This window comes from Mauremys mutica, chromosome 12 (genome assembly GCF_020497125.1).
Source record: "Mauremys mutica isolate MM-2020 ecotype Southern chromosome 12, ASM2049712v1, whole genome shotgun sequence".
Classification (NCBI taxonomy): Eukaryota; Metazoa; Chordata; order Testudines; family Geoemydidae; genus Mauremys; species Mauremys mutica.
Genome location: NC_059083.1, coordinates 17,910,685 through 17,980,167, shown reverse-complemented (window position 1 = coordinate 17,980,167; position 69,483 = coordinate 17,910,685). Strand labels below are relative to the sequence as shown.

The following is a 69,483-nucleotide window of genomic DNA, read 5'->3' as shown; positions in this document are numbered from 1 at the left end:
CACTTTAGTATAAATCTCACCCCCTCCCCCCCGCAACCCCATCTTTAGTGCTCCAAGTGCACATGGAAGCCATAGGGACTAACCCTCAGACCTTGTACCCAGAAAGGGATGGGGATCTAGTAAAGAGGGGTCAGGCAGCGGAGCGGGTGTGGGGGCGCTTGGGGGCTCTACACTGGCAGAGAAGCGGGGTGTGATGTACTCGCGGAGGAGGAGAGGGGGTATCGGGAGGGTTGCAGGAGAAGAGGGGCAGGGGCAGGGGGAGGTGCGGGAGGAGAGGGCTGGGGGAGGGTACAAGGGGAGAGGTGCGGGGGAAGGGAGGGTACATGGGGAAGGGGTGCGGCGAAGGAGCGATGGGGGGAGGTACAAGTGGAGGGGCTGGGAGTGGGATGGGGGGGTGCAAGGGCTGAGAGGGGCAGGCGCTGACAGCTGCTTCCCCAGCCCCCTGCAGGCAGAGCCGAGAGGGACACTGACCCCCAGGTGCCCGAGCTGTGGGGGTCCCCCGGCAGGGCAGTATCCCCCCTGCCCCGCTCGGAGCCGGGCTCTGCCTCTCCCCACCCAGGGCAGGCAGCGCGGGGCTGAGGCGGGGGAGGTGCGCGGCGGGCTGGGTCCAGGGGCAGCTCCCTGGCAGCTCGGGCTGCCCAGCCACTGGCCCTGTCAGCGCGAGCCGGGATCCGCGCCCCCTGCCCAGCCCGGCGGCGCCCTGCACAGCCCACTCCCGCGGGGAAACGCCGCCCGCCCTGGGGAGACTCGGAGCAGCAGCAGCAGCAGGACTCCTCCCTGCATCCCGGGCCCTGCTTCCCTCCCTCCCCGGCTCCGCACACCCAGGCTGGGCTGCAGTTCAGGCTGCTCTGCCACTGGAGAGCCAGAGCATCACCCCCCGGAGCTGAGCCCCTCTCGCCGCCCGCCGCAGCCTGGGCCCAGCTCCGGGGGACGATGCTCAGGGCAGCCTGAACTGCGGTCCAGCCTGTGCGACTCAGGCTGCCGTGCCGCCATCTAGCGACTGCAGCCAGAACTGCAGTGTCAGTTCCAGCTCCGCCTGGAAGCCTCCGCTGATGGGGAACATCTTGGTTCAGGGCCGGCCCCTGGCTTTTTGCTCCCCAGGGAAGAAAAAAAAAGGGGGGGGGGCTAGAATGCCGCCCCTTGGAAAGTGCCACCCCACGCACATGCTTGGAGCGCTGGTGCCTACAGCCGGCCCTGACAGCGTGGGGGGTGACATGCTCTCGAGAACAGAGAAGGTTCTGCTGAGGAGCTGATGCAGTTGTGTCCCTTTCCTCCTGCATCTCTCAGAGCCCCAGAACACATGGGACTAGACCCCCCAATTCACCAGCTTGCCCAGTGTTATCCCCCAGACCTGGCCCTTGCCCACACACAGTGGGGTGCCCTGGAGGTCGGGAGGGGATGGAAGCAAAATACTTCTGTCCTAAAGATTTCCCAGCGCCCTCCCCAAACGCAAGACCCCCAGCCTGGGAGAGCTCCCTTAGCACTTGCTGCCATGTCTGGTCCCATGGCAGGGTCCCTGCTGGGCAGGAGGCTGGCGGGAAGTGGGACCTGGGAGGAGGTGAGTGACACGGAGAGCAGACTTCGGTGAGGAGCTCAGGCCAGAGAATTTTACTCTAGTTTCTGCACCAAGCTCATCTGCCTGTTGGGCTTTCAGCCAATCCGTTCATTCAGTCTGTGAGCCAGGGCCTGAGCCTCTCCCCAGATCATTTACTGCATCCAAAGAACTGTGCCAAAGCAACATGGAGGCTGCAAGTCGAGCACCCAGAAGTCAGGAACGAGCAGAACTAAGGCTGCCTGAAGCACCTGCTGCCGGGAGCAGCCAGGACCAGGAAGCCCTGGGCTGAAGGAGGCTCAGTTGCCGTGCAGGGATGGTGCATGGTCCCATGCAGGAGCTGTGAGGGGATGGCGCACGCCTAGCACAGATGAAATCTTTGGAGAGTTGAGTTCAGCAGCTGAGTCTTCACTGAATATGTGTGAACTGATGTTTTCAGAGGCTTATAATTTGGTTAAATTTGGGCTGATTTCCATGGGGATGGATGGGGCACATGCCTGCTATCAGGGCAACCCCTGGCCAAATATCAAGAAAGCACAGAGATGCCAGAGCTTTCCATCAAAAACCTTGGAAGAAGCTTTATTTTTTAACCTGGGCAAAGAAGAATGTTTTGCCTAATGTCCTTCTTGTAAGCGGCTCACCTGTTTAAGTGAAACTTACAAAAAACATCCTCAGGCAGGGAAATTTCACACTGAATGGTTAAAATCTGGGAAAATTATAAGCACTGAAAACAGGGTATTGTAACAGGAAGTGTTGGGAGACTTGAGCTACCGGTATCACTGCTTACAACATAGTGGTAGCACCCAGAGGCCTCAGCTGAGATCAGGGCCCTGTTGCACCGGGTGCTGCACCGACACACAGGGAGAGACAGTCCCTGCCCCAGCTGAGATCAGTCTAAACAGGCAAAGAGTGGGAGCGGAAACCAAAGCACAGAGCAGGGCAGTGACTTGCCCACAGTCACCTAGAAGGGCAGCAGTAGGGCCAGGACTAGACCCCAGTTCCCCCGTATCCCAGTCCAGTGCCTTAACCACTGCACCATGCTGCCTCCCCTGAAAGCCATGGAGAGAAGGGGCACATCTGTGGTTCTCACTGGGCTGATGGTGCAGGGGTGAGGAGCAAGTTTGCACCTGCTTGTAGTTTGTAGTCACAGCCTCCGAGGGGCCAGCAGCCTCACCTGCGACCGCAGCCTTTTCCCTTTGCTTTCTGGGAGATGAGCTGGGGACAGACATGCCTCTGGGTCACGCTGTCTTCACTGCGGGGTTTAAGGACCCTGCTCGGGGTCAAGGCATCGTCACCCTCACTTCTGTGCTGCTTTCAGAGCTGGGCGAACGGAGAGCAGTGGCTGCTGGCCAGGTGCCCAGCTCTGAAGGCCATGTCACCCCCAGCAGCAGCACAGAAGTAAGGGTGCCAATACAGCGAGCCCCCTACAATAGCTCTGTGACCCCCTTTTGGGTCAGGACCCCCAGTCTGAGACACGCTGTGGACTGCTGTATACCTTCACCCTACCGTGTAGGGCACCTTTTATAGTATACAGTAAAAGCTCACAGAAGACACCAGATTTCATGGGGGAGACCAGATTTCACAGTCCCTGATGCTTTTTCCACGGCAGTAAATTTGGTAGGGCCCCAGTCCTCCCATTGAAACACTGGTACTTTCTTCTGGTCTTCTGGCACTTCCCTGTGCCCCAGCCTAGAATCACACTGCAGGGCTCCTGATGAGAGACAGACTCAAGATCAAACTAAAATGAAAACACTTCACAGTTGGCTCCCTCCCAGCTCTGGGAAACTTACAAACTCAGGGAGCATCTGGGATCAGGGGAGCTACAACGTTGGCTGGTTTGTAACCTTCCCCTGAGCAGCTGGTCCTGCTGCAGCACCCAAGACCCCAGGGCTTATTCTGACAGGAACTCACCCGATCCCTGACTGGTTCACCAGTGGTCACCCGAGCCAGACACCATCTGCTGGAACGAGCTGGTCTCTGAACTGAACCTGAAGGGAGAGAGAAGAGATCCTCTAAAGAATCAATCTGCTACAGAGCCAGAACTTGGCTCAGTGTTTCAGTTCATTTGAATTAGAGGTGACTGAATACGAATGATACTTATCTGATAAGCCAGCGCTCAGGGAGAGTTCGTCCATATGCCCCAGGGACCTTCCTACAAAGGAAGGTAACAGAATGTTACTAAACAAAACCATTCACAAAGTCTGTTGGAAGGAGACGGCCGGGGTGTTTCCAGATGTACCTAGTAGGGATAAAGGGAACTTGGGCACCGAGGTCCAGAGCCGCAAATGGACTTGGGTGTCTAAAGTCCAGATTTATGCACAACTGTGATCCACAAACCCCTGCTCGGCTGTCACCTCACCCTGTAGGCGCCTACGCTTACTCAGTGCCTATACTGTCCCTGTCAATGTCCTCCAGCTGCTAAGTTCCTGCCTCTGAGCATGGGCCCTGCTCCCTTCCATGTGACTGTTACCCCAGGGCTTAGGGCACTCATCCAGAAAGTGGGAGACCCAGGTTCAAGCCCCCCCTCTGCCTGATGAGAAGCGGGGATCTGAACAGGGGTTCCACTGTGTTATGGGCTGTGCGATGCTGTTCGCTGTGCTATGAGCCATGCGAGGAGCGGCTTGCGTTGCCGTTCGCTGTGCTACGGGCTGTGCTAGAAACGGCACTGCACGCTGTTCAATGTGCTACGGGATGTGCAATGAACGGCATGCGGTGCTGTTCAGTGTGCTACAGGCCGTGCGAGGAACAGTGTGCAATGCCGTTCCCTGTGCTACAGGCCGTGCGGTGCTATGGACTGTGACAAATGTATCCGGGGTGGAGGCTCCCAGGAAGGCTGCGAACTGGGTGCTGGGGCAAGTCCCTTTTTACCTGAGTCTCCCCAGGGCTGAGCAGCTCTGTCTGTTGTGCAGAGAGGTGTGGCCCCATCCCTGGGTCTGTTCTTCGGGACACCAGGACAGTTTAGCTCAGCAGCACGGACTTAAGGGGTGCCCTCGTTGCCAGAAGATTTAGGCTCAGTGAGATCTCAGCACACCAAGTGACAGTCCCAAGGGGGTCCCGACCAGAAAACCAGTTACACAGCATGAAGTGTTTATATTTTTATTGATTATTTCTAATTTTTCCTTGACTCCGGTGTAGATACTGAGGATCTCAATGAGGACAGTCAATGTATTTTGGCTCTCTGCTTCTAGTGGTTTTTGTTGGTCTTCTTCAGTCGCTTGGGGAAGAGGTTTGCACATTCTGCTGCTTTCTCCTCGTCCTTCTCAGTGCATTGCTTCTTGAGAGCATAAGTATGAGTCTCTCTGGAAGCACTCGGGGAATTCGCAATGGTTGGATCTTAGGAACCTTGGTCCAGAGTTTCTTGCCTTCCTTTCTCACAGGTTTGCTCACTACATATTGACGGATGGCATCTGTTTTGGAACGCTAGAACAGCTGGCGGATTCTGCCAGCCCTCTGGGGACCAAGTCGAGGAGGCCCCGTGGGATCTGTCGGGTCAGAAATCCCGCACGTGTGAATCTTCTCCAACTCCTGTTTCCCCATCTCCTCCACCTCCATCTTCTCCTCCTCCATCTCCTCCACATCGCTGCTGCTGGGGTCGTCCTGGAGCTAGTGCTTCACCGGGGCACAGGCCTCTTGACCCCCTACTGCCCCACATTGTCCCCCAGGAGCACCTCCCATTAGCACCGCAGGTGCAATCCAAACGCAGAGCACGGCCAGGGGAGAGGGCAGAGCGCACAGTGGCTTGTGCTGCTCGCACAGGCAGGGGCAGGGAGGCATAATGGTCCAACCAGTGACACTGTGCCTGGCTCCGCTGCCATGTGGATGCCCCGCGGGCTGTGTTGCCTGGGCAGGGGGAGAAGCTGATGGCTCCATCTGCCGCTGGAGTCCCCGAAGCAGCCTGAGCCTAGAACAAGAGAGCCCGGCACGACCAGGATCGGGGCCCTGGAAGTGGGCTAAAAACAAGCCCTGCCAGGAGCCCGGTTTCAGCTGAAGCCCACTGGGCTGTTCTCGCAGCCGCCCGTTCCCTGGCTCACTTGGGTCAACGAGCCCAGCGCGATCGACAACGAAGCCTCCACTTCCCTAGGAGTCGCTCCCACAATCAAATCAGCCCCATTCATTAAGAACAGGGAACAGCGCAGCCTGTATTTATCCATTGCTGGGCTCCACCCCGCTCATGGGCTGAGCCAGGCAGGGAACCGGTTCTGTGGGCGTCCTAGGAACGTCACGGCGCGCCGTTCAGCGTGATACGGCCCGTGTTCGAAACGACACTGCACGCCAATCAGCGTGCTACGGGCTGTGCTAGGAACGACACTGCACGCCGTTGTGTGCTACGGGCACTGCTCGAAACGACAGGGCCCAACGTTCAGCGTGCTACGGGCTGTGCTCGAAACGACAGGGCCCAACGTTCAGCGTGCTACGGGCTGTGCTCGAAACGACACTGCACGCTGTTCAGCGTGCTATGGGCTGTGCTAGGAACGACACTGCACGCCGTTGTGTGCTACGGGCTGTGCTAGAAATGATATGGCCCAACGTTCAGTGTGCTACGGGCTCTGCTAGAAACGACACGGTACAAGGTTCAGTGTGCTATGGAGTCTGCTAGAAACGACACTGCCCACTGTTCTGCTTGCTACGGCCATGTTCGAAACGACACTGCACGCCGTTGTGTGCTACGGGGTGTGCTAGAAACGACACTGCACGCCATTGTGTGCTACGGGCCGTGCTCGAAACGACACTGCACACCATTGTGTCCTACGGGCCGTGCTCGAAACGACACTGCACGCCGTTGTGTGCTACGGGGTGTGCTAGAAACGACACTGCACGCCGTTGTGTGCTACGGGGTGTGCTAGAAACGACACTGCACGCCGTTGTGTGCTACGGGGTGTGCTAGAAACGACACTGCACGCCGTTGTGTGCTACGGGGTGTGCTAGAAACGACACTGCACGCCGTTGTGTGCTACGGGGTGTGCTAGAAACGACACGGCCCAACGTTCAGTGTGCTATGGGGTCTGCTAGAAATGACACTGCCCACCGTTCAGCGTGCTACGGGGTATGCTAGAAATGACACTGCCCGCTGTTCTGCGTGCTACGGGCCGTGCTCAAAACGACACTGCACGCCGTTGTGTGCTACGGGCCGTGCTCGAAACGACACTGCACGCCGTTCAGCATGCTACGGGCTGTGCTAGGAATGACACTGCACGCCATTGTGTTCTACGGGCTGTGCTAGAAACAATATGGCCCAACGTTCAGTGTGCTACGGGCTCTGCTAGAAACGACACGGCCCAATGTTCAGTGTGCTACGGGCTCTGCTCGAAACGACACTGCACGCCGTTGTGTGCTATGGGCCGTGCTCGAAACGACACGGCTCAACGTCCAGTGTGCTACGGGGTCTGCTAGAAACGACATGGCCCACCGTTCAGCGTGCTAAGGGCCGTGCTCGAAACGACACTGCACGCCGTTCAGCGTGCTAAGGGCTGTGCTAGGAACGACACTGCACGCCGTTGCGTGCTACGGGCCGTGCTTGAAACGACACTGCACGCCGTTGTGTGCTACGGGCTGTGCTAGGAACGACACTGCATGCCGTTGTGTGCTACGGGCTGCGATAGAAACGGCACTGCACGCTGTTCAGTGTGCTACGGGATGTGCAATGAACGGCATGCGGTGCTGTTCAGTGTGCTACAGGCCGTGCGAGGAATGGTGTGCGATGCCGTTCCCTGTGCTACAGGCCGTGCGGTGCTATGGACTGACAAATGTATCCGGGGTGGAGGCTCCCAGGAAGGCTGCGAACTGGGTGCTGGGGCAAGTCCCTTTTTACCTGAGTCTCCCCAGGGCTGAGCAGCTCTCACTGTCTGTTGTGCAGAGAGGTGTGGCCCCATCCCTGGGTCTGTTCTTCGGGACACCAGGACACTTTAACTTAGCAGCACGGACTTAAGGGGTGCCCTCATTGCCAGAAGGTTTAGACTCAGTGAGATCTCAGCACACCAAGTGACAGTCCCAAGGGGGTCCCGACCAGAAAACCAGTTACACAGCATGAAGTGTTTATATTTTTATTGATTATTTCTAATTTTTCCTTGACTCCGGTGTAGATACTGAGGCTCTCAATGAGGACAGTCAATGTATCTTGGCTCTCTGTTCCTAGTGTTTTTTGTTGGTCTTCTTCAGTCGCTTGAGGAAGAGGTTTGCACATTCTGCTGCTTTCTCCTCGTCCTTCTCAGTGCATTGCTTCTTGAGAACATAAGTATGAGTCTCTCTGGAAGCACTCGGGGAATTCGCAATGGTTGGATCTTAGGAACCTTGGTCCAGAGTTTCTTGCCTTCCTTTCTCACAGGTTTGCTCACTACATATAGATGGATGGCATCTGTTTTGGAACGCTAGAACAGCTGGCGGATTCTGCCAGCCCTCTGGGGACCAAGTCGAGGAGGCCTTGTGGGATCTGTCGGGTCAGAAATCCCGCATGTGTGAATCTTCTCCAACTCCTGCTTCCCCATCGCCTCCACCTCCATCTTCTCCTCCTCCCGTTCCCCCATCTCCTCCACCTCCATCTCCTCCACAGCGCTGCTGCTGGGGTCGTCCTGGAGCTGGGGCTTCGCTGGGGCACAGGCCTCTTGACCCCCTACTGCCCGACATTGACCCCCAGCAGCACCTCCCGTTAGCACCGCAGGTGCAATCCAAACGCAGAGCACGGCCAGGGGAGAGGGCAGAGCGCACAGTGGCTTGTGCTGCTCGCACAGGCAGGGGCAGGGAGGCATAATGGTCCAACCAGTGACACTGCGCCTGGCTCCGCTGCCATGTGGATGCCCCGCGGGCTGTGTTGCCTGGGCAGGGGGAGAAGCTGATGGCTCCATCTGCCGCTGGAGTCCCCGAAGCAGCCCGAGCCTAGAACAAGAGAGCCCGGCACGACCAGGATCGGGGCCCTGGAAGTGGGCTAAAAACGAGCCCTGCCAGGAGCCCGGCTTCGGCTGAAGCTCACTGGGCTTTTCTCGCAGCCGCCCGTTCCCTGGCTCACTTGGGTCAACGAGCCCAGCGCGATCGACAACGAAGCCTCCACTTCCCTAGGAGTCGCTGCCACAATCAAAACAGCCCCATTCATTAAGAACAGGGAACAGCGCAGCCTGTATTTATCCATTGCTGGGCTCCACCCCGCTCATGGGCTGAGCCAGCCAGGGAACCGGTTCTGTGTGCGTCCTAGGAATGTCACGGCGCGCAGTTCAGCGTGATACGGCCCGTGCTCGAAACGACACTGCACGCCGTTGTGTGCTACGGGCACTGCTAGAAACGACACTGCACGCCGGTCAGCATGATACGGCCCGTGCTAGAAACGACACTGCACGCCGTTCAGTGTGCTACGGGCACTGCTAGAAACGACACGGCCCAACGTTCAGCGTGCTACGGGCTGTGCTAGAAACGACAGGGCCCAACGTTCAGCGTGCTACGTGGTCTGCTAGAAACAACATGGCCCGCCGTTCAGCGTGCTACGGGCCGTGCTCGAAATGACACTGCACGCCGTTCAGTGTGCTACGGGCTGTGCTAGAAACGACACTGCACGCCCTTGTGTGCTACGGGCTGTGCTAGAAACGATATGGCCCAATGTTCAGTGTGCTACGGGCTCTGCTAGAAACGGCACGGTACAAGGTTCAGTGTGCTTTGGGGTCTGCTAGAAACGACACTGCACGCCGTTGTGTGTTACGGGGTGTACTAGAAACGACACTGCACGCCGTTGTGTGCTACGGGCCGTGCTCGAAACGAAACTGCACGCCATTGTGTGCTACGAGGTGTGCTAGGAACGACACTGCACGCCGTTCAGCGTGCTACAGGCTGTGCTAGAAACGACACTGCACGCTGTTCAGCGTGCTACAGGCTGTGCTAGAAACAATATGGCCCAACGTTCAGTGTGCTACGGGCTCCGCTAGAAACGACACGGCCCAAGGTTCAGTGTGCTACGGGGTCTGCTAGAAACGACACTGCCCGCCGTTCAGCATGCTGCGGGCTGTGCTAGAAACCACACTGGACGCTGTTCAGCGTGCTACGGGCTGTGCTAGGAATGACATGGCACGCCATTCAGCGTGCTACGGGCTGTGCTAGGGACGACACTGCACGCCGTTCAGCGTGGTACGGGCTGTGCTAGGAACGACACTGCACGCCATTCAGCGTGCTACGGGCTGTGCTAGGAACGATATGGCCCAACGTTCAGTGTGCTACGGGCTCCGCTAGAAACGACACGGCCCAACGTTCAGTGTGCTACGGGCTCCGCTAGAAACGACACGGCCCAAGGTTCAGTGTGCTACGGGGTCTGCTAGAAACGACACTGCACGCCGTTCAGCATGCTGCGGGCTGTGCTAGAAACCACACTGGACGCTGTTCAGCGTGCTACGGGCTGTGCTAGGAATGACATGGCACGCCATTCAGTGTGCTACGGGCTGTGCTAGGGACGACACTGCACGCCGTTCAGCGTGGTACGGGCTGTGCTAGGAACGACACTGCACGCCATTCAGCGTGCTACGGGCTGTGCTAGGAACGATATGGCCCAACGTTCAGTGTGCTACGGGCTCCGCTAGAAACGACACGGCCCAAGGTTCAGTGTGCTACGGGCTCCGCTAGAAACGACACGGCCCAAGGTTCAGTGTGCTACGGGGTCTGCTAGAAACGACACGGCCCAAGGTTCAGTGTGCTACGGGGTCTGCTAGAAACGACACTGCACGCCGTTGTGTGCTACGGGGTGTGCTAGAAACGACACTGCACGCCGTTGTGTGCTACGGGCCGTGCTCAAAAGGAAACTGCACGCCGTTGTGTGCTACGGGGTGTGCTAGAAACGACACTGCATGCCGTTCAGCGTGCTACGGGGTCTGCTAGAAACGACACTGCACGCCGTTGTGTGCTATGGGCTCTGCTAGAAACGACACTGCCCGCTGTTCTGCGTGCTACGGGCCATTCTCGAAACAACACTGCACGCCGTTGTGTGCTATGGGCCGTTCCCGAAACGACACTGCACGCCGTTCAGCGTACTACGGGCTGTGCTAGGAACGACACTGCACGCCGTTGTGTGCTACAGGTTGTGCTAGAAACGATATGGCCCAATGTTCAGTGTGCTACGGGCTCTGCTAGAAACGACACTGCCCACTGCCCACTGTTCAGCGTGCTACGGGCCGTGCTCGAAACTACACTGCCCGCTGTTCAGCGTGCTACCAGCCGAGCACTTGGGTCAACGAGCCCAGCACGATCGACAACGAAGCCTCCACTTCCCTAGGAGTCGCTCCCACAATCAAATCAGCCCCATTCATTACGAACAGGGAACAGCGCAGCCTGTATTTATCCATTGCTGGGCTCTGCCACGCCCATGGGCCGAGCCAAGCTGGGAACCGGTTCTGTGGGCGTGCTAGAAACAACACTGCATGCTGGTCAGTGTGATACGGCCCGTGCTCGAAACGACACTGCATTCCATTGTGTGCTACGGGCTCTGCTAGAAACAACACTGCACGCCGTTCAGCGTGCTACGGGCCGTGCTCGAAACGACACTGCACGCCGTTCAGCGTGCTACGGGCCGTGCTCGAAACGACACTGCACGCCGTTGTGTGCTACGGGCTGTGCTAGAAACGACACTGCCCGCCGTTCATCCTGCTACAGGCTGTGCTAGGAACGACACTGCATGCCGTTGTGTGCTATGGGCTGTGCTAGAAACGACACGGCCCACCGTTCAGCGAGCTACGGGCTGTGCTAAAAACGACACGGCCCGCCGTTCAGCGTGCTACGGGCTCTGCTAGAAACGACACGGCCCAACGTTCAGTGTGCTACGGGCTGTGCTATAAACGATATGCCCCAACGTTCAGTGTGCTACGGGGTCTGCTAGAAACGACACTGCCCGCTGTTCAGTGTGCTACGGGCTGTGTAATTAGTTGTGCTACCCGCCGTGCTATCAATGGCCTGATGTGCCATTCGTTGTGCCCTGGGCTGTGGTACGTGCTGGGCAGGGTCAGCTGCCCGTCCCCCAACATCCCCCCCGCCCCTGGGTGCAGGGCCGCCCAGAGGGGGGGCAAGTGGGGCAATTTGCCCCAGGCCCCGAGCCCCACAGGGGCCCCCACAAGAATTTTTCGGGGCCCCTGGAGCGGGGTCCTTCACTCGCTCCGGGGGGCCCCAGAAAACTCTTGCGGGGCCCAGGCCCCCGGAGCTTCTTCGCTCCCGGTCTTAGCAGGCGGGGGGTCCTTCCTCTCCGGGGCGGAAGGACCCCCCACTGGCGAATTACCGCCGCCGACGGAGCGGGACCCTTCCGTTCCGGGACCGCCGCCGAAGTGCCTCTGAAACCCGCGGCGGGGCCCCCCTCCGCCGAATTACCGCCTAAGACCGGGCTGCACTTCGGCGGCGGGTCCCGCTTCGGCGGTAATTCGGCGGCGGGGGGCTCCTGCCGCGGGTCTTCGAGGCACTTCGGCGGCGGGTCCCGGAACGGAAGGCAACCCCGCCGCCGAAGACCCCGGGCCCCGGAATCCTCTGGGCGGCCCTGCCCGGGTGTCCCTGGGGCTGGGGCTCTGCCTGCCCCCAATAACCCCCCCGCCCGGGGCTCTCCCCTCAGACCCGCGCCCTGCCCCGGCCCGGGGAACAGACACTCACCGGGGAGGCGGAGCAGGACACGCAGAACCTCACGGGCAGGGGAGCAAAACCAAATGGCGACTCACTCCGAGCTCTGCGGACGGGGGCGGGGCCGCAATATGCAAATTGTATTCCGTCGCCACCTGGGATTGGGTGACAGACCCTGCGCGGGGCGGGGCCGGGCCGGCGGCGGCTGGCGCTGGGTCTGCTCAGCACAGACCCAGAGCTGGGCGCGTCTGGACAGGAGCTGGAACCTGCTCCGCTCCCTCGCCGGCCCGGGGGGGCTCCCGCCTCCCGCCAGTTCCCCGGAGTCACCCCTCGGCCGCCCCAGCACGGGGCCCTCAGCGCCGGGCTGCCCCGCGCAGGGTGGGGCCCCGGGCAGACCGGGCCGTTGGGGTGTGTTCACACTGGGCGCGTTGCGCCTCAAGGGTGGGCGGCTGCCGGCGGTGATTTCTCAGCCCCGGAGAAGTTCTTCGCCTCCCCGCACAGTGTCAGGCGCGTTTCTTGCTGCGCCTCGCCTGGACTTCGAACCCCCGCGACCGGAGCAGTCATTTCCCCGCCCCGCAGTAACAGGGGAGGGCTGAAGTTTGAACTGCTGGGACTTTGGCTCAGCTCCAGGGGGAACTGCCCAGGGCGCAGGCAGCTCAAGAAATGGAGCTTTTATACCAATTCCACCTGCCTTCGTTTGCTCTTCCAAGACTCCCCCTCGTCTGGCAAAGAGCTCAGGCGTTCAGTGTGGGCAACTTTTGTGTGAGATGAAAAACCAGAGCTCAGCTCCTGGGAGCAGCGGGTGTCCCTGCCCTGTCTCAGCAGCAGCTCACAGCAGGCCAGGGGCGCCCTCAGCTAGGGCCAGATTTTAGAGGTGGATGCAGCACCCGCCACTGGGACCAGGTTTCTCAAAGGGCTCTGTTTTCACTTAGGCCCCTACATAGGGGGTCAGCTTTTCAAAAGGGATGAAGGAAAAGGGGGGGGGGGTTCACCATTGTCTTCAAGGGGAGCTGAGCACTTGGTTGTGGGCGCTGGGCCCTTCTGGAAATTCCAACCTTAGTGCCGCATGGAGAAAACAGCCCTGGAGTTATGGAGCTACGTGTAGTTATGAAGTCACACCGCTCTCCCCTCTGATCTCCCCAGTTTAAGTTTCTGTACATTTCACAAGTTCCTGTAGAAGGTCTGTAGGTTGCCTGTCTGGAAGGTGGCTCTGCTTTCTGTTATGGGGGACAGGAGGGGATGAGATATTTTGAAACTACATGTGACTTTCAAAACACAGTCTAACCACAATAGATTCTGTTCTTGTAAAGCCCTCAGATGGATCTGTGCTTAGCACAGCCTGTAAGAGGGTTTCAGCCCAGCTCAGGTGCTGAGCTTGGCTATGCTCATGTTTTCCTAGTGAGTGATGAAAAATGTGGGTTTGATTTCTCTGTCTCTGCACTGACCATGTTGCTTTGGGGACCTTTTACACTGGGGATCAGGGGAGACTCAGCCCAGCAGAGCAGGAGAGCAAAGAGGGCTTTGGGAGGGGAAATGGGGATCTGGGGGAGATGAGAGACCTGCCCCCATCAACACTCAGGGAGACAAAGGTCAGGAGAGGCAAGATGGGAGTGAAGGAATTAAAAGGAGGACTCAGATGTATAGACACCCATAGGGCAGGGGATTTAGTGTACGCTGAGAGGGGAGATTTAGCTCTATAGATACCCAGGGAGAGGGACCCTCACAATACTAGCCTGGTCCCAGTTCTGGAGGCGCTTGAAGGCTTCCAGGGGCTGATGGGCTCCCTTTTCCTGGGGGGCTTAGGGGACTGGACTGCCTTGGCCTGGGCTGGGAGACTTTCATGTTCCTTCCACGCTACAGTGTGTTGCAAGAATCCCCCCCCCCACACACACACACACACATGCAGTGGAGGAGTTTCCCTCCCTCCCCACTTCCAGATCTCCCCCTGCACCGTAAGCACAAGAACTTCCCACCCAACTTAGGTTCCCTTCTCACACCCTCAGAACTGCTCTGCTTTGGCTTCCTGTGGTGGAGGGAAAATATTCCACCCTGTGACTCAAGCAATATGATTGGCCAAGTGCCCAGAGCTGCGGAAAAGGACCCTCACTGCAGTCACTGAGGCTCACAGAGTCGCTGGTGCAGAGCTATGGAGCAGAGATCCCTCCCCGTTCCTCCTGTGGCACTGAGGCCTACACCTTTAAGGGCTGAGCTTCCCAGACAGAGTCTGGGCAGAACGCTGGGCAACTCTTGTGGCTCAGCATGGCCAGGTCTCAGACCCAGAATAAAGCCTGACTCTTGCAAGCACCATAAGCCCCGAGGCCCAGATCCCCAAAGGTATTTAGGTGCCTCACTTCCAAAATGGGGGCATTAGGTGCCTAAATACCTGTGAGGATCTGGGACAGTGTAATCACTGACCACCACAGCTCCCCTGTCCCTGCAGAGAGTGAACCCTGTCACACCTTTTGGGCACTCAGCACCCAACAGTGCCCAGCCCAGCTCAGAACCGTTCATTTGGGCACCATACTGAGGTGCGGCGGAGAGGGAGGATGAAGTTGGAGAGGCCCCCAAAGCAGAGTGTGTAGGATCCCCAGATCCTCCTTGAACACCACCAATGGAGGAGTCTCCTCCCAGCCCAGGTTCTCCCTGGTCCCCCAGTGCGGGAGTCTACCCAGAAGGGAGAGTGAGACCCGTGGGGGCCTGGCCCACTGACAGGGTTTGTGCAAGAGACCGTTCAAAAGCTGGGGCATAGCCTGTGGCTCTGTGACAGGGCCTGAGTGAGAGATTTGGAGGCAGTTGGAGAAAGTTACAGGCCCTGTAGACACCCAGGGAGGCAGACGAGTGAAGGGGGGAACTGGAGAGAGAGGGGAGAGATTCAGGCCTCTGTGACCCACATTTGACCCCTCCAGCTTGGCCTGCCCCGGTTCCCATAGCTGCTTTTCAGCAGCGGGAGCATAACACTGACACCAACGAAAGTGTTGGTGGGTTCCAACTGAAGCAAAAGGCCCCGTTTGCTCCAGATGATCCATGGGTCTGATTCTCACCTGCTGCCCTGTGCCTTATGTCATCCCTTACACATGTACATAGCAGCAGGGACACTATCATGGCGCACAGGGAGTGGGAAATCAAGCCTAGTTCTTACAAGGTAAGAGAAATGCAAATCCAGCTCTGCCTTCAATTTGCTGTCCCTTGGCAGTGCTCCCCCAGCGTTACAAAGTCCAGGCAGTTGGGGTGGAAAATAACCACAACCCGCCCACTTCGGCTAAATCAGCAGCTCAGGAGCTGCTCAGAGCTTTGTTGTCTGATCCTGGCTGTCAGGCTCTTCCTGTTTATTACTTTAGTACAAGGCACAGTACAAAGTAGCTCTCTTCATACAACAGTTGATTCAGACTAAAGAGAACTGCCCATTACTCTGCACTCGTAGAGTTGCCAACTTTGTATTTAAAAAATAAGGGACTTCTTTCTTAGCACCCTCACCGCCCCGCCCCTCTGGATATTAATACTACTACTACTAAGCAAAAGTCTAAAAAAAAGACTATGGTAAAGATATGGGGGGTAGGGTAAAGTGTCCACAAAATGCCAAGTTTACACAGCTGCTGTGTTCCCTTGTCTTCTACACTCATTAGGGACCTGCCTCCTTCATCGTCACCATATGAAAAAAAACAACTGCCTGCAACAATGCCACATGCACAGCGGAATAGCAATCAAATGGTCTGACAAAATCACCACAAGTGAAATGCTATGGCTGGCAGCCATGACCTAACATAGGAGGCAAATGACCTAAGAACGGCCTTACTGGGTCAGACCAAAGGTCCATCTAGCCCAGTGTCCTGTCTTCTGACTGTGGCCAATGCCAGGTGCCCCAGAGGGAATGAACAGAACAGGGAATCATCAAGTGATCCATGCCCTGTCGCCCATTCCCAGCTTCTGGCAAACAGAGGCTGGGGACACCATCCCTGCCCATCCTGGCTGATAGCCATTGATGGACCTATCCTCCATGAACTTATCTAGTTCTTTCTTGAACCCTGTTACAGTACTGGCCCTCATAACATCCTCTGGCAAGGAGTTCCACCTCAGTCGGCCCTGTCATATGTATGGAAAACAAGCAGCTGACTAAGAGAGTGTTGTACTTAAAGTCCTGCACAGGATCTTTTCAGGGGGAATAAGGCAAAATGCCACATTTATTAGTAATACAGGTATTAATTAACACTATCATATGCATATGATAAATATATATTACACTCATGCACTCACATACACACACACAAGCACACTCCATTTTGTTGTTACCAATTAGTTGCTCCCCTGAACTGCACTGGCCGGGTGAGTTAGATGGGGAAGGGGGTGGAGCTGGGCTTCTGCCGGTCCGGATGGATGCTCCAATGTTGACAAGAGGAGACCCGGGGTCCTGTGCAAGACACCTCACATTTATAGCAGCTTCCCTCTCATGCAAATTTGTACCAGGTTCAAAATTTGTGTCTGTGTCCATTGGTCCTTTGTGCTGCTTCCCTCTGGGTGTTGTCCCAATGCTTTCAAAAGAAGGTGCTTGCATCTAACCCCCCAGGCTGTCAATATGTCTGCTCCACTTGACAAGTTTTATTGTCCTTGGGTCTGGCTTCCACCCCCTCTTCAAGGGTTGCGGCTGTCTGGAGGTGCCGTCTTCCATGCCTTCCTCGTTCACACCTCATTCATTCAACAGGGCAATTGATTAAGGGAGCGGGGGCGGGGAAGATCTTATTTTACTCCTAGCAAAAAGACATATTTCTTCTACTTTAACTATCCTTAGGGGCTATAATATTATACCAAGGCTTAACACAAAGTTTCTACATGAGGCTCCGATAGAAAGTTTCCATATACCAAGGCTCATCAGTACAAGGTTTCTATATGAGGCTTTGATACAAAGTCTCATGAAAACAGAGGTCACACGTGGGTAGACCCACTAGAAGGTTATATGAAGAGGCACAAAGTAAAGTCATATGAAAATTATCAGAGATTTATCTACCAGAGCTCTGTACAGCGAATTTAAAAAGGCAGTAGGAAGGTTGGCCGTCCCAAATTCCACTACAAGGATTCCATCAAGCGGCACGTACAAGCTGTCGGGCTGCACTTAATGATCTGTGAGGATACGGCTCATGACAGGTGATCTTGAAACTGCCTCCAAGGAAGCAGAATGAGCAACAGAATATCACTATGTCACCTTGGCTGACAATAGGAGGAAACGTAGCAATTGCTCAGGCTTCTTAAGCCTAGTGCTGGCTCTGCTTCCTCTCAGTTCCTGCACAACCATTACCACTTCCTCAGGGCTTGCCCCCACACAAAAATCAGCAAAGAATCCTGTGGCACCTTATAGACTAACAGACGTTTTACAGCATGAGCTTTCGTGGGTGAATACCCACTTCTTCAGATGCAAGAAGTGGGTATTCACCCACGAAAGCTCATGCTGCAAAACGTCTGTTAGTCTATAAGGTGCCACAGGATTCTTTGCTGCTTTTACAGATCCAGACTAACACGGCTACCCCTCTGATACTTGACACAAAAATCAAACGCTTTAGCTACCCCGGTATAGCCAAAGCCATACATACAACCCCCCTAGTCTGGATGCAGTTACGCCGCTATAATAGGTCCTTGTACTGGTGTAGCTAGTGTCCCCAAGGGAGAGCTGTACAGTTACTGACAACAGCTAAAGCCTCTAAGCCAGGGCTAAGCTGAAGGAAGAGTGTCCCCCACAACACTGTCAGTGCAATGTGACTGGTAAAATAGTGTGTGTTGTTGGCCAAGGCTGGGTAAGCTGGACGGGGAAGATGCAGCACAGGAAACAGAGCATCTGTGGGCAGATCAGATCGCGCAGAGCTTGTGAGAAACAATCTGTGTCACTCGCAAACAAGCAGGCTGGGGCTGGCCCCGTTGCCAGAAGCACTTGGTTACCCACCGCCACAGCTACACAAGCCTTGTGCTGTGCTAATGCAACCTGGGCTGCGGGCCGGGCCTGGCTCCCCCCCGTTTCTATTCCCCTCCCCAGGCCAGGCTGCCCGGTGTCCCCGGGGCGCCCACCCGGCGCTGAGGGGTCCGTGCTGGGGCGGCCGAGGGGCGACTCCGGGGAACTGGCGGGAGCCAGGAGCCCCCCCGGCCCGGCGAGGGAGCGGAGCAGGTTCCAGCTCCTGTCCAGACGCGCCCGCCTCTGGGTCTGCGCCGAGGAGACCCAGCGCCAGCCGCCGCCGGCCCGGCCCCGCCCCGCGCAGGGTCTGTCACCCAATCCCAGGCGGCGAAGGAATACAATTTGCATATTGCGGCCCCGCCCCCGCCTGCAGAGCTCGGAGTGAGTCGCCATTTGGTTTTGCTCCTGAGCCCGCGAGGTTCTGCGTGTCCTGTTCCGCCTCCCCGGTGAGTGTCTGTACCCCGGGCCGGGGCAGGGCGCGGGACTGAGGGCAGAGCTCCGGGCGGGGGGGTTATTGGGGGCAGGCAGAGCCCCAGCCCCAGGGACACCCGGGGGCGGGGGGATTCTGGGGGAGGGGCAGGCAGAGCCCCAGCCCGGGGGGTGGGGGAAATGGGGTGGGGGTGGACGGAGCTGGGGTAGAGAAGAGACACTTGGGGGGGCAGGGTGGGGCGCAGGGGGCTGCTGGGGGTCGCAGGCTGGGGTTCAGAAGGGCTCGTGGGGGGACAGACCCGGGCATGGGCTCAGTAACTAGTGGGGTGCCAGCGCTGGGATGGGGGAGGGAGCTAGAGAGACAGGGGCAGATGTGCCAGACTGACTGGGAGAGGCTTGGGGTCAGCCAGGGCTCCCCAACTCCCTAACAACTCCCTGCCCTCCCCCAAAAAAACCTCTGTTCCATACGTCTCCCACGTGCAACACCTTCCAGGTTCAGGCTCCTCCCCTCCCCCTCAGCTGCTTGGGATGGTAGAGTGACCAGACAGCAAGTGTGAGAAATCGGGACGGGGGTGGGGGGTAATAGGAACCTATATAAGAAAAAGACCCCAAAAGTGGGACTGTCCCTATGAAATCAGGACATCTGGTCACCCTGTCTGATGGGGGCAGGGACTATAGTTCTGTATTGTAATTTAAATGAATTACTCACATTTCTGTATTAATATCCCCCACCCCCTGCCGCCCCAGCCCTGGGCTCCCCACCGACAAACGTGACCTCCTCGTTCACCACAGCAATCCCCGTTTACACTTGCAGTGGGGATCAAACCGTTTCTCCTATTTTTATTTCACTTTAGCATAAATCTCACCGCCTCCCCCAACTCCATCTTTAGTGCTCCAAATGCACATGGAAGCCATAGGGACTAACCCTCAAACCTTGTACCTGGAAAGGGCTGGGGATCTAGTAAAGAGGCTGCAGGCAGCGGAGCGGGTGTGGGGGCGCTTGGGGGCTTGACACTGGCAGAGAAGCAGGGTGTGATGTACTCGCAGAGGAGGGTGGAGGAGGAGAGGGGGTATCAGGAGGGTTGTGGGAGAAGAGGGGCAGGGGAAGGGGGAGGTGAGGGAGGAGAGGGCTGGGGGAGGGGGAGGAGAGGGCTGGGGGAGGGTACAAGGGGAGAGGTGCGGGGGAAGGGAGAGTACATGGGGAAGGGGTGCAGCGAAGTAGCGATGGGGGGAGGTACACACGGAGGGGCTGGGAGCGGGATGGGGGGTGCCAGGGCTGAGAGGGGCAGGCGCTGACAGCTGCTTCCCCAGCCCCGTGCAGGCAGAGCCGAGAGGACGGACACTGACCCCCAGGTGCCCGAGCCGTGGGGGTCCCCCGGTGGGGCAGTATCCCCCCAGCCCGGCTCGGAGCCGGGCTCTGCCTCTCCCCGCCCAGGGCAGGCAGCGCGGGGCTGAGGCGGGGGAGGTGTGTGGGGGCTGGGTCCGGGGGCAGGAGGGGGCAGGTCCCTGGCAGCTCGGGCTGCCCAGCCACTCGCCCTGTCAGCGCGAGCCGGGATCCGCGCCCCCTGCCCAGCCCGGCGGCGCCCTGCACATCCCACTGCCGCGGGGAAACGCCGCCCGCCCTGGGGAGACTCGGAGCAGGAGCAGCGGTCGAGGCAGCAGGACCCCTCCCCCCACCCTCTGTCCATAAACATCCCGGGCCTTGCTTCCCTCCGTCCCCGGCTCCTCACACCCAGGCTGGGCTGCAGTTCAGGCTGCCCTGCCGCTGGAGAGCCAGAGCATCAACCCCCGGAGCTGAGCCCCTCTCGCCGCCCGCCGCAGCCCGGGCTCAGGGTACGTCTACACTACGGGACTATTCCGAATTTGCATAAACCGGTTTTGTAAAACAGATTTTATAAAATCGAGTGCGCGTGGCCACACTAAGCACATTAATTCGGTGGTGTGCGTCCGCGGTCCGAGGCTAGCGTCGGTTTCTGGAGCGTTGCACTGTGGGTAGCTATTCCCTAGCTATCCCATAGTTCCTGCAGCCTCCCCCGCCCCTTGGAACTTCCGGGTTCTGTCTGGAGAATTTTTAAAAATGATTCTGAATTTCATCTTCTATAACGGAGTGCTGATAGAACGGATTTGCCTGCCCTTACAGCGATCACGTCCGCATGGTCCATGCTGGAGCTCTTTTTTTATTTTGATTTCGGACTGCATCGCCACCCGTGCTGATCGGAGCTCCACGCTAGGCAAACAGGAAATATTCAAAAGTTTGCGGGGCTTTTCCTGTCTACCTGACCGCTGCATCCGAGTTCAGATTGCAGTCCAGAGCGGTCAGTGGTGCACTGTGGGATAGCTCCCGGAGGCTAATACCGTCGATCAGCGGCCACACTAACCCTAATCCGATATGTTAATACCGATATTGGCGCTACTCCTCTCGTTAGGGAGGAGTACAGAAACCGGTTTAAAGAGCCCTTTATATCGATATTAAGGGCCTCTTGGTGTGGACGGGTTGGGCGTTAAATCGGTTTTACGCTCCTAAAACCGATTTAAACGCCTAGTGTAGACCAGGCTTCAGCTCCGGGGATGATGCTCGGGCTCTGCAGCCGCAGGGCAGCCTGAACTGCGGTGCAGCCTGTGACACTCAGGCTGCCGTGAGCGCCATCTAGCGACTGAATCCAGAACTGCAGTGTCACTTCCAGCTCAGCCTGAAAGCCTCAGCCGACCGGGAACATCTTGGTTCAGGGCTGGCTCCCGGCTTTATGCTCCCCAAGGGGAAAAAAAGGGGGGGGGGAGCGGAAGTGCCGCCCCTTGGAAAGTGCCACCCAAGCACATGCCTGGAGCGCTGGTGCCTAGAGCCGGCCCTGTCCCCAGCTCCTTCCCCACTCTGGGAGGCACGTTACTAACTAGGGCGCTGTAGAAAAGTAGGGATGAAGGAAGCTAGTTTGGAGACAGGCCACCGCTCCGAACGAGGGATAGCTGCTAAAGATCGTGCTCAGTAAAGCTAAACACCCAGTGACTCCTGCTAATCGTTCCCCAGGTTCCAGCTCACAGGCGCTGCAGAAAGGGAGAGCTGTGGGATGATCAAAGGGAACTGCGCTATTTCGGAAACCTGCCGAAACCGGCCGTAGCTAAATGGATTTGTGAGAACGTTGCACTGAAGTAATTCACTGCTCTACAGCCAAAATGCTTCTGAAATAAATGTAGTCAAACTTTACTAATTCTGGGTCACTGAGAACGAAAATGATGCTTAAAATTGTTGATTGGCTCTAGTTTTCAAGGTATGCTATTGGGTCAGTATATACGACCCTTGACTTGGGAATGGCAGAGGATAAGTGAGTTATAAAGGGAAGGGATCTCAATTTAAACCAGAAATAACTAAAATACATCTTTGACTGGATCTATGAATAAATCTATGACTGGGTTTGAACAGTACTTGCTTTTTAGGCAAAACAATGAATGATGCAATCTGAAGCTGGTATTGCGTCATGCATGATATGAATTGCATCATGTTATTCCTAGAAGTCATGGATGATGCAATCATAACGAAGCTTACATCACTCTGCTGAACAAATTGCCCTATATCAGCTCTAGAAATCATACAGTGTCGTGCTCTCTTATTTGTCAGTGTTTGATTTTGCAAAGGGACACATTTCTGTTTAGCCAAAGTGAGCAGAGATGCCTCGTACTTGTGTGAACAGTGCAGATAACTTCTGCTATGTTTGTGGTGAAGTGACTTTTGCATCACAAAAGCGCAGTATAACTACTATGGTTAAGAAAGCCTATCACCTTTATTTTGGCTGCAAAATTGGAGATCAGGACAAGAGGTGGGCCCCACACATATGCTGCAACACTTGTGCAACAACTCTTCGCCAGTGGTTGAACAGGAAAAGGAAATCTATGCCTTTTGCAGTGCCAATGATTTGGAGAGAGCCAACAGATCATACCAGCAATTGTTACTTCTGCATGATGCCTCCAGTTGGGAAGGGTGTGTCAAAGAAGAAAAAGTGGACTGTGCTTTATCCAAACATTCCATCAGCTATACGCCCAGTACCCCACGGAGAAGGACTGCCGGTTCCTGATGCACCAGAATCATTCTCACTTGAGTCAGACGAGGAAGAGGATGAAACTTCTGGTCCTGAACCATCAATGTCACAGGACCCACATTTTCTCCCATCCTCCTCCTCTGAACCACATCTCATAACACAAGGTGAACTGAATGACCTTGTCAGGGATTTGGAACTACCCAAGAGTAAGGCAGAGCTGTTGGGCTCCAGACTACAGCAGTGGAATCTCCTGGCAGGAGATGCTCCATTTAATGAATACAAGAGACAAGCCAAGAAGCGCCGAGTAGACACTGAATAGGACTAAACTATGTACATAATAGTTTTTTGCCTTTTGTTTCATAATAAATTTTATTTATATAACCCTTTTGCTGATTTTTAAAGTGTTGCATAAACAGGACAGGTGAACTATTATCATGTAAAGCAGGGGTCCCCAACCTTTTTAGGTCCAGGGACCGGTTTCGTTTGCCGGACCCTCCGCAGGCGTGCCTGCGGGAGGTCCAGCTGAGCCGCGGGACGAGCGCTCCCTCCGCAGTCGTGCCTGCGGGAGGTCCGCTGCTCCCGGGGCTCAGCTGGAGCTTCTGCAGGCACGCCTGCGGGCACGCCTGCGGAGGGAGCGCTCGTCCCGCGGCTCAGCTGGACCTCCCGCAGGCATGCCTGCGGAAGCTCCACTGGGTCGGTTCGCGGTCCGGTTTCTAAGAGGCCGCGGACCGGTACCGGGCCGCGGACCGGGGGTTGGGGACCCCTGATGTAAAGCAACCATAAACACATGAAAAGACCTAGGTTTACAATTTATTATTAAAACTCTACTATCTACACAATATACATAGACATAAAATGTAAAAACTTAAATATCTTAGAAACAGTAGCCAATCAGTTGTTTTAATTGTCATATTTGAATTCAGCACATCAAAATACATAATAAATAGCACAATTTATCTCTGAAGCAGACGACTTCTCAAAAATTGTAGACCAGTGAATCAGTCAGACCAATGAGCTGCACTTGCGTAACTGAAATAGCAAGTACCCTTGTTTTTTTTTTTTCTCCTAAAAGAAGAGTCTCAGACAAACCCATTTTCCAAGGAATCACAGAAGATACAGGGTTGGAAGGGATCTCAGGAGGTCATCTAGTCCAACCCCCTACTCAAAGCAGGACCAATCCCCAACTAAATCATCCCAGCCAGGGCTTTGTCAAGCTTGACCTTAAAAACCTCTAAGAAAGAAGATTCCACCACCTCCCTAGGTAACCCATTCCAGTGCTTCACCACCCTCCTAGTGAAACAGTTTTTCCTAATATCCAACCTAGACCTCCCCCACTGCAACTTGAGATCATTGCTCCTTGTTCTGCCAGATCCATTCACTTGTTCCTCAGGAGCTGGGTCTGATTTCATGAGGAGCTGGCTGCCTCCTAGGCATCGTGTGTGAGCAGACACTCTTGGCTCTCAGGAACAGTTTGAAAATTAAAAGTCGTAAAGCCCCAATGTCACCGCTGGAGACCTCCATGCCATTTGGTCACCTCTCAAAGGCAGAGTTTGGAACATTCTTCCACCCGGCCCCACATTCAGCCATAGCCTCTAATTCTGTGGGAGATTTAGGGGAAGAAGCACCAGTTTGTATTCCCACATCTGGTAGTTGCTTACCATTTATGCACCCAAATCTGAGCGCACAATAGTTCTTGTCACAGATCCACAGGGTCTGGTCTATGCCCAGCCTTTAGTGGGCTGGCCCTGGCCCGTGGCCTCCAAGACTGGGCCTTCGGCACCAATGATCCCTGTCTCTCTCTGTGGCTCCCTGCAGCGAATCCAGACTCCTACGGGAGGCTTGTGTACACTGGACCCCTGCAGCACACACTGCTCCCAGGGAGTATTTGCAGCAACACCAGGCAGCCTTTTCAAAACAAGGTAACAATTTATGTCACCTGCCTACAGAATCTGTAAGTTCTTAGGGCAGCAATGAGAGGCGAAGGTTAAGGCCTGGTCCCCAGTGGCCAAGCCAGTGCAATCAGGCAGCTGAGGTGGTATGTAATCCATTTTTGCTCCATGTTCTTATGAGTCCCAAGTGCAAAATTCTGTCTCTTCAGAGTCCAGCCCTTTTCTGAGTCATCACCTGTTGTTCTCTAGCTGGAGCCTGTTTGCCGCTTCCCTTCTGAGAGGTGGCAGGGAAATCTCCTTTGTTTGAACATTATGGTCACTGAAATTCCCAATTGCCTTTCCAAATTCTCCTTTGATCTGAGTTGGTTTCTACCAGTCCTTTAATGACCCCTTCATACCTCCCCTGACAGATGTGTGACTTCACCACTCCATAATCTTCCTCCAAGAGCAGGTTTAACCCTTTTGTACCCCCTGGGTAGCAATGCAGAGAGAAACTGAGGCACACGTGAAAAATATTACAGAAAATGCCCACTTTGTCTGTGATTCCCTCCCCCTTCACCCCAAATATCCTTGACTGTACAGTTATGAGCGTGCTATGAGACCTCCCCATGGAAAATCTGATCCTAATCTTTGCAGACACTGCTCTGGGAATTCACAGGATTCAGAGCTGGCACTTGCTAGCCATTGAGAGTCACCCTCTGTCCATAAACTGCTCCTCCAGCCTGACTGGCCAATTTTTCAGCTTGTGGGGGCAGGGCAGTGTCACTGACTCACAGCGTCTGTGCTATGCTCGAACCTTCCATCAGTCTCCTGCTAGTAACTACTTTAGGGTCCTGGACCCCAAGGATCCCCACTGTTCTGCAACAGCCAGACTGTAACCTCAGTGACTCTGAGACTGGAGCCTTGGGGCCCAAGCAACCCACTTGGCAGCTGAACTGAGGTAGGGGCCTGTTCAGACTTTCCTCTCCAGGGTGCAGTGCCCTCAGTGAGTATCTGCAACGACCCCAGGCAGCCTTTTCAACATAAGGTACCAATTCATCAGTCACCTGCAATACAGAGCTTAAATTATTCTAAGAGACGTGTTTAGGCTTCAACCCAGGTTTATGTGTACGTAACACTTCTGCCGGGCCGAGTTGATAGCAGCAAGGGCTGGGTTCAATACAGAGGGGTCCCCTCCCAACAACGTAAAGCAAAACCAGCTCGAGCCCCCACCCAGTGACCTGGGAAAATCTTACACACACCCCTGGGTGCCTCGAAGAGGCAATACTTCCCCTCTCGCAAGCACAGAGTCTCGGTGTAGCAGAAAATGTTTAATAACATGAGGTAAACGACATCAGCATTAAATTGGAAAAACACCACAACTAGGGTTCATAGCCCAAACCATGAGCAAAGACCCACCCCAGAAAATTGGGCCATGTCCTTGCTCTTTGGTTCTTGACTCCAGCAACCCAAAAATCCCCTGAAGTCCAACACCCCAAAAATCTCGAGTCCAGCAACCCAAGAGTCACCCAAAGTCCCAAAAGTCTCTGTCCCTGGTCAGTGCAGCTCCAGAGTTCAAAAGTTTATCTGCAGGGTTTTACCCCCCGCAGCCTGGGTGGAAATGGGGGAAAAAAGGGGGACATGCAGGGTATTAAGGGGCACCTTACGTGGTGTGAGGCCAATTTCCCACCTCTCCATGGTGTTCCACTGCAGCCTTCAACATGAGCCGCTCCTGCTGTCCCACAAACTGCTCTGCTCTACCAGCCATGCTGCTCCTCCAGCCATCCCCACAAACTGCTCCACTCCGCTCCACTGTTCTATGGGCTGCTCCAACCCTCCCACAAACTGCTCCACTCCACCAGCTGCTTAGCAATAGATCTTCAGGCTCCCCCACTAGTTAACACAGCACTCAGTTATTTCAGCTCTTAGTAACTTTAGCTCTCTAGTGATTTCAGCTTCCATTAGGGGAGCCCCAGTGCTGGTGCACCATTGGGCCAAAGTGAATTCAGCTCAGTAGCCTGTAACTAGACTCTTAATAGACTCAAAGTTAGCTCTGACATGCAGCTGCAGCAATTGGCGTGTCAGGCTCATGAAGCAGACCCACAACACAAAGTACAAATCTCAACCTCTCTTACTTCACTGGGTTTTGGACCCCATGTCCCTTGTCTAGCGAGTGCTACTTAGGTGATGGTGAGTCCCTCTGTCATAAAACAGTTTCACATAATCAGGATAACAACACTTTATTCCTCCTGCCCCAATAACAGAGAAATTGAGGATCCCACAGCTGTCAAAGTGATCATTTTAGGCTGCTGTGGGCTATGCTAGGTAGGGTGGGTGTGCCTGTGCAAACAAGATCAACCCCTGAAGTTCTTTTCCACACTTGCCATAATTCACCACCAGATGTCAGGGTAGAGCTCATCTTGACTCTGCTTACATGTAAAAAAATAAACTTGTTTTAATTTAAATAAAAAAATCTGAAAAAAATCCAATTTTGATTTTTAATGTCAGAGCGTATCCACCCTGATCAGCCCCATCCCTGGGATCAGTTTATTATGAAAACCTTGTGCAAATACTCCATAACAACAGGTTCCAAAACATAGTCCATTTATCAGCCCCCATGCATATAGTCCTTAAAATCCCATGACATCTGGTCCATCAATGTCTTTCACCACCCTAGGGCTCTTCTCTGATTCGCTCCTGTCCTTCTGCCATGTCAGCCACCCCAGCTGGAGTGCAAACCCACTCTTCCCAGCAGCCTCTCCCCGAGGAGTTCATCCTCACCCGAGAAATATCCAGCACTCGCCCTGTTCTGTTACCTTTCATCTCTAGCAGATCGGCCCTGCCACTGCTCCCCTGGCCCTCAGCTCCCTCTGGCTCCAGCATGGAGACATCAGCGGGTAAATCCCTCTGCCACACCCTTGCCTTCAGCCTTTCCTGTATCACCAACCTATAGCAGTGTTGCTCTCTAATGTGTCTCCTGAAGCGCTTGATATTAAAACACTGCGAATTAAATATTAACTAAGCTAAGTTATTAACCAATCAGGATGATTTTACTATGTTATTAACCAATTGTAGTTGATAAAATAATATCTGGACAGTCATAAAATAAAAGAATACTTGGTCAGTTGCTGTGAGACTACATGGTGGTGTATATATCAGATATATAATAGGAAATGAAACAATGGATTCACACGAGTGTGGTTCTTTTGGGTCACACAGATCCCTAATTTGGCTCCTGAACCACTGAGGATCTGACCGGAGTTTGCTGAAGTGCTAAACCAGCTTTTGAAGAACAGTAACCTCTTCTGCAGGTGTAGAGAGAATATTTTCTTCTTTTCAATTTATTCAACAAGTTCAGTTCGGTTAATGGTTCATTCAAAGTTAAGAGCTGGAAAAGCTTTTCTGCTTCCCCCCACTCCTTCCAATGGGTGAATAAAAACTAGGGAAGCCCTGGGGAGAGTCTGTAAGGAATAAAGACGCAGCTTCCTTCATCTACAGGTAATGGAAGGTGTCTCCCCAATACAGCTTTTCCAAGCCTAGTTCCTAAGAGTCTCAAAGTTTTGACTCCACAGCACATCCCTTCCCCATTGTACGGGCATCAGGTTTGCTGCAGATCCAGCGTCTCCATGTTCTGCACCGCGAGCTGCCGAACCAGTCCTCATCAATCAGAAAAACACAGTCGCCACCTCCTCTTATTGGAAATCTGCAACAGACACACCAGGGGTGGGAGTCAGGGAGGGGCGGGGCATTGCCCATCACTCATGGACAGGGCGGCACCCAGAGGCATCAGCCCCATTTCAGACTCCTCCCTGGCAGATGTAGGCAACAAGTACAGTAACTCCTCACTTAAAGTTGTCCCTAGTTAACACTGTTTCGTTGTTACATTGCTGATCAATCAGGGAACGCGCTCATTTAAAGTTGTGCAATGCTCCCTTCTAATGTCGTTTGGCAACCGCCTGCTTTGCCCACTGCTTGCAGGAAGAGCAGCCCGGTGGAGCTATCTGGCGGGGGCTTGGAACCAGGGTGGGCCGGCAGCCCCCCCATCAGCTCCCTGCTCCCCTAAGTTCCCTCTGCAGCAGCTGCCCAGCAGGCTAGCAATTGCAGCTGTCCCTCCCCCACTGCCATGTGCTGCTCCTGCCCTCTGCCTTGGAGCTGCTCCCAGAGACTCCTGCTTGCTGTGCGGGGGGAGGGGAGAAAGGGGAGGGGCTAATGTCAGGGTGTCTCCTTCCTGCTGCTCCTGCACCCCGCTTACCCATCTTCCATAGAGCAGGGGGACACACGACAGGGCTCAGGACCAAGTGAGTTTGCTGGCAGCTGCTGCGGTCTCAGCAAGCTGTTCTAATTAACAAGGCAGTGTACTTAAAGGGAAAATGTGCATCTCTCTCACACACACACCGTGCGTGTGTCTGTCTCTGCGTGTGTCTATCTCTGTCTGGGATGCTGTCTCCTCTCCCTCCATTCCTGCTGCCTTGTAGTGCGTGAGAGTTAACCCTTGAGGGCTCAGCCAATCGCTAGTTTATCATTTAGCAGTAAGGCATCCCTGGGAAATATCCCACCCTCTGACTCCTCCACCTCAACCAAGCTTCCCAATCATCATCACTGTGTACCTATATTAAATTGTTTGTTTAAAACTTATAGTGTGTGTGTGTGTGTGTGTGTGTGTGTGTGTGTGTGTGTGTGTGTGTGTGTGTGTATAAGACTATATATATAGTCTTTTGTCTGGTGAAAAAAAATTCCCTGGAACTTAACCCCCCATTTACATTAATTCTTATGGGGAAATTGGATTTGCTTAACATTGTTTCGCTTAGAGTCGTATTTTTCAGGAACATAACTACAGCGTTGAGTGAGGAGTAACTGTAGTGGCTACTGCAGGGCAGGGAGAGGAGAAAGGGGGTGGGGCTGAAAGACGACAGCTGGGGCTTCCAGAGAAGTCTTTATGCTGGTAGATATTAGGCACGACTTGCCCACTACTCAGCTTTGCCTGACGCGCTCCCCTAGCCCCAACCTTCTCTCCAGGCCCATTCGGTGCGGAGGGGAGAGAATCCACAGGCCTCTCACAAGGCAGCGAGCAGCAGCAGCTCTCTGCGGAGAAGAGTTTGATACGATCCTCCCCGGGCAGCTGGGGGACTGTCAGAGAGGCCGCGGGCCTGTTTCAAACCCGATGGGCTGTCAGGACAGACTGTTAGTAGTGACATGAGATTTCTCCCTACAGCCTCAAATTACCCCAACAGTAAAGGACCCTGTTCTTCTCCGCACACCACTCCTCAGAGCGGGCTTAGGGAGTCTAACTTCCACCCGGACAGCCAATGGGGAAGGGGGAGCTCAGTTAGTGTCTCCTCCAGCACCCTCCCTTGTGCCCAGAACTGCGGTGTATTGTAAACCCCGTGGGGCAGGGACCATCTTTCTGTTCTGTGATCGTACAGCACCTGGCACAATGGGGCCCTGGTCTAGGACACTGAGGTGTTACGTTACTACAAATTATGATAACACTGCGCAGGGGCCACAAATGCTGGTGGAATATTGGTTTTAGTCCATGAAAACCAAATACCAAGAAGAGCCCAAACAACCTCAGTTGAATATATTCTTCATCTTTTGGCAGCATGGCAGACACTCGTGATCTAACATGGAGAACGTTATTAGAGGGAAAGGGACTCACCGGTTGTCGAATTCTGTGCCGTTGGGCCATCTCCAGGGCTGGCCTGGCTCCCTCTGGAGGCCGATCCAACGGTCGAGGAAGCCCTTATAGCGCAGCAGGAAATCCTGAAAAATAAGACAAGGCAGATTACATTTAGGCCCCTGGCTCTGGTGCTCGCCTGCCCCTGTGGCTCTGTGTGGTACCCAGTCAGAAGTTCTGGTTGGGCCACCTGTAGTTTGCCAGCTGAGAGCTCCAGGTCCGATGACACCAGCCCAGCCCGTGCCACAGGGGGGCTGAGAACACGTCGCAGTTTAACCAACCAGCTGTGGGTCATGAAGACAGGACTCAGTGACAGCAGCAGTTCTCCCCTCCAACAGCCCCGCTCTACGTTTGGAAGGGGTCAGAGCTGGCAAGGGAAGAGCCATCAGGAGAGAAGCTGGAAGCTCCCTCCTCTGACAGCAGCTTCAGTCGGTGAACCAATCGCTGGCTGAGAATCTCGGTTTGTTGGACGTCCCATCAGACTGGGGCCTGCTCAGCTGGGAGCCTGGGGACACGTGCAGGAGCTTGGGGCTGCTCAGAGGCCATTTTACCCCCATCTGTCTCCATCTCCACATCCATGTTACATGGACAGACCTGCCCTTGCCCCATCCTTCTCCACTCCCCTCCGGGGCTGGGCAGCTCTTGGGTTTTGCAGGCACCTCTGCCCTCCTTGGCAGGCGCCTTCCCAGCAGCGCTGCACATAGTGCCCCCTCCCCCACCCCCCCAGCCAGACAGGCAGGAACTGCTCTGCAGAAGGGCAGAGCTCACTCCCTGCACAGCCCAAGAGTGTTTCCCCTGGCACCCATGGGGTCACTGGCTGTGGTGTGCTGGAGAGGCAGGTCCTTCAAGTGCTTGCTCATGTCAACTCCAAGTAGGTGTGTGTGCACAGTCGTCGGAAGGTTTTTCCCCTAGCGGTACCCGTCGGGTCGGCTGTGGAGCCCCCTGGAATCATGCCTTCCCGGCGGTGTATGTAGGTCCCTGCCAACCCGCCGCCTCCTCAGTTCCTTCTTACCGCCAGTGACAGTCACTGGAGCAGCTCTTCTCTTGCCATGGCAAACGATCCCCTAGTGGACTTTTTTTGTTGTACCTGTAAATAGTCGAAAACTTAGCTTTTTACATGGAAAGGACGGAGCCATTTTGAAATTCGACACAGCTCTTCGTTCAAGTGCTGAGCGGATGAGGGGACTCCCGGTGTGGTCCCAAAGGATCTCGTCATGGATCACAGCCTGTAGCAGAGCGCGCTACCACCCAGCAAAGATACCTGCCCCAGCTTTAACAGCACACAGGCCTCTTCGGCAGCATTCCTGGCGCAGGTCGCCATTCAGGACATCTGCAGGGCAGCGACGTGGTTGTCAGTCCACACCTTTAGATCGCATTGCACCATTACTCAGCTGGCTAGAGACAATGCAGCGTTCGGCAGGGCAGTGCTGCAGTCTGCGACTTGGTGAACTCTGACCCCTCCTCTTAAGAGATGCTTGGGAGTCACCGACTTGGAAGCGACATGAGCAAGCACTCATAGACTCATAGACTTTAAGGTCAGAAGAAACCTTATGATCATCTAGTCTGACTTCCTGTCGTGATTGGTGTGGAGAAAGTGAAGAAGGAAGTGTTATTTACCCCTTCACATAACACAAGGACCAGTGCTCACCCAATGAACAGGGGTGCTGGGGTGGGATCTGAGTTACTACAGAGAATTCTTTCCTGGGTGCTGGCTGGTGAGTCTTGTGCACATGCTCAGGGTTTAACTGATCGCCATATTTGGGGTCGGGAAGGAATTTTCCTCCAGGGCAGATTGGCAGAGGCCCTGGAGGTTTTTAAGAAGAAAAAACACAGTTACCTACCTTTCGTAATTGTTGTTCTTTGAGATGTTGCTCACGTCCAATCCAAGACCCACCCACCTCCTCTCTGTCGAAGTATCGGGCAAGAAGGAACCTTTATAGACTGCCATGAAAGCACCACTCCAGGGGGCTCCACAGCTGATGCGACAGGTACCACTAGGGGAAAAACCTTCCGACGCCTGAGCACGCAGCGCACGCACCTACTTGGAATTGACATAAGCAACACGTCTTGAAGAACAAGAGTTACGAGAGGTAGGTAACTTTTTTCTCAACAGGCAGCCCATTGGTCAGGAGCTGACCGGGCTGGCCCAGCCTTACAGAGGGGGATCCTCCCCTGTGGGGCTCTGGGAAAGAGGAGGGTGGGCTGGGAGTGATCCCTGACTGCAAACCCAGCTCTAGCCAGGGCTGGGATTCGGCCACCAGAAACACACTCAGCTTTCCTAGCATGAGAGGCAACAGGTCAATTTCTGGACCTCTGGGGCTGAGCCCAGCCCGTTTCCAGCCCTGCCAAGCCCAGTCTGCTGGGATAAAGCATCTGCCGCTCTCTCACCTTTTCCTGCTCACTGTCGATCGCAGCCAGGGAGGCGTTGAGTGCAGAGCACTGGCTCTGGCTGTAGGTCCAGTTCCCGTCAGTCTCTGAGAAATAGTAGCATTTCCCTCGGTACCCGATCCAGCCGTCCGGGCAGCAGGGCCCAGCAGGGGGGCCCGGAGCAGCCAGAGGTTTGGATTTTTCCACTGAAAGTGAGACAAGTAACACAGGGTCAGAGACACTGTTCCCCTCAGCCTGATTCTGTAGCTGAGTGAATGAGGGAAGAGAATCGCTTCAGATCCAAGCTTAAACCCCGGTAGCTGTGCCAAGGGAGGAACGAGACTACTTGGAACAAGAAATGGACGACTGCCTCCCCCCACATCTTCTTTACTGGTTCAGTCTCTGGGGGGTCACAATCACAGGAAGTGCAGCTGACGAGCAACCCAGAGCAGAGTGCAGCAGCACCGGAGTCACCGTGAAGGCGTGGAGCAAGCAGGTAGGGGTAGGGCGACCATATTTCCCTACGCTCAGTACAGGACAGCTGGTAAAATTACTCATAGTCAAGCGAGTTCAGTGGCAATCGATCAGAACTAGGCAGTGCAATCATTTAAATTAACATCACCTTGACTGAGCCCCTGTGGGGGAAGGAAGGAGCCTGCCGGCCAGGCTGTTGGTGTGCTGAGCGCTCCGACCAGGGACTGCTTCTCTGCACGGCGCTGGGAGAGGGACGGGCCCTGCCGGGGGAGGGGGGATATGGAGGAGCAGCTGGGCTAGGGAGGGTGAAGGGGCAAAGCAGGGAGACAGGGAGCGTGTAAAGGGCTGATGGGTGGGCAGCCGGGGCAACATGTAACTTACCTGGACACTGCACTCACCAGCCACCGCAGCTCGCAGCCAGCGCTGGCTGGCTGGAAACAGGATGGCGGGGGCGGGGGGGGGGGGGCAGGGCCCTGCTGGCTGAGAGCCGGCACGCAGCAGGGGTTGTGCTGATGGACCAGCAGGGGGAGCTGACAGCCCCGTGCACTGGCATCTTCACCCCACCACCACTCCCATCACTGGCCATTGCCCCGCACTCCCCGCTGGTGGGTGGGCGCCTGAACTGCTCGGCAACAGCAACCATAATGTACAGTGCACCTGGAACTATATAAACAGCAGCCCTCAAAGCCCTCACTGCTCACGGGTGGGAGCTGGTGAGCAGGGATCCGGCCAGAGCAGGACCCGCCAGTACTGATGGGAAGGAGACAGAAAATTTGGGACAATTTCCCCATTTTTAAGAAAAAGTCGGGAGACCTGCAGGAGGGCTTAAATACGGGACTGTCCCTTTAAACACAGGACGTCTGGTCACCCTAGGTAGGGGGAACGATACCTGATGCTTGGCACAGACCAATATTGACACCAGACAGAGTTCAATATAATTACATGGGATGCTGGGTCTGCTAACCCAGGGACGTCCTGCTGCCCCAGCTGCCTGGCTCCCCTTCCCAGGCTCTTTGCTTTGGAGATGCCTTGAGATGAAGATGGGATTAGACTCACAACAGGGAACCAACCCAGGTGCTTCTTGCAGCAGCTTGTCTTGGAACCCACCAGAGGAGAGGGAATTCTTGAGTTAGTCCTAAGTGGTGCAGAGGATCTGGTCCAAGAGGTGAATGTAGCTGAACTGCTCAGCAATAGCGACCATAAGGTACAGTGCGCCCGGAACAGTAGAAACAGCAGCCCTCAAACGGCACCGACTGGGCCAGTTGGTGCCTCTGGGGGACCTTCACTTCCGATTTCCTTCGTCTGTGGGTTGAACCACTCAGCCTCAAGGTGGGTTTTGATACTGAATGATACGGCCTGAGTCAGTGTCACAGGAGCACCCACCAGCCCTGAAAAGAGGCTGCAGAAAGGCCAGCCCAATAACGGCAGAGCAGCTCAGTGCTGCAGACGGGACGTGCTGCTTAGCAACGGTGAGATGGCAGGTATAGAAGTCAACAATAAGGTCTGTCAATAATGTGCCCTTTTAGTGATGCTGATCCTACAGTTCCACGTGCACTTTACCCTAGACACGCAATATGCGTATGGGGAGCTGGGAAGCTCTGAGGTGTAGGAAGATTTAGCACCTTGAAAACGCCCCCACCCGTGAGCCTTCCTGGGCCTCGGTTTCCCCATCCAGAAAACAAGAGATAACAAGCGCTCTGTGCCTCACAGATCTCCAACTACTAAGGTGACGGGGCTGCATAGGCCTTTAGACAAACTCCTTTCTCTCCTGACTGCTGAAGCCAAAGGGGACACGGAGGAGAGATTCTGTGGCTGCGACAGCTCCAGGGGGAGCAGAGACTGGCAGGGCCATGCACTTACCTCTTAAAAGTTCTGCTAGAGCAGCGATAGTGATGAGGGCGATCAACATAAAAACTGCGGCTGCAGCTAGGACGGCAGCTGGGACTAGGACTTGACGGGAAGCACATTCCCTGAGGGTGTGGTTAGACCCAGGGCCTGAAAGTGACAAAGCCATGAGTGCTGCTGGGGAGCAGACTCATTAACGGTATCCGTGCCTGAGCCACTGTGGAGCAAGTATCTACTGTGATTCCCAGGGTGCTGCCCTTCCCCCTCTGGGTACAGACATTAACTACAGCCCCCAGTCAGAGGCTAAACACACTGATAAACTCGCCCCAGTCCCAAATGACCCCACGTTCACCCGACCAGGGTGGCCCAATACCAATACTTATTTAATCTCTCCCCTTGCTCCTCCCACAGACTCTCTCAGAGACGCTGCCCAGACTGGCTCTTGGCTCACAGTTGCCCAGAGGGGTGAGGGATGGGAACATGTCTCTCACTCACCTTTACTCTGCCCCATGCTCGGCCTTTGCCCTCTGCCTGAAGGAATCAGACTTCCCCCTCCACACCCAGCCACTGAGCCTGCCAACTCCAGCTGCATCCACCCCCACCCCACAGCCTGTGACTGGACCCTCAACTCCTTCCCCTCCCCCTACGGGAAGCTCATGCAAAGTCTCTTTGGTGTCAATGGTGTATGATTGAAATGTACCATTGATATCACTGATATTGCCACTGTTAGATAATTGCAACAAGCCTTGTACAACATACGTCATGGCAGGTGTCAATGGAAAAGTTAGGATTTGCTCAACGTAATTAACCTGTGCATGAACATGTATCATCTTTGTATCTGAAGTTATGAATATTGACTTATGTACCAATATTTCAAATGGGTTTGCTCCTGGAGAAACACCTACAAGGTAGTTTATTTACATCCAGTCTGGTCAACACATTGTGAATAAGCTATTCAAGTTGGTGGCTCGTTAAAGAAAACCAGGGCCGGCTTTAGGCACCACGGGGCCTGATTCGAAGGAGCTGCTGCCGAAGTCCCAGCAGTGTCGGCGGCGGCAGCTCAATCGCTGCCGCAGAGGAAGGTCCCTCTGCCAAAATGCCGCCGAAGACAGCAGCAATGATTGAGCTGCTGCCGCCGACACTGCTGGGACTTTGGCAGCAGCTCAATCGGCTGCCGGTGTCTTTGGTGGCATTTCGGCGGAGGGACCTTCCTCCGTGGCAGCGACTGAGCTGCTGCCAAAGACAGTGGCGGGACTTCGGCGGCAGCTCCTTTGGGACGTTGCGGGGCCCTCTTAGGGGCGCAGGGCCCAATTCCGGGGTATTGGCTGAATTGCCCTAAAGCCGGCCCTGAAGAAAACTTAACTTTTCCATTGCGTCATAGAAGAAACTTGTCCCCCACCCGTGAGCCTTACTGAGGACGCTTTAGACAGAATTTGGGCAATGGCTGCTCCTGAGAGTCAGCAAAGCATGCGTGAGCATGTGACTTGCTCATGTGACCCTGGCCTCCATCTTGTGCCTGTACTTTTCCACACACTGTGCTGGGGCTTTGTTTTGGGACAGTGACATTCCATCCACACAGGAGAAGAGATAAAAGACCTTGGAAATATCTCCAGTTTGTCTTCATTTCCTGCTACATTTCTCTGGTCTGGATTTTTAACAAGGAAGCTCTAAACGGGACTGATGACCCCCAACCTGTTTGGGTCATTTCCAGGGAGACTTTTGCAAACTTGCAGTTCATTTCATCACTGCTACAAACCTGATCCAAGAACTTTGCACTGAGCGTATGCATTCGATTTCCTTAACCACTTTATCTTTCTCCTTCTCTTCTCTTATAAATAAACCTTTAGATATTAGGGCTAGTCTACACTTACCAGCCGGGTCGACGCGGTGAGTTCGACTTCTCGGAGTTCGAACTATCGCGTCTAATCTGGACGCGATAGTTCGAACTCCGGAAGCGCCGCGGTCGACTCCGGTACTCCACCACTGCAAACGGCGGTGGCGGAGTCGACCTTGGAGCCGCGGACTTCGATTCCGCGGCGTCTGGACGGGTGAGTAGTTCGAACTAGGGTACTTCGAATTCAGCTACGCTATTCACGTAGCTGAATTTGCGTACCCTAGTTTGACCCCGCTTCTTAGTATGGACCAGCCCTTAGATACTAAAGGATTGGCAACAGCATGATTATTGGGTAAGATCTGAGCTATGTATTGACCTGGGTCTGCGAATGATCTTTTGAGAGCAGAAGAACCCTTTGTTTGATTAAACTGGTTTTAAATAATCACACATCATTACATTTGGTAGTTTTGGTGGTAATATAAGAACTGGAATGACTAAGGAAACTGCTTTTCTGACTTCTTGTTAGCCGGTGAGGTGAGACAGAAGTTTACTTTTATTACTGGCTTGGTATATCTAATGGTAGACTAACCACCAGTCTGGGCTGTGTCTGCCCTATTCCTCAGCAGTTTGTCCTGAATTTGTGACCCACGGAGGTCCGGTGACACCCCTCCCTTAAGGGAAGCTCATGCAAAGTCTGCATGGTGACAATGCTGTCTGAAGGCAGCTTCAGCCCAGACTGCAGCCACTGAGTCTGAGAAACAAGGGGTTTCTGTCCCAATTTTCCACACTTGCTGTCTGGTCACCCTATGCCAGCGGCACTGGCAGGGAAAGGTGAATGCACTGGCGTGGCATGCGCCCACAACATGAGTCACCTGCTGTCCCCTGACACTTGCTTGTTACTCACACAGACCAGGGCCCTGGGTACATGCACGCAGCTGAGCCTGCCTACTGCTCTCCTGTTTCAAAGCCTGGCCTTTGGATAAGGAGAGAGAAAGAGAAGGGAAGAGGAAAAATGAATGGAGACCTGGGCCAGCATTTCAGACAGGTGAACATTTCCCCCCCCCCCTTCAAAATTGTCTCCGAATCCACTACCACGCCACTTGGGTTCACCCAGGAACACAAAGTACCAGCAGTGGGAGCAAACGGGGTCCCTGGGCCATAGGAGTCCCTTGGGGTGATCAGCTTCCTGCTGCTCATGCACACAGGAGGTCAGACAAATTGCAGCTGCCACTGAAAATGCAGCCCCGTCTGAGTCAGTCTCGTTCTCTCTGCCCATCCAAGCCCCTTGCATGGAGGCTCCAATTACCTTTCTCCACACCTCCACTGCAGTTAAAGTGCTCCTCCATCTCGCCTCTCTCTTGGAGTCCCTGGGGGGCATGCTGGACTCTGAGCAGCTCAATCTCACTGGCTACAACTCTCTGCGATTCAGGATCCATGTACATTCAGTTGTGCACCAGTTTAGTTTAAAGGCGTGATGCTCAGCCAGTGAAAAGCGTGTGCGTGTGTTCCCATTTTAACCAGACTGATTGCGATTTAGCTCCAAGTCCTCTAGGAAGAGGTTTAAGCTAAACTGAAATAAGAGTGTCCACACACGCGCTTGCACCAGTTCAGCTGAAGCGGTTCAAGTGTGGGTACACACGGCCTCAAAACAAAGTCGGTTCTGATCAGCAGCAGATTCTCAGTTCTGCCTCCATCTTCTTTGGTAGTTTTTCTGGATGAGAGGGAATCCATGCTGTAAAAGATTCATAGACTCTGAGACCAGAAGGGACCATTGTGATCTGTACAACACAGGCCATAGAATGTCCACACATATTTCCTAGGGCGGATCGTTTAGAAAAACATCCGCTCTTGTTTTTAAAATTGTAAGTGGGTGCTGTGATAATCAAATCCCATCCCCTCAGCCCAAAGTGCTATACAGATGAGTCAGACCTATAGCTACACCCACCACTGATATGCAGCGCGGCGAGATGTTCACACTATGAGAGGCACGCGGGAACTGAGACCAACTGGGGGAACAGCAGATTCACATCTCCCATCTCACGCTCACTCCGGAGCATACGCTCACTGAGTGGAATAGCAAAGAATCCTGTGGCACCTTATAGACTAACAGACGTTTTGCAGCATGAGCTTTCGTGGGTGAATACCCACTTCTTCGGATGCATCATGCTGCAAAACGTCTGTTAGTCTATAAGGTGCCATAGGATTCTTTGCTGCTTCTACAGAACCAGACTAACACGGCTACCCCTCTGATACTTGAGTGGAATAGTGGGCGGAATCATTATTTTTCTTTTTTTTTTTGCGGATCATGTATAGCTGAATTTGCATAAGTTAACTGCACGTATAATGCAACTCCACTGTATATGCAAAGCAGCCCGTTGAAGTAAGGTCATGTATTAGTCAACAAGATACACACAACAGACAAACAGGCATGCATGCAAGCGCTGAAGTGTGTGCGTATCTGACAGTATGAATCTCAGGCCCATCGTGTACACATTTCAAGCTGTTAGCAGACAACGGTTTAAAGATCTGACACACTAAAATGGGAAGAAAATGAAAATCTGTCTCAGAACACGGTTCAGAACACAAGGACGTATTCGAAAGTTTTTCAAAAACCAAAACAGGAGAAAAGGATGCAGTTGTTGGAAAAATCATAGTGCTAATGAAGCCTTTCCGTATTAGGCCTGAGTAAACCAAAGTTATGTTATGCTTGTCCAAACTGTGTTGGAAAGCTTACAGAACTCATTAGACTGAAGGCCGTGTATCTACCTAAGTCAGCTATTTCGCTTATCAGTTTTGTTTGGCTCCCCAAGTATATGTTGGCTCCCCAAGTGTATGCAGCTGTGTTCACATGTATGCATCCAAAGTATCTAGTACAAAAGGTCAACGGATGTATCTTGTGTCCCCTTCAGAATGACAAATGTATCCTCAACAGATGTATCTTGTAGCCCCCACAAAATGATATATGTATCCTGCATATCCAATTATCCCCTAACAGATGCATGTACAGGTTCTACAGGTCAACCAAATGACGTAGACAAACGTAGGCTAAGTTGTTTGTTTCGGGGTATAAAGGTAAGCCCATCTGGCCATGGAAGGTGTGTCTCTCTCTGGCACTAGCCGAGACGAGAACACCCGCTCAGCTGACCGATCAATAAAGGGTGTGGTACTCGTCTTCCTGTCTCCGTGCCTCCTTGGTGTAATTAGGTAAGCTCCAGGGGGAAACGAGCCCTTTTGGCTAACAAATGGCGACTCCACGCCGGGACTTCTCTCCCTGTTGGGGGCGCTGACCGGCGGCCGAGGACGGCTCAGGAGAGTGGCCACCTTGAGCTATTGGTTTGCTCGAGCTCTGAGTCGCCGCAATCGACCGGGACGGCTGCGCCCCCTCCATAGAGAACTCCAAACGACACGGAGGCAAGACAGTACCAGAAGAGGGGAGTCCACCTGCCAGACGTGGCCACTCCGGGCGTGGTAAGTGCGTTACCTCCTGGGTTTGAGGATTAACGCCCCCGAAGAGTGAGGGTTGGGACATTGGGCCCCTAATGGTAAAGAAACCCACAAATAGGAAGGTGTGTGTGGGTAAAAGCTTTCTGGTTAAGGTACCTAGGTTCAGACACGGCTAATGAATAATTCCATTAACTCCACGAGTCCGTGGGCCGTGCTGAACAATTACTGGGACTTAGAGCAGCCCCAGGGCTGGCTTTTCTTTTTGGTAGGGGTACTTTTGTTTCTTGTTCTATTGGTATGCTGGAAGCCAAAACTGTAACCGGGTCTAGGAGCGTGTGAACCCATCTTCTCTCCCCCCCTTCTTTTCCGTGTGGGTAAGGGACAGTCTAAACATTCCACCTCACCCCCTAAGGGTACCCCAGCATATTATATGTACGTACATTATGGTTCTAAAACCTGCAGGTATTTAGAGAATTGGAATCTTTATACGCGTGAAGATCCATCTAAACAATGCCCATTAAAAGGTACCTTTAATCTAGATAAGATCATATATCTCAGAGGAGCTTTTAATCACCAAAGAAAAGCCTCTGACACAGTGTGAGCAATTTGTCTAGAAACGGGTTAATTTAAAACTCAGCTTCGCCCAGAGATAAAAAGAGAAAGTTGTTTTATGCTCAAGGTCAAGCAAACCAAAGGCAGTACAAGTTACAGAACTGAGATTACATTTGCAAAGCTTAACTGTTTGGTGAGATCCAACAGTCTGACTTTGTGACGGGTGCCGGTGCTGGTGTGGCTTGGTGACACTGGAGAAGCCAGAGGTAGCTGACCTGGACTAGAATCTCTGAAAGAGACACCGCAGGAGATTCCAGGGTGTAAAAGAACAGCCTTCCCAAGAGCGGAAGCATGTTGGAAATTCTGAACAAGCTATATACAGGATAATCTCCCGTCCACCTATTCCCCTTTTCTGAATGTTATATACAGACGTGGCCAGTCTGGATATGTGTAAGTATGGGGCATTCGTATTTTTTATGAGTGATGTGGAAGCGTTCCCAACGCTCTCCATTGTTGTTTTATCATTTTAATGAAGCTTTAAAATTTGGTTATATGGTGTATTTTCTCTATCCTCCTGCAACGTCCTGCAGTGTCAGTTTGATCACCTGACATGAGGGATAATTGGTAACAGAAATTTGTCACAGTTTGGTGAGCAATAGAGAATGGGGGAGCCCTGTAGAATTTACACCATCTATTTGTTTTACCCTTGTTGTTTTATGTTTGTTTTATTTGGTTCTGTTGGTGTTATATGTTGAGGATTGCATAATTAAAGGTGTGCCCACTCTCAGCTGCAGTAAGTCTGAGAACTGGAGAAGGGTTTAGCATTCCTCTCTCCACCCTGGTTGACCAGGAAGGGTGGCAGGTGAAAGGATCTACCCCCAGTCGTAGCAGGACTGGGCAATAGAGTAGTTGGAGAAAAGGAAGCCCTGGCTAAGCAAGTACCAGTCCTTCAGGGACTTGTTAAAATGTAACCATTTGTGCTCAGCATACGCCGTAACAGCAGTGTGTTTGCTACAAGAGGCAATTAAATAGTTAAACGCCAGTGGGCCATGCATTTTGCCCAGGTGGCGAGCCTCACACGGGAGGACTCGGGTAGTCTTGTGAATAAAATGTTTTAGGCAAAAGACCAGAAGGGTGGGGGCAGAAGCCCATGAAAGAAACGGTTCAGCAAAAAAAAAAAAAAAAAAAAAAAAAAAAAAAAAAAAAGGATCGGGCCCAGGCAGGCAGGCAACAGACAGAGAGCTTGGAGAACAGGTTGGAAACTTTTGAGGGTCTCGTGGAAGGAAGAAGTAAGTGAGTGTAAGCATGGGGATTTCAAATACTCAGGAGGATATTTGGAATAGCGATTTGAATTGGTAAGTGGCTGTTGGGAGCCAAGCAAGTGATATAAGGAAAGAGCAAGTGATCTGAAGGAGAGTGAAAAGTTAACTCTGTAGTTGCTGGAGGGAATAGTAGTTGAACTTTGTAAAAATGCTAAAGAGAAAAGTTCTTGGTGTTTTTTTTTTTTAAATGTTTGTAAATAAATTCAGGCAAAGAAATTATTAGATTGCAATCATTTGGCTATGAACAATTTTGTTGAATTAGCTGAAGAATGTATACAGTGCTATGTAAATGAAAATTTATTAGGCTCTAAGGCACTATAAGTGGTGATGTTTTCTTTCAGTGTTTAAAAGCAGGAGTTAAAAGTAAAAAGCAAGCCAGAAAGCATCTGTATTAATGCAAATTATCTAACTGATAAGGTAGAGGCCACTGAAATCTGGGCTGTCTATGAAACACATATAAGACAATATGGGGTAATTCCCTTGTTTTGCCTGAAATCAACAAGGGTATTTGTATATTTTAAGCAATAATTGACTGCCCAGAAGGGGTAGACCTCTGTTTTGGTCTTTCAGATAATCAAAGAAAACTAATGCCAGCTGAACAGCATTCAACGTATCGTGATTTACTGGCAGAGTAAAAATTAAGTTTTGTGTTCTATGTTCTGTCTTGTGGTGTTTGTCTTGTAGCCAAATTGTTGTGATTAATATTTTCATGGGATGGTCTGGTTTGAAATAAAGCAGAAGGCTTGAATTGAAATGCAGATATTTGTTTTGTTCAACTTAAAATACAAAGTGTTTGGATACATCAGAAAAATGTGATATACTAAAGTCTTATGTATTTTCTTAAGTAAAAGAAAAAAACTGCATTGGCCAAACTGCATACTAACAGTCTTTGGAAGCAAGGACATAAAAAGTTAACCCACTCCCCATATTGTACATGGGATCCTTCTGGCTACCTCAGATTTCTAGCCAGAGGGCTGGGGATGGTGGGAAGCTATTGAACTAGAGCTTGTATTAAATGAACTCATCAAAGTGGGTGTGCTTGTCCTGGCTTGTTGTTCCAAAGCTCTGTAATAAGGTTATTTTAGTAGAAGGGTATATGTGGCATACATTAAATAATAAGACTAATGTACTGTATAACAGCAATGTGTATGTGTTCATTGTTAACAAAAGGTGTATAAGTAAAAAGTAAAAGTTTCCTTTGTAGGTTAAAAAAGGAAGCCAAAAAGGGGAAAAGGAAAAAGAACGAGTTAAATGAGAAAAACTTTAACTAGCAAGCTCAGTCCAAAAAAAAAAAAAAAAAAAAAAAAAAAAGATAAAAAAGATACACTGACTTCGTTCAAGGACACTTGGCTAACAACCAGAAAAGGGGGGCTGTACAATCTGCAAAGACACTAATGCAATGTGTTAGGTTTCCTTTTTACACAGGTAAAGACGCACTACCCGAAGACCCTAGCAGCCCTGCCACTCCATGGAACCTGGAGACCGGATCAATGTACAGGTCCACCAACGAAGACTGCTTTGGCTCCACACTGGAAAGGCCCTTATTGAGTCCTGCTGATTACCAACACCGCTGTGATGTGCCAAAGACTGATTGCTTGGACCCATGATTCTCACTGCAAAAAGACCCGTCCACATCAGGAGAACTCTCCTATATGATTAGCCTATTCTTTCTTCTAGTTCAACTGTGCTTCTGGACAGCAGGGAAAAAGGACAAGGTGACGTGCTAGCTAACCTCTCCCTTGTCCACTGACAGACCAACTGTGCCTTTGAACTTTTCTAGAAGAAACACTCACTTCATTGACACTGCCTAAGTCCAGGAATTCCTGACCAGAAAGGACATTGAGAACTGACCCTGGTGAAGAAACCCGAGGAATTATACACTGGCAGAAAAAAAACTTGTGGGACCCATGTTTGGGAATGTGGAATTAATTGGATTTTGGGGTTTATTCTACAGGCTGCGCCCTGTGTTTTGGATAAATCCTTTAGTATGTATTGCCCTTCCTAATTGGATTTTAAATGACATTGTCTTTATCCAGTTTTCAGATCACTTTTACATACCCAGATTGCTCACAAGGGGCTGCCATTAGCTTAGCACAACAAAGAGCCTGGGTTATTTCCTCTGGAGAAAGGGGAATTGACCAGATCCCTGTGGGCTGGGGCCAATAGTGTTGCAGTCATCTGAATTATTTTTCAAAGCCAAGAATATGCTAAGAAATTGGGCCAACTAGAAAAGGCCACTAGCCTTATTTTTGAAGCTCAGCTATCTTAAGTATAGGCTGGAGTTGGTAAGTTACATGTCATTTCCACCCTTAGTTCTATAACCCAGAAGTTACTGACAGAGATGGTATTGAATATCACTGAGGCTGGGAAGGCATTGCAGTGGGATCTAGTATGTTTAAAATTTCAGGATTTCCTCGATGACCAGCTGATGGCCATTTGAAGTGATCTTGAGCACCAGACTTGACCCACTGCCCTTACAGACATATCAGGAGTACCATCTGATCTGTGGTCATGGAGACATACTTGGACACTTTCTAAATGGAAGTGTGAACATTTACAGTGCTCCTTCCAAGCATATGGACCGGTTAGGGTGTGGGCTCCCACATACCGAATCCTGCCGGGTCCATGGGGAGGATGCATATGGGATTAAATTATTCACCGAGACATCTGGGAAATTAAACCACTGGGTATACCTACCTGAGTTATAGTCAGTGCCCCGATCCCTTAGTTGTTAAATGAACAAGGTTCCACTCTTTTGTCCATGCATTCATTCCTGGGTTGGGGGTGACTAAGCTTAAAAGAGCAGTTGTAAATATTTCTGCAGGGCTTCATTGCTTTTTGGCCTCAAGGTGTGAGAAAACTCAGCCAAAAGGTTTGGTGAGTATTCTCAAAGGGGGGAGTTGTTGGAAAAATCATAGTGCTAATGAAGCCTTTCCGTATTAGGCCTGAGTAAACCAAAGTTATGTTATGCTTGTCCAAACTGTGTTGGAAAGCTTACAGAACTCATTAGACTGAAGGCCGTGTATCTACCTAAGTCAGCTATTTCGCTTATCAGTTTTGTTTGGCTCCCCAAGTATATGTTGGCTCCCCAAGTGTATGCAGCTGTGTTCACATGTATGCATCCAAAGTATCTAGTACAAAAGGTCAACGGATGTATCTTGTGTCCCCTTCAGAATGACAAATGTATCCTCAACAGATGTATCTTGTAGCCCCCACAAAATGATATATGTATCCTGCATATCCAATTATCCCCTAACAGATGCATGTACAGGTTCTACAGGTCAACCAAATGACGTAGACAAACGTAGGCTAAGTTGTTTGTTTCGGGGTATAAAGGTAAGCCCATCTGGCCATGGAAGGTGTGTCTCTCTCTGGCACTAGCCGAGACGAGAACACCCGCTCAGCTGACCGATCAATAAAGGGTGTGGTACTCGTCTTCCTGTCTCCGTGCCTCCTTGGTGTAATTAGGTAAGCTCCAGGGGGAAACGAGCCCTTTTGGCTAACACAGTTGAGTGTAAACACTGCAAACAGGGCGGGTGCAACCACTAGGCAAACTAAGCGGTCGCCTAGGGCGCCAAGTGGTTGGGGGGGGGGGCGTCCGGGATTTTTCCTCCCTTCCCTTCCTTCCATTCACACAGAGTGCGGCACGGCTGATTGGGCGCCTGAGCCTGATTTAGCTGCTCCCATTGGCCTCCAGCAGGCAGAGTCCCCCCACCTCACCCCCGTCCCCGCCCAGCCTGGCCTCGCCAGCGCGCTGCAGGGGGGAGGGCCAGTTGGCATCCGGCCTGCAGGGTTTGTGTCCAGCTGCCGCTTCCTCTCCACAACTGGCTCCTTCCTCTCAATGCCCCACATCCAACCCCACCCGCTTCCCCTCTACACCCAGCCCTGCCCAGCGATCTGTCCCTCGGCCTTAGGGTTTTATCCGGCTGAGGGACACCAATATCTAGGCGCCTCCTACATAACATCAATTGCAGTGGCCCAGTCCCTAGTGGAGTCTCTGGCTCTTCTCCCTTGCTGGGGTCAGAGCTCAGGACGTAATGACCCCTGCGATCAGGCGCCCAGCCAGGGCCCAGCCCTGCATCCCTGATTCTCTTCCGCACTGGGGCCAGCACTGCGGGTCCCTTCCGAGCCCTCACCCCCAGCCCTCCGGACTGATCCCTTCTGCCTGCCCCAGGGGATGTTTACAGGGGCTTCCCGGCCGCCACCTGACGCCGGCGTGTGCTCTGATTGGCTGCAAAGCGGGAGTGAAGAATTGCTCTGGCGTTTCTCCCCCCTCCCCGACCTCCCCCAAAGTCAACAAAATGACGTGCACCCCAGGCCCCCCAGCCAACCCAGCCTCAGCTGGGGGACTCTGCCCGGGCAGGGACTGGGCGGCAGGGAGGGGGAGAAGCCCCACCGGGGAGCAGGGAGCCGGGCTCTGCCCAGGCAGGGACCGGGGGAGACCCTGCAAGGGGGGCAGAGACTGGGGGACAGTGGCCCCCGCAGGGAGGGGGCTCGGCCCTGGCAGCGAGGGGGGGCAGAGAGGAGGGAGCGCCGCGGAGGGGGGGGGCAGCACTGCAGGGGCCAAGCCGTGCAGCGGGTGGGGAAGAATTGGGGGGTCCCCGCCTGAGGGCCGCCATAAGCTGCAGTGGAAACTTACCCGCCTTAGTGGCAGGGCCGCCCTTAGCCATAGGCAGAACGAGCAGCCGCCGGGGGCACCGCTAGGGCTGGGAGCACCGTTCTGCTGGGAGCCCAGGCAGACGGAGCAGTGGCGCAGTAAGAGCAGGGCTGCTGGGTCCTAGAGAGAGCCGGATGCAGCACAGGCTGAGGGAGGGGATTGGCTGCTGGGGTCTCGGGGAAGGTGAGGCAGCTCGCTGGCTCTGGCCGTATCCTTTGTTGTCCCCCGTAACATCCATTCTTCTCCTCCCTCCCCCCACGGAGCACCCCACCTTCCTCCCTCCCCCCACAGAGCACCCCTCTCTCCCCACTCCCCTCCCCTCCCTGGCTGCCTGCTGAGGAATGAAAGTGAAAGTAACTGATTTCCTTGGCAGGCAGCACAGGGCTGGGCTGGGGATAGCCAGTGTCGGGTTCTCTCTATCCCAGACTCTTCAGGTTTGTTGTCTGAGCGCAAGAGAGGCAGGCAACACCAGCAGAGTCCAAATACCAAGTTCTTCATTGATGCACTCACACATCAACAACACAGAACCAGCCCCCCTTCTGCAGATTCAAACTGTTTTATTAGCTGCTCTGTCGCGTCATCACTGCACCTTCCCAATTACACTTTCCCAGCATACAAAACAAAGAACAACTGTTATTTCTTCATTATCTTCATAGCTAGTACAAAAAAGTACATGTTGCTTCAAAAAGCTTCTTCAAGCATTTTTCCCAGACTCTGCAAGCACCGTCTTATTTAACAAGGTCATACAGTCAGCAACCAGGCAAGCGCCTGACTGTTTCAGCTAGTATATGTTTTTCTTCAGTAGGCCTTGCTGTGTTATTGCTAAGCAAAACAGGCCATCAAGGCAAACTCATCACCAGATATCATGTGCAAAAAATCAGGACAGGGGGTTGGGGTGAGCAGATGTCCCACTTTTATAGGGACAGTCCCAATTTTGGGGTCTTTTTCTGATATAGGCTCCTGGTGCCTATATAAGACAAAGCCCCAAATATCGGGACTGGCCCTATAAAATCGGGACATCTGGATCTGGTCACCCTAGCTGGGGCGCGCGTCTCTCCCCCGGGCTGGCAGTGATTCATCTCATCCGGGGGGAGCTGCACAGGGCAGGATGAGCGGCTGTGGCTCCATGGGTGCCCCATCCCTGAGATCAGATGCTGTGCTAACTTCACCATGGTCCGTTGGGCCAGCGGTGGTGCCCATTGGCATGTGATCAGACCTGAGGGTTTGCTGCTGCTGCTGCTGTTGCCACTCTGCACCCCAAGAGGTGGATTTTTGGGGTCCTGCCGTTTTCCACCTATCTCCTCCTCTACTGCAGCTGTTGGACCAGCAGGCTGGGGGGTGAGCCAAGCATGAAAGCAGGACTGTGTTGCCATTTAGCTTGTCATTTAGCCAATTTAGCCAAAACCAGAAAATGAAGTTGTTGACAATTATTTGTGACAAGTTTGGTGTGGGGAAGGGAGTGGGCCACTTTTCATCAGAGAAACAAGAAATGTTGACTGACTTTCCTGTAGCCCTGTTACTGCTAAATAGAGCCCTCCAGCAACTGTAAAATGCTCATCTCCTTACTAGTGTATAGAGCAGGGGTTCCCAAACTTTAACAGCCCGCGAACCCCTTTCACTAAATTGTGAAATGTCAAGAACCCCCTCCTAAAAATGAATATTTTCAGGGATTTAAGTTTAAATTTCCTCAGTGTGATGGATGCCCCAATTGCCCACCCCACTCTTCCTGGGGCTCAGGCTGGGGTTCAGGCTGCCGGCTCCCCTGCTGATGGGGGCAGGGCTCAGGCTGCCAGCCCCAACTGCCCAGCCCCACTCTTCCTGTTACTCGAGCTGCCAGCCCCACACAGAGCACTGGGATTCAGGCTGCCGGCTCCCGCACTGACCGCTGGAACTCGGGCTGCCAGCCCCAACTGCCTGGCCCCGCTCTCCCTGGGGCTCAGGGTGTCTGCCCTGCAACCGGGTCCCATCTGCTGTCTCCAATGCCCGGGGTCCTCTGGCCACCATTAGTGATTTTTTTTCTGGCGAACCCCCTGTAACGTTCTGCAACCCCCCAAGGGTTTGCGAACCCCAGTTTGTGAATCACTGGTATAGAGCAGGGGTCGGCAACCTACGGCACACATGCCAAAGGTGGCATGCCAGCTGATTTTTGATGGCACACAGCAGCGGGCTGAGCATCTCAGCCCGCTGCTGCTCTGGGGTTCCGGCTGCTGCCCCATTGCCAGCCGGTGTCCCAGCCACCGGCCCCACTCAGCATGCGCTGCTGGCCTGAGGACCCCCAAGGAACCCCAGGCTCGCAGTGGGCTAAGCAGGCCGGCGGCTGAGACCCCGGCTGAGCCACTCAACCCACTGTCGGCCTGGGGTTCCATTCACTCAGCTGGCAGCAGGCTGAGCAGGAATAAATTCAACGAAATAGGAAAACAAGAGCAACTAATGATGAAAGTGAAAGAACTCAGAGAGCCTCCTGAAGCACGGTGATAGTTTTGATTTAAATGGACTTGAACTGTACGAAGAATTGAGTACACTGTCATCAGTGTTGCCACATGCAAAATCAATGATGGACATTGTACAGTTTATTCATACCAGCAAACTTGTTGATATATATATATCCTAATGTGTACGTTGCCACTCATATTCTACTGACAATTCCTGTAACAGCAGCATCAGGAGAACAGAGTTTCTCAAAACTAAAGCTCATTAAAAACTATCTCCGCTCTACAATGAGTCAGGAACACTTGACTGGTCTTGCTATTCTTGCAATCGAACAAGACATCACGTTGTCCTTGTCATACGATGATGTTACTGATTTTGCAGCCAAAAGAGCCAGAAAGATTGCTTTTAATTAAAAACAAATCCTTGTTTCAAGGCCTCTTCATGTAAATTTCCAATAAAATGTTGACAAATTAAAAAAATTATATTATTTGCATCATTCTGTCAAATCAGAATTTTTTCTATAGTGCTACTTCTTTAGTGCTAGTGCATCAGCATTACAGTGTGCTTCATTAAGTTAAACTGGTTTTAATAATGTGCATGTGGCAAGTTTTCCAGTACTGTAAGCTTATGTTTGTGTTGCTCAGAGCAAGTCAGGCACAGGGGCACCAGTTTAATAATCCTGCGTAGGGCACCATAAACCCTAAGGACGGCCCTGCTCGGTGGGTGGGTCCTAGCACCGAGTCCCAGGCAGCAGCAGGACCAGCACCGGAAACAGATCCGCACCACGGAGCTCTGACAGCAACTGCTGAAAACCAGCCTTGCAAACCGGTAGGGTGGCTAGTGAACTTCCTGCCATTGTCGCCCTCGCCATTGCTCTCAGCACGAATATCCCCAGCCCCTTCCTGCTCCTCTGGCACTGGGCTGAAATCCCCAGAAAGGGGGATTACACCCTTGTCAGCGCCAGTCGGATAGATTACATCTCATGAGTCCTTCATCTCCGCCCTTCCCCACAGCTCACAGGACAGGAACTGAGACAAGAAATGAAAAACTCAACCCCAACCCGCAACACGCTGACAAGCTTGTGGAAGATTTTAGAGGCAGTGGGGCCAGATAACCTGAGCCCTGATCTCAGCTGGGGCAGGGACTGTCTCTCCCTGTGTGTCTGTGCAGCGCCCAGCACAACGGGGCCCTGATCTCAGCCGGGGCAGGGACAGTCTGTCGCTGTGTGTCTGTGCAGCGCCTGGCACAACAAGTCCTTCATCTTAACTGCAGGGAAGGGTGCGGGTCTGTGTGCTGTCTGCCATAATAGGAAAGGGGAGGGGATCTTGGTTGATGGGGGCAGGGAGGGAAGTCGGTCTAGGTGCTATTGTAATATGGACAGGGGCTGCTCCAGGCACCAGTGATCCAAGCACATGCCTGGGGCGGCAAGCCATGGGGTGGGGTGGGGGGGGGGACAGCCTGCCAGTCGCTGTGAGGTTGGCAGTCAGGCTGCCTTCAGCCGCATGCCTGCAGGAGCTCTGGTTGGTAACGCAGATTTGGCAGCAATTCGGCAGTGGGTACGCCAAAGCCGTGGGACCGGCGGACGTCCCGCAGGCATGCCACCGAATCCGCGTTACCAGCCAAACCTCCCGTGGGCATGCCGCCAAATCCGTGTTACCAGCCAGACCTCCTGCAGGCATGCCGCCGAATCCGTGTTACCAGCCAGACCTCCCGCAGGCATGCCGCCGAATACGCGTTACCAGCCAAACCTCCCGCGGGCATACCGCCGAATCTGCGTTACCAGCCAGACCTCCCGCAGGCATGCCGCCGAATCCGTGTTACCAGCCAGACCTCCTGCAGGCATGCCGCCGAATCCGTGTTACCAGCCAGACCTCCTGCAGGCATGCCGCCGAATCCGTGTTACCAGCCAGACCTCCCACGGCTTGCCGCCCCAGGCACGCGCTTGGGGCAGCGAAATACATAGAGCCACCCCTGAATATGAATAATAAATAATTTCTGGGTAACTCCCCGACGGGTGCTCCCTCGGGGCAATGACAGCATTACATTTCCGGGGGTGCTTTGGGGCATGTCTTCCATTTAACCCTTGCAATGTTGCTGCATTTGGAGAGACAACTGGCTCTTGTAAACAAAGTAGACAGAATTCTATCGGTCACTTGCCAGCATGGCCACCTCCAAAGCTCTGGTACCACCGTGTGGCCGTTTCGTGTCACTGAATTTCAGCACTTTTGTTCACCTCCCCATTCTTACCCTAGAGTTCATTTCTAATGTCAGAGGCGGATTTACAATGAAACACACAGGGGGCCCCAGGGCCGGGCAGCCCAGCACCGTCCAGCACCCCGTGCAGCGCAGAGGGGGTGGGTGCAGGAGCTGTGGGGGAGAGCAGGGAGGGAGCCGTTTAAGAGCCGTACAGGAGGTGCGGCGTGCAGTGCGCTCTCCCGGGACTCCTGCTGCAGGCCGGCGCTGGCGGCCAGGTGAGGTGAGGGGCTGGCTGGGGGAGCGCTGTAGGGGAGGTGGGTGCACTCCCCTGTTGGGGTGTCTGCCTGGGCCTGTTCTGCTGCCCTGCTCCTCTAGCTGCCTGGCAGCGCAGGTGCAGTCCCGGGCGTGCACTGCTGCTGGTGGCCCCTGGAAAAAGGCCAGGGAGGTCTCAGCTCTCACATGCTGCTGCCACCACAGCTCCCTTTGGCAGCGAACAGGAGCAGCGGCGGGGCAGGGACGCGTCCACCAGCCAGCCAGGTAAGGTAACCCAGTGGCTGCGACTGGGACTTCCCCAACCCGGAGCTCTCATCCAAAATGCTTTACAATAGTTCGCTAATGGTACAAATAATATTTGGAAAGATCATTAAGTGGTCCACCAAGACCCATAGCAATTTTCAACTGGTCTGTGGGGAAAAAAAAGTTAGACTATAAAAACAAAGTACTTCACTTTATTTTCATTTAGTTCTTATTACTTATTATATAGGAGGAGGATGAAGGAAAACAGAATGAAAAACAGGGATGGGGGAGATAAGAGAGAATGTTTTTTCTTGGCTAGGTCTGGGGTGGGGGGTGGTGCCAAAAATGAAGCTGAGCACAGGGCCCCACTAACTCTAAATCCACCACTGAGTTTACATACAAGTTGTAAACAGTCCTCAGACAGCGAGAGAGAGAAGACAAGGAGAAATCTGCATTTCAGGAAACAGAGGTGAGAAGAAACAGCACAGAACTTTTCACCACCAGACATCATGTCACCATCTTTACTGTGAATAAACTTTGCTTTGAGGGGTGACCTTCAGGAAACTGCATCTCAAACAGTGACTGGACTATAAAAGTGAGGGGCAAAACACCCCATGTTCCCTCTCCCTACCCAGCTCTCTCTTTTCACCTAAGATGACAAAAGAAAAAGCTGTTGGACTTTGGGAGCAGATCCTGGCTTGAGAGTTTGGTCAGCAACGTCACTGTGAACCTGTGGTGAGGGACGGCACCTTGTGCCGAGTCTAAGTTGTTTAGCGTAGAAAGTGTTTTATCTTTATTGCTCTTGCAGCCGTTCCTGACTTTATGCCCCATTACTTGTACTCACTTAAAAATCTCTCTTTGTAGTTAAATAAATGTGTTTTAGTTTTTAATTACAACTAACCCAGTGCTGTGACCGGTTTGGGTAACTCCATTTAAGGTAGCAGACTGTGTATGTTGCTCCCCTGAGAGGGGTAATGGGCCGAGTAGATCTGGACTGTCCAGGAGAGGGCTGGACAGGGCAGAACATGTTTTAGGGGGAAGTCTGGGACTGGGAGTGTGTTGGGGTCACCCTGCACGTAGTGACCAAGGCTGGTGGACCCAGTGTGGCACAGGTGACAGGCTGCTGGACCAGGGCTGTGGCCAGGCACAGACACTCAGGACGTGGGCTGCAGGCTGTTTGGCCCAGGTTGGGAGCTTCTGCACAGGACTGTGAGACACCCCAGGCCGCAGGCAAGCGGTGACCCAGCCGCTCCCTGGCTGGGATCACACCCTGGAACGTTTGGTTCCCCCACACTGGCTCACAGGGAGTTTTCCAGAGACTGAGACAGAACTTAGGACACTCAGAGGCTGAGTTTAAACAGATTCACAACCTCCATTTTGATTCAAACAGGACTTCCTCTCCATCCGGGGGGGGGAGGGGACCCCAACCCCATAGGGAGGGCCTGGAAGTGTCATTTACTACTTGACTCCCCTCTGGGAGAGGGATGATTTCTGGTGGGTTTAGTGAGGGGGAACTTTTAGTGATTTTTGTACATTTTCTCCATAATGCTTTTGCCCTAAAACAGTGGGGTTCTTGGAAAAAATTCTGTAATGGCAGACAGAGCCGTCCCTAGGGACCCCAGGCGAGGGGGCCAGTAGCCCGAGCCCTGCGACCATGTCTTCCTGGCAGAACATAAAACAAGCAATGAGAGATAAAAAGACTTCCTTTAAAAAGTGGAAGTCAAATCCCAGTGAGGCAAATAGAAAGGAGCACAAACACTGCCAACTTAAGTGCAAGAGTGTAATAAGAAAAGCCAAAGAGGAGATTGAAGAACGGCTAGCCAAAAACTCCAAAGGTAATAACAAAATGTTTTTAAGTACATCAGAAGCAGGAAGCCTGCTAAACAACCAGTGGGGCCCCTTGATGATCAAAATTCAAAAGGAGCGCTTAAAGATGATAAAGTCATTGCGGAGAAACTAAATGGATTCTTTGCTTCAGTCTTCACGGCTGAGGATGTTAGGGAGATTCCCAAACCTGAGCTGGCTTTTGTAGGTGACAAATCTGAGGAACTGTCACAGATTGAAGTGTCACTAGAGGAGGTTTTGGAATTAATTGATAAACTCAACATTAACAAGTCACCGGGACCAGATGGCATTCACCCAAGAGTTCTGAAAGAACTCAAATGTGAAGTTGCGGAACTATTAACTAAGGTTTGTAACCTGTCCTTTAAATCGGCTTCGGTACCCAATGACTGGAAGTTAGCTAATGTAACGCCAATATTTAAAAAGGGCTCTAGGGGTGATCCCGGCAATTACAGACCGGTAAGTCTAACGTCGGTACCGGGCAAATTAGTTGAAACAATAGTAAAGAATAAAATTGTCAGACACATAGAAAAACATAAACTCTTGAGCAATAGTCAACATGGTTTCTGTAAAGGGAAATCGTGTCTTACTAATCTATTAGAGTTCTTTGAAGGGGTCAACAAACATGTGGACAAGAGGGATCCGGTGGACATAGTGTACTTAGATTTCCAGAAAGCCTTTGACAAGGTCCCTCACCAAAGGCTCTTACGTAAATTAAGCTGTCATGGGATAAAAGGAAAGGTCCTTTCATGGATTGAGAACTGGTTAATGGACAGGGAACAAAGGGTAGGAATTAATGGTAAATTCTCAGAATGGAGAGGGGTAACTAGTGGTGTTCCCCAAGGGTCAGTCCTAGGACCAATCCTATTCAATTTATTCATAAATGATCTGGAGAAAGGGGTAAACAGTGAGGTGGCAAAGTTTGCAGATGATACTAAACTACTCAAGATAGTTAAGACCAAAGCAGATTGTGAAGAACTTCAAAAAGATCTCACAAAACTAAGTGATTGGGCAACAAAATGGCAAATGAAATTTAATGTGGATAAATGTAAAGTAATGCACATTGGAAAGAATAATCCCAACTATACATACAACATGATGGGGGCTAATTTAGCTACAACGAGTCAGGAAAAAGATCTTGGAGTTATCGTGGATAGTTCTCTGAAGATGTCCACGCAGTGTGCAGAGGCGGTCAAAAAAGCAAACAGGATGTTAGGAATCATTAAAAAGGGGATAGAGAATAAGACTGAGAATATATTATTGCCCTTATATAAATCCATGGTACGCCCACATCTCGAATACTGTGTACAGATGTGGTCTCCTCACCTCAAAAAAGATATTCTAGCACTAGAAAAGGTTCAGAAAAGAGCAACTAAAATGATTAGGGGTTTAGAGAGGGTCCCATATGAGGAAAGATTAAAGAGGCTAGGACTCTTCAGTTTGGAAAAGAGAAGACTAAGGGGGGACATGATAGAGGTATATAAAATCATGAGTGATGTTGAGAAAGTGGATAAGGAAAAGTTATTTACTTATTCCCATAATACAAGAACTAGGGGTCACCAAATGAAATTAATAGGCAGCAGGTTTAAAACAAATAAAAGGAAGTTCTTCTTCACGCAGCGCACAGTCAACTTGTGGAACTCCTTACCTGAGGAGGTTGTGAAGGCTAGGACTATAACAATGTTTAAAAGGGGACTGGATAAATTCATGGTGGCTAAGTCCATAAATGGCTATTAGCCAGGATGGGTAAGAATGGTGTCCCTAGCCTCTGTTCGTCAGAGGATGGAGATGGATGGCAGGAGAGAGATCACTTGATCGTTGCCTTTTAGGTTCACTCCCTCAGGGGCACCTGGCATTGGCCACTGTCGGTAGACAGATACTGGGCTAGATGGACCTTTGGTCTGACCCGGTACGGCCTTTCTTATGTTCTTATGTTCAGTTGTGCAGTTATATTGGTTTTAGTGCACTGATCCATCTAGTGTTGTTTTTTAAATTAGCATGAAGAACAAGTTTAAGCTTTGTTGTAGTCTGCATGGTTTGCCTGGACTGCTCAAGACCCAAATGCTTGTGGGAGGAATTCTGTATTTGAGCTGGCTTCTTAAATAGCTTCCTGCTGGTTTCACATCTGGTGCTCCTTGATGAAACATGTAGGAGGTTTAATCAAAGTGATATGAGCTAAAAAAGTGAAATCTTGGAAGAGTGTTGCCATTTTCATAATGTAATAAAATAAATAATGTAATGATAAATAATGCAATAATAAATAGTGTGTAATAAGCATGTCATAAAAAAATCCAAATTATTTCCAAGATCACCACTTCTATTACACTGCTCTACAGGCAAAATGCTTCTGAAATAAATGTAGTCAAACGTTACTAATTCTGGGTCACTGAGAACGAAAATGATGCTTAAAATTGTTGATTGGCTCTAGTTTTCAAGTTATGCTATTGGGTCAGTATATACGACCCTTGACTTGGGAACAGCAGAGGATAAGTGAGTTATAAAGGGAAGGGATCTTAATTTAAACCAGAAATGACTAAAATACATCTTTGACTGGATCTATGAATAAATCTATGACTGGGTTTGGACAGTACTTGCTTTTTAGGCAAAACAATGAATGATGCAATCTGAAGCTGGTATTGTGTCATACATGATATGAATTGCATCATGTTATTCCTAGAAGTCATGGATGATGCAATCATAACGAAGCTTACATCACTCTGCTGAACAAATTGCCCTATATCAGCTCTAGAAATCATACAGTGTCGTGCTCTCTTATTTGTCAGTGTTTGATTTTGCAAAGGGACACATTTCTGTTTAGCCAAAGTGAGCAGAAATGCCTCGTACTTGTGTGAACAGTGCAGATCACCTCAAACGTAGCAGAAGTTAAGTGACTTTTGCATCACAAAAGCGCAGTATAACCACTATGGTTAAGAAAGCCTATCACCTTTATTTTGGCTGCAAAATTGGAGATCAGGACAAGAGGTGGGCCCCACACATATGCTGCAACATTTGCGCAACAAATCTTCACCAGTGGTTGAACAGGAAAAGGAAATCTATGCCTTTTGCAGTGCCAATGATTTGGAGAGAGCCAACAGATCACACCAGCAATTGTTACTTCTGCATGATGCCTCCAGCTGGGAAAGGTGTGTCGAAGAAGGAAAAGTGGACTGTGCATTATCCAAACATTCCATCAGCTATACGCCCAGTACCCCACGGAGAAGGACTGCCGGTTCCTGATGCACCAGAATCATTCTCACTTGAGTCAGACGAGGAAGAGGAACAGGATGAAACTTCTGGTCCTGAACCATCAATGTCACAGGACCCACATTTTCTCCCATCCTCCTCCTCTGAACCACACCTCATAACACAAGGTGAACTGAATGACCTTGTCAGGGATTTGGAACTACCCAAGAGTAAGGCAGAGCTGTTGGGCTCCAGACTACAGCAGTGGAATCTCCTGGCAGGTGATGTTAGGGTTTCCATGTTCCGTGACCGTCAAAAGGATCTTGTCCCATTCTTCTTCATGGAAGGAGATCTTGTAGCCTGCAACAACATCGATGGTGTGATGGCAGCCCTCAACATCGTTCACGATCCAGATGAGTGGAGACTGTTCATTGATTCATCGAAGACGAGTCTTAAAGCTGTTTTACTGCATAATGGCAATGTTTTGCCATCAATTCCAGTTGGTCATGCAGTCCATATGAAGGAAACCTATGACAACATGAAACAACTTTTGAGGTGCATGAACTATGACCAACATCAGTGGCAGCTTTGTGGCGATTTGAAGGTTGTTGCTCTCTTGCTTGGTCTGCAGACTGGATACACAAAGTACTGCTGTTTTCTCTGCGAATGGGATAGTCGTGCAAGAGATTCCCACTACATCAAGAAAGATTGGCCACTCTGACAGTCATTGGAGCCTGGGAGGAAAAGTGTTCAGCATCCACCACTTGTTGAATCAAGGAAGATTTTGTTACCACCCTTACACATCAAGCTGGGTCTGATGAAGAACTTTGTCAAGGCCATTGACAAAACACAAGCAGCTTTCAAGTAAACCTTGGAAATTTTCCACGGAGGAAGTGAAGCTAAGATAAAGGAAGGTGTCTTTGTTAGTCCTCAGATTCGTGAACTTCTTTGAGATGATGCATTTGACCATGCACTGCGTGGCAAGGAAAAGACGGCATGGAAAGCCTTCCAGTTAGTGGCAATAAATTTTCTCAGAAACAACAAGGCAGACAACTACAGGTTGTTGGTGGAAAACCTCCTCGAGGCATACAAAAGCCTTGGTTGCAACATGTCACTAAAGATACATTTTTTGCACTCTCATCTAGATTTTTTTCCACCGAACTGCGGAGCAGTGAGCGACGAGTGATTTCACCAGGACATTGCAACAATGGAGGAACGCTATCAGGGCAAATGGAGCCCATCAATACTTGCAGACTATTGCTGGACAGTGACAAGAGATGCTCCATTTAATGAATACAAGAGACAAGCCAAGAAGCGCCGAGTAGACACTGAATAGGACTACACCATGTACATAATAGTTTTTTGGCTTTTGTTTCATAATAAATTTTAGTTAAAAATCAGCAAAAGGGTTATCTAAAGTGTTACATAAACAGGACAGGTGAAATATTATCATGCAAAGCAACCATAAACACATGAAAAGACCTAGGTTTACAATTTATGATTAAAACTCTACTATCTACACAATATACATAGACATAAACTGTAAAAACTTAAATATCTTAGAAACAGTAGCCAATCAGTTGTTTTAATTGTCATATTTGAATTCAGCACATCAAAATACAAAATAAATAGCACATTTTATCTCTGAAGCAGACGACTTCTCAAAAATTGTAGACCAGTGTAATTTGTGCTCAGGTAAGGGAGAAAATCCCTGGAAATATTTATTTTTAGAAGGGGTTCGCGAGATTTGATAATTTTCATGAAAAGGGTTCACGGGTTGTTAAAGTTTGGGAACCACTGCCTGTAGCAGGGCTGTTACCCCGCTCCGGTGGAAAAAGCTACACTGACTGGGGAAGCAGCCACAGCTGGGGCCAGGCCCCATCAGGCCACAGCTTGCCCTATACAAGGGCTGTGAGCCAGGAGCTAAGTCAGTCTCACTCTAGTACTGGAGTGAGCAGAGCAGAGGCGACAGGAGCTGGGGAGTGCCAGCCTGAGGCCTTGTTAAAGGCTGAAGAGAGGTACTGGGGCCGCAGAGGTGCAGCCTGGGAATAGGCAGAGGCAGCTGGACCTACCCCCTTGCCAATGATGATTGGCCATTACAGACTGCGTCTGCCCCAGTGACGGGGGGGCTAGATGATGACTGGCAGTAGCCACTGAGGCAAGGTGGGTCAAAGGGTTGGGGGTTCCCCTGGGAGGGGAGATCAGAGTGTGGGGATACTGCTGGGGGCAGAACACCAAGGTAAAGGGCACCGGGGTCTGGGCTGGAGACTCGAGACCTGATGGAGGTGGGATAGAGATCCAGTTACCCTGAAACTGCACCAGTCTCCCCGAGAGAAGGGTCACAAACGGCAGCATTAGGGTAATTGATGACTAGGACTGGATAAAATCCTGGAGACAGACTAAGAAACAGGGAACCAGGCTGCAGCATGGAGGGGACCAGAACAAGGCTTTGTCACAGCTGGTCTCTAATTCCCCTTGAGTTCATGAATCCCCTCCCACTGCTCCCTCCTCTCCCTTCGCAGGGGTATCAGGTTTACTGCAGATCCATTTTCTTGGTGTGCTGCAGCTTGATGTGACAACAGTGAAATCTTCATCCAGCAGCGCACAGTCTGCGCCTCCATGTATTTCAAACCTGAAACCCAGAAGCAATCGGAGCTAGAGTCAGTGTGTGCCAGGCACAGACCAGGGGAGACACCCCAAGTCAGGGAGGGGAGCTGCGCACTCAGCCCCTCAGGATCCCCCTCCCTGCACCAGCCCCAGCCCCCACTTGGGCAGGAAGGGAAGTTAAAGCAGCTAGTGGGGCATTTCCAGAGCCTCTGATCCATGGGGAGGGGACAAAACTCACCAATGGTCAAACTCGGTCCCGTCGGTCCATTTCCAGACCTGGCCCACATCCTTCCGGAGGCCGATCCAGTGGTCCAGTTTGCCTTCGTATGGCAGCAGGGAACCCTTAGAAACCCAATAAAAGCATCAGCTGTGTTAGGCCCTGACTCTGCTGCTCCCCCACCTTGGGCAGCAGGGGATTTCTAGAGGCCTCTTCCATGGTTACTGGGTGAAGGGATCAGATAAGTATTAACCCTTCACCCTCCCCCATCCTCGTTTTTGGGGCCGTGGCACCTACTGGGTGTAGCAGGAACTGAGCTGCAAGGTCACTGTCTGCCCAGCAGCCCCTTCTCAGAGCACAGCAGGGCCAGGAGGGAGAGGGAGCTGCAGGGGGAGGGCAGACAGACCCCTGCTACCAGGGCAGGGAAGCTGAGGGGAAGAGGCCTAAAGCAGACCTCACCTGCAGCTGGATTCCCCCCGCCCCACCCATGAGGGAACCCTGGGGCTGGGCTGAGCTGGGGGGCAGGTTCTCACCTGCTCCAGCCCCAGGCAGCCCATTGGTCTGGAGCTGACTGAGCCGCACTGGCTCAGCGGCCCAGCCGCACCGTCGAGGGGCTGGAGCCCCAGGTCCAGCCAGGATTCAGCTGCCAGAACCGCACTGACTCTGGCTGCCCAGCCTGGGAGGCACCCGGGCTCCTCTCTGCCCTACAGGGGCTGAGCCCAGCCTGACTCCAGCCCTGTCTGTGGTGCCAGCGATCGCTGGGCTTGGCACAAAGCATCTAACCGGCTTCTCACCAGGTCCTACGGACTCTCAATCCTGGCCAGGGAGGCAGCGTGTGACGAGCAGAAGCTCTGGCTGTAGGTCCAGTTCCCTTCGCCCTTAGAAAAATAGTAACATTTCCCTTGGATCCAGATCCAGCCGTCCGGGCACCAGGGGGCAGCAGGGGGCCATGGAGGAGGCTGCTTAGATGTTACCCCTAGAACAAACAACACACAAGGGGAGAGGAGCGTCTCTTCTCTCATCTCTGTGGAGAACAAGCAGGGACAGAAACAAGAACTGCCCGATGGGCTCAGACCGATGGGAGAGATGGGCCAGTCTGAGAGTGGCCAGCAGCAGCTGCACCAGAGGCCACGGCCCAGCAACCCAACAAGCAGCGTGGCTGGAGTTTGTTATAACACACACACTGCGGCAGCGCCAGAGGCCAACCAGGCCACAGCCCCCATCGGGCTGGGGATGTACAGAGTGTGCAGCCAAGGGAGTGGGGAAGGTGAGAGCAAGGGAGGAGTGTGTCTGGCAGGGGCGCTGGAACGGGGTTGGTAAGGGGGGGGCCATGCCCCTCCCCCATGTTTTAACGTGGGAGGGCCAGGCCTGCCCACTTGTTAACCTGGGCGTAGAGCCTCAGGCAGGCACGGTGGTGGCGGCGGCAGGGGCTGCACTTCATGGCTGGAGATCTGAGACGGGGATTAGCTCCCCCACCATGAAGCGCAGCCCCTGCTAGCAGCACCAGCCTCTTCCTGGCAGGGGGCTGAGCTGGGCCTTAGCTCCCCTCCCCCCACCATGGGGCCCCACTCCCTGCTCCTCTTCCCTTCCCAGGCCCTGCCACCTGGCCAGGCCAGAAGCCAGAGCCGGGGTGTGGTAAGAGCCACCAAGGGAACCTGGGCTGCTGTGGGGAGCCCCAGACACTCCACCGGCCCTGGGGGGAAAGGAGTGGGGGAGGGGCCACAGTTCCTGCACCGGTGCTCTGCCTCCCCCCGCCCCCGCAGCAGGTCCCACGCTCCTGCTGCCCAGCACATGGATTCTCGTACAGGGCTAACGGCAGTGTCATGTGCTCACACCTTCCACAGCCACATCTACAGAGCTGGGCAGCTCAGTCCAGGAGGCAGCGCAGGGTGAACACCGAGCGGGTCATTTCTGTGACTGATCCCATGGGAGCAGGTACAATAGGCAGAGGCACAATTTTAGAGATTCAGAGCCCCCAAAACACCAGCAGGCGGCAGCAGAGAAGCTGCCAGACCTGCTGGGCCCCAGACAAGGACACCTTGAAGGTGAGGGGCCCTCAGATCCAACAGCCTCTCTGAGCGGGTTTCCCTCCTCACCCATCTTACGTATCAAAGGGTCAGATCCCCTGAACGCAGCCTGCAACGTGTGACTACACTGAGAGGAATGTGGGGGCAGTGAGAGCATCTTCTAATAATCCCAGCAAGCAGCACCCAGACCCCTCGCCTAGCTGCTAAACCCTCCAGAACCCCACTGATAACCCCACAGCCCCACACCTTGCTGAACATTAGAGTGAATGGAAATAGCCTGTAATTACACATCCCGTGCGCACCAACTGGCCGAGTTTAACGTCTTGGGGAGCCTTCCCTTTGGAGATCCCTGACCCCAGGGGTTAAATTCTCAGCAACACCACTGCAGTGATGGGGGCTCCCCCCAACAGCTGAATAAAGCTCACACCAGCAATGCTGTAGCCCCTGCCAGCCCTGCTGTGGGGACAACCAGGGGGAGGGAGGCAGGAAGGCCAGACCTGTAACCTCAAAGCCCTGAGCTGCAGACAAGTTACCCTGCTCAGTGAAGATCGGACACTGGATCCGTGTCAGTCCATCCATCCAAACGGATGTGAAGAGAGTCCCTGAGTGTAAAAGGGAGCAACAGAGGGGCTGGAATCGGGAAAAGAGCGACTGTCTTGTGTTCGCTGCCCTGGATGACTGGGGCTCAGGAGATCTGGATTCAGTTCCAAGCTGTGCCAGACTCCCTGCCTGTCCCTGAGGCCGGATCCACAAAGGGACGGAGGCGTTTGAGGTTCAGTATCGCAACACCGAACTTTTACTAGCCTAGGAAAACCCTGGAAAAACAACGGGACCCACAGGGCCTGAGCTGGGTGCCCGGGTGCCCCACGCAGCGAATTTGGGGGGGGGGGGAGCGGCAGGGCCGCCCAGAGGGGGGGGCAAAAGGGGCAATTTGCCCCAGGCCCCAAGCCCCACAGGGGCCCCCACGAGAGTTTTTCAGGGCCCCTGGAGCGGGGTCCGTCACTCGCTCCGGGGGGCCCAGAAAACTCTTGCGGGGCCGGGCGCAGGAGCTTCTTCCTCTCCTGGTCTTCGCCGGCGGGGGGAGGGTCCTTCCGCTCTGGGGCAGAAGGACCCCCCGCTGGCGAATTACCGCCGAAGACAGAGCGGGACCCGCCGCCGAAGCGCAGCCCGGTCTTCGGCGGTAATTCGGCGGCGGGGGGCCCTTCCGTTCCGGGACCCGCCGCCGAAGTGTCCCAAAGACCCGCGGCGGGGGCCCCCCGCCGCCGAATTACCACTGAAGACCGGGCTGCGCTTCGGCGGCAGGTCCCGCTTCGGCGATAATTCGGCGGCGGGGGGCCCCCACCGCGGGTCTTCAGGGCACTTCGGCAGCGGGTCCCGGAACAGAAGGGCCCCCCGCCGCCGAAGACCCCAGGCCCCCGGAATCCTCTGGGCGGCCCTGGGGAGCGGTGCCTAAGAACGGGCTCCACAACAGCCAGTGCACTAGACAGGGGCTGCCCAAGCCAGCCAATAGGAGACAGTGACAAGGCCTGTGCCCTCCGCCCCGCCCCCCTCAGAGCTCAGCCCCTCAGCCCTGGCTGCAGGGAGGGGCCCAGCCCTGCTAACAACCTGCAGCGGGGACCCCCCACCCTGGAGTCAGGTACCTAAGTCACTTCTTGGGAGAGCGAGTGCAGCAAGTGCCCAAATCCACTGAAACTGGCTGGGTGGGGGGGAGGGGGGGAGGAAGAGAAGACGACCTCCCTGATCACCTTTAACCCACTGGCAGGGCTCTCACCCCGACGACGTGAGACCCTGCTTCAGTCCCCTCTCCCTGGTGAGCAGGGATTGGAGAACAGGGGGTCCCACGGCTCAGGTGGGCGCCCTACTGACTAGATCAGAGGGATTCTAACTCTCTGGCCCAATTAATATTTAATTATTCAATCAAAGCAGAACAACTTCAGCAGGAAATATTGAGACACCCCATCCCCCATCAGACTGTCCCACAGCTCAGTGGCTGGGCACTCACCTGAGAGGTGGGAGACCCCTGGTCAGATCCTGTCTCCCCTCAGACAGAGGGGACTGGAACTGGGGTCTCACATCCCAGGGAAGGGCCCTACCACTGGAGCAGGGTTAAGGGTGGTGGGTTTTCTTGTCCCCCACCTGTTTCACAGAGGCCGGCAGCCTAAGCACACCTGCCAGATCCCACCCCACGGGCTCGACAGGCCTCTGGGTGCCAAGAGCCAAGCAGCAGCACACGCCCAGAGGCAGAACATGAAGCGCTGAGGGAACTTCTACAGCAAATGTCGTCCCGATTCCCCCGGTGACCTCAGGCGCCCCCAGGGTTCAGTGGCATCCAGGCAGGGGGTTAGTAGATCACAGGGTGCCTGAAACTGGGACTTCGGCTCTTTAGTGCCCTTTGTGGAACGAGGCCACGGTGCCTTGGCTCCCCGGCCACAAAACAAGGACAAGGACACATCCCTGCCCCACAGGGGTGTGCGAAGAAATCCATTAGTGTCCCTGATGTTCTCAGGACTGACAGCGATGAGGGGTAGGGGAACCATGAAAGAGCCTAGAGAGGCTCCTGTCTGACCTGACTGCTAAAGCGGAGAGGCCGGGGAGAGATGAGGTGGAGCTGTGAGCCACGAAGGAAGAAAGCTCCACACCCAGAGACTGAATCATCGGGGGTTGGGAACTTACCTATCAAAGCTGCTACTAGAGCGACGATGACGACCATTGTAACCACGATTATGGCTCTGAGGGCAGCTGGACGATCCCATACTGCAGGTTTCCTGGAGCTGGAATTAGCTGGATGATCTGGAAGATAAAAACCTGTTAATGCTCCTGGGGTGACTCAGACCAGAATTATTTGCCATCAGGCTCTGATCGGACACACACCAGATATTTATTTTGACGTCTTAAATGGTTCTGTCCCAGCTCTGGACACAAACATTAACTCCAACTCCCATCCAGACTGCGAAGGAGAACATCACTCCCCAAATCACCACTGTGATTAATTCGCCCAATTAATCCCCAGAAAGGACCCTGCAGAATTCAGAGGGATTCAGAGGAGGGTGGAGGATGATCAAGGGCCTAGAAAATCCATGACAAGAGTTTGAAAAGCCTGGGATTGTTCGCCATGGAGAGGAGATGAATGAGAGGGGACAGGATAAACTGTCTGTGCAATAACAGATGGGACAGAAGGCAGCTCGGAGCTTTTGTTGATAAAGGTGTGGGTCCAAGGCCGGTGCAACCAGGGACGGCTCTAGGAATTTGGCTGCCCCAAGCACGGTGGCATGCCGCAGGGGGCGCGCTGCCAGTCGCCGGTCCCGCGGCTCCGGGGGACCTCTTGCAGACGTGCCTGCAGAAGGTCCGCTTGCCGCCCTCCCGGTAAAATGCCATCCCAAGCGCTCGCTTGGCGCGCTGGGGTCTGGAGCCGGCCCTGGGTGCAACCACTAGGCAAACTAGGCGGTCGCCTAGGGCGCCAAGATTTGGGGGTGTCCGGGATTTTTCCTCCCCTTCCTTCCCCTCACACAGAGTGCGGCACGGCTGATTGGGTGCCTGGGCCTGATTTAGCTGCTCCCATTGGCCTCCAGCAGGCAGAGTCCCTCCAATGCTCCCCCCGCCTCAGCATCTTGTCGCCAGCACTTCGCTCCATGTGGAGCCAGCGTCTGACTGGCCTGGGCCTGGTAAGGGGAGTTCCGGGGGAGGGGCTGTCAGGGGGTGAGATAGGAGTTCTGGGGGGGCCCTCAGGGGGCTGGGGTGGGGAGAGGGACCGGAGCAGGAAAAGGTTGGATGGGTCAGGAGTTCTAGGGGTCCGGTCAGGGGGCGGAGAGCGGCTGGCTGGGGCGTGGGAGTCCCGGGGGGGGGTGTCTGTCTAGGGGTGAGGGTGTGGATAAGGGTCGGGGCAGCCAGGGGACAGGTAGGAGGTGGGGTTCTAGGGGGGCAGTTAGGGTGGGGGGGTCTCAGGAGGGGGCAGTCAGGGACAAGGAGCAGGGGGGGAGGGGGGTTGGGGGTTCTGAGGGAGGCAGGAAGGAGGAGGGAGAGCATGGGGGCTGGACTCAGGTGGGGCTCTACCCCCCCACCCCCCCACACACACACGGTCTTTTTTGACTGCTGAAATATGGTAACCCTAAAAAAGCGGTGCCCTGGCTTGGCAGTGAGGAGCCGCCTTCCGGAGGCACCGGAGAGCCAGAGCGTCGGCTAGCCGCACCGCCACTTCTGCAGGCCTGCTGCCCCCCTGCACCGCGCCGGCTCCAACATGGCTGAGGCTCGCTGCTGACGCTCTGGTGCCTCCGGAAGGCGGCTCCTCCCTGCCGAGCTGCTGCAGCAGCCCCCCAAGCCTGGCAAACCCAGTGAATGGACTCGGGGCGGGGGCTGTCGGGGTGGGGTGGGCTGGGCTCACGGGGGGGCTGTGCACCCTCCAGGGGAGTTCAGGGGTGGGGAGGGGGGAACCTGGTCTGGGGAGCAGCCCCTGGGCATGGCTGGCCCCTGGGGTTATTGGGATTTGCCTCTCAATGAACCGCGGGGGAGGAGGCGGGGGCGCAAGGTGGAAGTTTTGCCTAGGGCACAAAATATCCTTGCACCAGCCCTGTGTGGGCCATCCCTGCACGCCCCCTTGTGGTCTGGTGTGGCACTGTGGGTGCACCCCTCCTTAATGTCCCTTGATTGGCAGCAGTACGTTTGCTCTTACAGCCCAAGGCCAGGAGCTGCCAACACTAATTAACAAAACAGCTCGTCCCCTTTTAATAAGGCTTCAGGACAGGAGCAATTTCAACAAACAGTTCATATGGTCCTCACCTCAGGACCCTGGGTCAGGGATCCCAAAGTTAACATCCATCAAACCAAGTCTCAGGCTGATTAGGTTGGTCTCCTACAGCCTGCGAGAAACTACCACCACTTGCTGCAGCCTGCCTGGCTTCTACTCCCCTCTCTCCTTCAGCTCCCTCTTCCTCTTCAGATAGCCCAGGCCTATGGTGGGGCAGGGCCGCCTTGATTACACCTGTGCCAGATGTGGCCTCCTGCCTGTCCCTTAAAGGGGTAGTTATCACTTTCCCATTGTTCTCCCTGTCTCAGAACATAAGAACAAGGGGATATTCAATGAGATTAAAAAGGTGGAAAAGGAACTATTTTTTCCAGCCTATGTATGATTAGACTGTGGAACTCACTGCCACAGGAAATTGATAAAAAGAATTTAGGAAAGTTAAAAAAGGGATTGAGCATTTATATGGTTAACATGAATATCCAGAGTTGTCATAATTAACCACCAAAGGTTGGTGGGAACTTTGGAAGAGCCTCCTCCATCCCAGGGAGTGTAAATCCAGGGAACCCCTGCTGGAGTTCAATCTTAGCAAACCCTCTTCCCTAGCGCCCAGAGACACATCTGAGGGCATGATACATTCACTGGCAAAACACAAATGAATGTGCTGTGGCCACAGGCAGCTACACCTGCTCCTGGCCATGCTCGGAGGCAGGGCTCTGCATGGGTTATGAGTGCAAACACCTCAGCTCACACACTGGAAGGACAAACAAACAGAAGGAAAGAGCAGTGACAGGAGCGACCCAGAGAGACGTGAGCCAAACATTTTCAAGGGGGTAGAACACGTACAGTCCTAAAAACCATACGTGCAACTGCCACACAAGAGAGCATGTGCTGCACGAGCCGAGTCCATTGGAGCAATACAGCCTCTGCTGCAGGAGGCGGGGGTAAGGGTGGGGAGGAGGAAAGAGCTACACCCGCCCCCGAAAGGCATCTCCTCTGTTCAGCCTGTTCCTAGGCAGGGAAGCTCCAGTTACCTCGTTCTCCAGAACCCTTCAAGTCTATGGAGCTGTTAAGAAGCTGTCCAGGAGGATCTGCTTCTGCTCCCTTCCGCATTTCTCCTCTCAGGGAGGCAGCGGTGGGTGCTGGACTCTGATCAGCTTGGAGCCAGCTGCAAGAAATGGCTCTAGCAGCCATGGCAGAGTCAGTTCCAGTCAGTGCAGTGTCCCTGGCTTTGGCTTCTCTCCCAGGTGATCTAGAATGTGAAATGTCAGAGTCAGGACAGCATAAGGGTCAGTGGGTTTGTTTGTGGTGTCCCATCCCCCATTCATCAGAACAAAAGCCCAGAGTAACAAAAGCCCAGAATAGTGCAGTAACCAACCCCCTCCTGTGTCATCAGGGCCCTCACTGAAGTTTTCCGCATTTCCTCTCAGCCCTCAGTTGGGAGTTGGGCAGGAGAGGGGCCCACGGACGCTAGGTGTGGGGTGCAGGCAGGGATGTGCACACGCCGTGTGTCTGGAGTGACGGGCACACAATGCGGGGCTGTGCATGGTCCCTCCCCCTGCACTGGCAACTCTGGGAAGTTGGAGGGGGGGTGAGTTTGAGATGCAGCTTTGGGAGGGGCACAGACACAGCACCTTGGAAGGGCTCTAAGGGACACAGTCCCCCCCACCCCACGTTGTGCGCTGGTGTCCGGGCCCGTGTCCCTCCTCAGGCCGCTCCGCTCCCGCACCAAGGGCCGCTCTTGCTCCGAAGTTCCGCCGCTCTGCGCGGAGCCGGATTCCGCTTTTCTCTGCCTCCCCGCCCCTCGCACCGCCGCCAGGATGCGGCCACTGCCCCCCTTCAGCCTCCAGCTGGGCCCTGCTCCCCCAAACCCCAGGGAAACCAGCTCCTGCGGCCCCAGCCCTGCTCTCTCCAGCCGGCTCCACCGCATCCCCCCAATGCGGCTCCCGGGAATAGGCGGCAGCCGGAGCCCAAGGCTCAGCAGGGGGAGGGGGGAGGGGGGGTACCTGGGGGTAACCGCGTCCCTGGAGCTGATTCAGTGCATCCCTGACCCAGCTCGGAGACACGCGCTGCCCGGCCCGGCGCTCACCTGAGACCCGAGTGGGCAGGCCCGGAGCCCTGCGCAGCGCCCAAAAAAGTGACCCGTCCCAAAGCGAGGCAGGACCCTCCCACCCCCTTTCTGATTGGCTCCAAGTCAGAGCGGAGCCAATCGGCGCCCACCCCAGGACGGACGGTCCCGCCATCGCTCCCTGACCCGGGGACAAGCCGGGGCCCGCACTGCGGGGTGCAGAACCTGCCTTCCCGCCCCCCGTCCGCTCTCTGTGCAGGCTGGGGAAAAGGAGGAAGGTTGGAAAATGATCCCAGCTACACAGAGCTAATGACTGGGGGTAAATGGGCTGTTACCGCTCAGGAAAGATCTTGGCGTCACTGAGCGGATGTTTTCAAAGAACTACAATGCGCAGCGGCCGTCAAACCAGCTCACAGCCTGTTAGGAAAGGGAGAGAGATTTTCTGTCTTCTTATCACAATGCCACTAGATAAATCCAGGGCTCCCCCACACCTTCCACACTGCATGCAACTCTGGCAGCCCCATCTGAAAAGTGATATTTTAGAACTGGAAATGGTACAGAGAAGGGTGACAAAAATGACTGGGCTGTGGAACAGCTTCCATATGAGGAGAGATTAAAAAGACTGGGATTGTTCAGCTTGGGAAAAAAAACAAAAACAAAAAGAAGAGACAACTTAGGGGGGATAGGATAGGGGTCTATAAAATCCTGAATGTTAGAGAAAACCTATTATTTACCCCTTTGCATAATACTAGAACCAGAGGTCATGCAATGACGTTACAGGCAGCAGGTTAAAAACAAATCTAAGGAACTACTTCACACAACGCATAGTCAACCTGTGGAACTCATTGCCTGGGGATATTGTGAAGGCCAAGACTATAACTGGGTTCAAAAAAGAATTGGACGCATCCTCCATGAATGTATCTATCAATGGATATCAGCCAAGATGGTCAGGGGCACAGCCCCATGCTGAGTGTCCCTAAGCCTCTGACTGCCGGATGCTGGGACTGGACAGGTCATTCAATAATTGCCCTGTTCTGTTCATTCCCTCTGAAGCATCTAGCAACAGCCACAGTCTGAAGACAGGATACAGGGCTGTGCGGACCATTGGTCTGACCCAGTTTGGC

The 69,483-nt window shown here is 53.3% G+C and overlaps 1 protein-coding gene and 1 pseudogene across 3 annotated transcripts; both read right to left on the bottom strand.

The window, feature by feature from the left end:
• Nucleotides 1–26,593: 26,593 nt before the first annotated feature.
• LOC123346300 (C-type lectin domain family 2 member D-like) lies at nucleotides 26,594–46,611 on the bottom strand. 3 transcript variants are annotated; one of them, XM_044983635.1, is made up of 7 exons: nucleotides 46,521–46,611; nucleotides 37,870–38,295; nucleotides 37,468–37,536; nucleotides 34,745–34,879; nucleotides 32,432–32,616; nucleotides 30,026–30,129; nucleotides 26,594–28,072 (listed from the first exon to the last, which is right to left on the bottom strand). In XM_044983635.1, exons 2-7 carry the CDS (start codon nucleotides 38,003–38,005, stop codon nucleotides 27,922–27,924), a joined length of 780 nt encoding a protein of 259 aa, XP_044839570.1. In that variant the 5' UTR covers nucleotides 38,006–38,295; nucleotides 46,521–46,611; the 3' UTR covers nucleotides 26,594–27,921. The 3 variants fall into 3 exon arrangements, with proteins under 3 accessions (XP_044839570.1, XP_044839572.1, XP_044839571.1); XM_044983637.1 differs by lacking the exons at nucleotides 37,468–37,536; nucleotides 37,870–38,295 and having other exon boundaries at nucleotides 46,521–46,573; XM_044983636.1 differs by lacking the exons at nucleotides 37,468–37,536; nucleotides 46,521–46,611 and having other exon boundaries at nucleotides 37,870–38,608.
• Nucleotides 46,612–58,843: 12,232 nt separating this feature from the next.
• LOC123346308 overlaps nucleotides 58,844–69,483 on the bottom strand; it is a 12,083-nt pseudogene continuing 1,443 nt past the window's right edge.

Excerpts from the sequence above, each read along its gene's own strand:
- LOC123346300 (XM_044983635.1), bottom strand. The coding sequence starts at position 38,005 with ATGTACATGGATCCTGAATCGCAGAGAGTTGTAGCCAGTGAGATTGAG. Across the intron at positions 30,130-32,431 it reads TCGACAGTGAGCAGGAAAAG|GATTTCCTGCTGCGCTATAA; the intron begins GTGAGAGAGCGG and ends CTTATTTTTCAG. Across the intron at positions 28,073-30,025 it reads GGCACAGAATTCGACAACCG|ATTTCCAATAAGAGGAGGTG; the intron begins GTGAGTCCCTTT and ends TGTCTGTTGCAG.